The following is a 72,089-nucleotide window of genomic DNA, read 5'->3' as shown; positions in this document are numbered from 1 at the left end:
TTCTGTGCACTTAGGCTGTTTAGCAGCATCCAGCATTAAAAATATAGGAAATCCATTTAAAACTGAATTTCAGATAAGCAGTGAATATGTTTTTAAGAATAAGTATGCCCTGTACGATATTTGGGACATTCTAATACTAAAAAAAAAAAAAATCTTTCTTTATCTGAAATTTAAATGTAACTAGGTATCCTGCATTTTATGTGTCAATTCTACACTAGATGCCAGTAGCACACACCCACCCTCGCCCCCCGTTCCAACAAACAAAAATGTCTCCAGACATTGCCAAACATCCCTTGGGAGGCAAAACCACCTTCAGTTGAGAACCACTCACCTACTTAATAAAAAGAGATAAATGAAAACCCTTGTCAAATAGGAAAGACAGAAAAATATGTGGAACTGTTTTAAATGTGTGCAAGCTGCGAGTTGTGGCTACTTACCTGCAAAGCTCTCAGGTCCTAAGGCCACAGGCCACATGAATACTAGCATAGCTCTGGTAGGATGAGTGTTCATCACTGTTGGTGGGGGACCCGGTTTGGGGAAGCCAGGTTACTCCTGGGAATAATCCTGCCCTGCCCCTTTCAAGCCTTGGAGCCTCAGGCTGAGCAACAGGACTAGGCATGATTTCCCATCCCCCCATTCACCCTCTAATTTATTTTAATTATTCTCTCCCCCCCACCCCCGCTTAGTCCTCAGGCTTTGCTTAGGAGCAAGTGGCTCTCTCATTCACGCAGTTAGGTTTGAAGGCGCCAAGAGACAATTGTCTGGCAGAGCTGGGCTATGAGGTCCTTCCACTAAGACTTGATTTTGAGCATGTCCGTACTGGTAGGAAAAGCTAAACAAAAGAGGGGCTGAATGGGTGTGTGCCCGCCTCTCTCTCTCTCATTTTTTTCCTGCACTCTCAGTCCCTGGTGAAGACTTGGCACCTGGCATTTGGAGTATCCATGCCTCACCCAGGCTTTCTGTACTGATAACCAGTGACTCTCCCCCAGGGCCCCCTAACCCACCAGCTGCCTCTGCACTATATCAAATTTGGCTCTGAAAAGCTTCCAGTATAAGCCTGGTGCAAACAGATAGTAATCCGGTGCACATATTGTATGTCTTTATAAACAAAGCCATGTATATTTATAGACCCATATCAATGACAGATCTATATGGAGAGATAATGGGGTTTTTACAGACAAAAAAAAAAAAAGATGAGGTTTCGAAGCCTCTGACCCAAAATAAAATTAAATACCAAATAATACTCAGCAACAAATCCCTTAATAAGGGAGGGCTGTTATCTATCCCAGGGCTGGTGGAGTCTAAATGGGAGATTTGTTGGGGAGGGCTCAGACCCTCATAGGAGGGAAGCAGGATTTCGGTTCTGTTCCAGAGTCATCTGCTGAAGGATGAGTATTTCATTATTCACTGATGAGCCCTTGCTTGGAGCCATTAACACTATCTTCAAAGGGTTTATATTAACCAGCTACACATGGCCTCACAGAGCGGTCCCAAACCAAAGTTGACATTTAGGAAAAGTTTTAAGAATGAATAAATGAATTCAATGAAACAATGAGTTCGCTCCTAGAACTCAGAGACTAAGGCGAAATTGTCTAGGGAGAAAAATACAGAGAACATAAAGAACATGCCATAAGAGAATGCTGGAAGAAGGAATGGGTTGCAGGATAATGGCCCCAAAGATTGGCATTGTGAGGGACAGGCTTCAACTCAGACTCTTTATCCAGCGCGGGAGATGGGGCCAACTTAGTTCTTAGGATGGGTTGGCGTATGTACACAATCTGACCAACTATAGGGAGAGTGACAGAGACACACACTGGACAGACACCAAGTAGAGGCACTGCAACCGGAACCCACACATTCCAGCTTCAACATCTTCCTGGGTCTTCCCTTTCATGCCTGCCATTTACATGGAGAAGGACATTCCACTGGTTTGAGGGCTTTTCAGTCTTTCAAATGCCTATATCCTGGGGATAACCCATTGACTCTTTTCTTTATATATATATATATATATCTGTATATAATACAGTGTTATCAAATATAGTCACTGTGCTTTACATAGATCCTCAGACCTTATTCGTCTTATAGCTGAACACTGGTATGCTTTTCTTTTCACTGAGACAAAATTTACATACAGTGAAGTATGCAGATCTTTATTATACAGTGCAGTGAATTTGGGCAACTGTGTACACCAAAGTAACTACCCACCCACCCCAGTCCAAGTACAAAGCACCCAGTCAAAGTACAAAGCATTTCCATCAATCCAGAAAAGTCTCCTGGGGCCAGTGGTGTGCAGGAGCTAGCCCCCACACAGACAATTCCAGACATCTCATCCCCGTATCCTGTTGTTATCTTAAAGAGGGCCATGATGGGAAATCAGCAAATACTACAAACCAGAGATTCCCCCATGCCCCCCGGCCCCCAAGAGCCAGTTTTCCAGCAAACTGTTGCTCATGCCCTTTCTCAGTCAATCCTCCATGTCCAGAGAGGCAAATCAACATAGGTTTACTTTTGCTTGTTCTTGAACTTCACGCAAATAGAATTACATTTTGTTTCTTGTTTTCTTCCATCAACATGTCTGTGAGATTCATCAGTGTTGTGATTTATTAGTAATTTGTTCCCTTTCTGTTGCTAAGTACTATTCCAATGTACAAATAGACTGTATTTTTTTTAATTTCTTGTTGAAGGACATACATTTGTTTCCAATTTGGAACTATTAATTTTTATTTATTTTTTCCACCTTTATGGAGGAGTAATTGACAAATAAAATTTTTATACTTAAAGTTTATAACTTGATGGTTTGATGTACATATGCATTGTGAAATGATTACCAAATTCAAGTCCGTTAACAGCCATCACCTCACATAGTTAACTCTTTTTCGTGTGTGTGCTGAGAACACAGTCTACTCTCAGCAAATTTCAAGTGTACAATTCCATATTATTAACTATAGTTACCATGCTGTACATTAGATCCTCAGAATGTATTTATCTTATAACTGAAAGTTTGTACCCAATTTTTAAAAAGCTCCTGTAGACATTCTTGTGCAAGTATTTTCATGATCATATGTTTTCATTTATCTTGGGCAAATACCCAGAAGTGGAATTTATGGGTCATAGAATAGGTTTATTTTTAACTTTGTAAGAAAGTGCCAGAAAGTTTTCCAAAGGGGTCGTAGTGCACAAGCAATGTATGAAAGTTCTGGTGGCTCCAGATACTTGCCAGCATTTGATGTCACAATGTCTTTTTACATTTAACCATTCCAATGTGTATGAAGTAATATCACTTCATGGGATTCTGATTGATTTGCATTTCCCTGAAGACTAATTATATCACACATATTTTTGTGGGCTTGTTAGCTATTCTTTTACCTTCTTTGGTATTGTGTTTGATAGAATTTTGCGGAGTATTTGATAGAATTCATCAGCAATGATGATCTGGGCTTGGAGCTGTCTTTGAGGAAGGTTTTTGATAATGAATTACTATCTTTAGTAGATATTCAGGTTTTCTAATTCATTTTATTAGTTTTGGTAAGTTGTGTTTTTCAAGGAATTTGTCCATTTTTTTCTAAGTTGTTGAATTTATTAGCCTAATGCTTTACTTTTCATAATATTCCCTTATTATCCTTTTAATGTCTGTGGAATTTTCAGTGATATCTCCTTTTCCATTCTTACATTACTAAACCAATTTTATTCATCTTTTCAAAGAAATTTTATTTCTTCTACTTCATTGAGGTTTACTCTTTCCAGCTTCTTAAAGTGGAAAGTTAGAACGTTGATTTTAAATCTTTCCCCTTTTCTAATGTGACCATTTAACGGCATGAATTTCCTGCTAAGTGCTGCTTTTGTTACATCTCATAAGTTTTTATGTATTGTATTTTTAATATTATTCAGTTAAAATATTTTAATTACCCTTGTTATTTCTTTATTAGTCATGGATTATTTAGATTGTATTGTTGAATTTCCATAATATTTGAGGAGTTGTTGATATCGTATGATTTCTAATTTAATGACGTTGTGCTCAGAGAATATACACTGTAGGGTTTAAATCCTTCCAAATTTGAGACATTTTATGCTCAGTAATTGGTCTATCTTGGTGAATGTTCCATGTGCCTTGAAAATAATACATGTTCTACTATGAAATGTGATATAATGTTTTATAAACTTCAATTAAGGTTATATTCATTGATAGCATGGTTCAGATCTTCCACATCCATGCTGAATTTACGTCTAGTTGATCAATTAATGAGAGAGGGGTATTAAAATCTCAAACTAGAAGCACTGATTTATCTACTTTTCCCTTTAATTCTGTCACTTGTTGCTTCTTGTATTTTAAAGCTCTGCTATTAGGTTCACATGCATTTAGGACTGTTATATCTTTCTGGAGAACTGACTCTTTTCTCATATTGAAATGCCTCTCTTTATCTTTGTGGATCCTCCTATGTTAAAGTGTACTTTCTCTAGGATTAATATAGCTGTACCATGTCTTTGTGCTTATTCACTGCATGATAAATCTTTTCCCCATCATTTTCTTTTCATCCTATCTGTGTGTCTTTACATTAAAGTGTCTTGATTTTTTATTCAGCCTGACAATCTTGCCTTTTAATTGGAGTGTTTAGTTCATTAACAATTTAATATAGTTATTGATATATTTGGGTTTAATTCTACCATCTTTCTACTTGTTTATTATTTCTCCCATCATTTTTTCTTTTCCTCCATTCTTCCTTTTCTTTCTTCTTTTGAGTTAATTGAATATTTCTAAGTATTCCCTTTTCGTCCTCTATTGGCTTTTTAGCTATACTTCTTTGTATTTTTAAATGTCTCCTCCAAGAATTACAATATAAAATGTTAACATATCATGGAGTACCTAGAGTTGAGATTGCACCACTTCACATAAAATGTAAGTCTTACTATTCTAAAGTTCCATGTACCCTATCCCCATTCTTTCTGCTACTTTCGACACGTATTTTATATTTATTTATGTAACATGCCCTACAATTTAATGTTATTATTTTTATTCAAACAGTCTGTTATCTTTTGGAGAAGTTAAGAGAAGAAAATAAGTAGTCTCAATATTTACCCTCATATTTGATGTTTCTGGTAATCTTCATCCTTCCTGTAGATTCAGCTGTCATCTAATGTCACGTTCCTTAAACCAGAGAAACCTCCTTTAATGCTTCTTGTATTGCAGATATTCTGGCAAGGAATTCTTCTAACTTTTATTTACCTCATGTGTTTCCCTTCTCTCAAGGATCACAGCCCTGTATTAACTGTTGTCCAAATATCTAAAAGCAGTTCCCTCCTGTATGCTGTCCAGTTTTATAGTCGTTTTCAGTAGGAGGGTGCATTAGTTTGCTAGGGCTGCCTTAACAAAGTACCACAAACTGGGTGGCTTAAACAACAGAAATTTATTGTTTTAGTTCTGGAGACTAGAAGTCCAAAATTAAGATGTCAGCATGGTGGGTTTCTTCTGGAGGCTCTGAGGGAGATTCCATTCCATGACTCTCGCCTAGCTTCTGGTAGCCTCAGGCATTCCTTGGCTTCTAGGTAGAATTCTTCCTGTGTCTTCACATGTATTTCTTTCTATGAGTGCCTCTGTGTTCAAATTTCTCCCCCCCCCCCTTTTTTTTAACAGTCATATTGGATTAGGGTCCACCCCAATGTCCTGATCTTAACGTAATCATCGGCAAGTACCTTATTTCCAAATAAGGCCACATTCACAGGTACCGTGGGTTACAAGTACAACATTTTTTTAGGAGACACAATTAAACTCATAGCAGAGGGTATGTCTAGTGTGACTTATTCCATCATGGCTAGAAGCAGAAGACACCCTTGAGTCATTTCTGCCTGTGTCACTTTGCTGTATCACTGTGAATTTGTTCATCTTTAGACATTTTCACGTTCAGTGGGGAAGGGGCGATGGTTTGCAAAAAGATGGAGGATGGAGATGGGAGCTGGTGAAGTTTGGGCCGAAGGAAGAAAAATGATTGATATCATCCCCAGGAAAAATATTTACTTACTCAACTTTTCCTTGGGCCCGTGCTGTGGACCACGCCTATCACAACTGACTTAAGAGGGAGACAGGAGTTATTATGTCTATTCACTCATTCATTCTAAAATGAAACAGAACACATACTGCGCACTTATGTGTGCCAGACCTGCATCTGGTAGTGAGAAATACAATAGTGCAGGAAACAAATTTGGCCCCTTCATTCTAGTAGACAGTCAGAGTCTACCTGCTTAGATTTGGTATAAAAAGTTAACCAGAGAAGAAATTTAATTTATCTTTTGATCAAGATAAATACAAGTGCAGGAAAATGTTGAAAAGGAGTCATTTTCTAATTGTCTCTTTGTTCAGGAAATACTCTTGAAAACACATTGGACTTAAGTATAGGGATTCCAAAGGATTTGTTTGTGTATGAAGAGATAAAGTATTTATTAGATAATGATTACACATTATACTTTTGTAACAATTTGTGGATGGCAAGCACTCTTCTAAACCCTGTACCAGCATTAACTCCCTTTGTCCTCCTAACAAAGTAAGTGCTGTTTAATCTCATGATGAGGTTAAGTAATGTGCCCGAAGTTAGCAGCTAGTAAGTGGTAGAGGCATTACATGAATGCTAGCAGTTTAGCGTAGCTTTAGAGCCCATGAACTTAACCTCTAGTCTATTCTAATTATGAAATGTAGAGTGCCTGCATATCCTAGACTTTTTTAGACCCGGTCATCTCAGTTTTTGTATTATTTTTCCATCAATTGTTTCCCATAAAGACATTTATATTAATCTGATATACAAAATATTGGAAAAATAGTTGTGGTCAATATAAGCAAACAAATTCCTCCATATTTCCTAAACCTTCCCCTCTACAGTTCTCTGAATGTGTGGCATAATGCAGAGAATTATAAATCAGAATAATAAATCATAAAAGTGTTTCATTATGGAGTATAGTAGACACTATTGGTTGTCATGAAAACATCCATTCTTTTCTTTTTAACTTCCAATTTTCTGGAGAACTGGGTACTTTTTTTTGGTATCTAACCTCCACTGCAAAGTCATATGTTTCAGGAGGGTCTTGATTGGTCTAAGCCTATCATGGTGGTTTCATGACCCTGGCCATGTAATAGAAATATGATGAAACTCTGTCCTACGAATCAGGGAGGAAGTATGTGGAGACTTCTGGAAAAAGATGTCCTTGCTTTCAAAAATAGAAGTGCATGCAGGAAGAGAAAGCTGCTGCTGCTTCTTGAAATTGTAACCTATGTATGTGATGTCTGGAACTTCAGCAGCCATCTTGTGATCATGAGGGGGATGAGCCTGAGGACAGAGCTGGTTAACTGAGGCTGGCAAAGCAGAAAGAGAAAGAAAAAACAAACAAACCTGAATTCATGATGGTATCTTTGAGCTACTGGATGTACCAATTTTGAAACCACTCTAACCTGAACTTGAGAAGAGAACTTGATAAATTATTATTTTTATTAATATTTTTAAGCCATTTAGAGCTGGGTTTTCTACTTGTAATCCTAACTGAGTCAAAAAGTAAAAAACAAGAAGTCCTAAGAATTATATTTTTGGCCTCAGTTCCCTCCATCTCTCTCAATACAAGAGGAAATTTCTGCTATAAGAATATGTTCATCCTCCATTAAATAAATCCCATGCTGTATATTTTGGGAAAGAAAAATAGGGATGTGCATCTTTAAAACATCCCAAGACAGCTGAAAGGTTAGTAGCTATCTAAAGTCCATGATAAATGTCTAAATTCCTCAGCAGCATATTTTTTTATGTTTGCAGATTCAGAGACAAGAGACTTTAATCACTGCTGCTAAATCCCCTTTTTAAAATTGAATTGCAAGTAACATTTAAGGCTGTGTATATTGGCTGCAGATTCCTTCCCATATTCTGCCTGGGAGTTTCCCACCAATAACATGAGAGTGGCTCCCTATAATAAGGTAGTGTTTTTTTTCTTTTTAAAAAAGCTGCTTATTAAGTCAGAAATTCTAATATTAGCCTGCTATTCCACTGAATGAAGGAATTGGATATCTTCTGCACAAACTTGGGGGTCTGGATGTATTTCTGCACTTTTCCTCACTGCTTTACAGAAACTTAAAATAGCATTTTTTCCCCTGTTCCTTCAACTCTACGCAACCACAACAGAATGTGAGGGAGTGGTTTGGAGCTTTGGAACTGGCATACGTTATGTTCAATTTTACTTTCCATGCTCAGATGAAGTTAGTTCCTTCCTCTTTCACTTTGGATGTAAGGGGTGAAGTGAATATTATTTTTATAAATATGACTTGGTGTTGTCTTGCCCAAGTCTGTCTGTGGACTTCAGGGAAAATGGGATGCTGGGGATGAAAAAATTTGGAAAAGGAGTGTCCCACGAAAGATTTTCAGAGATCATGGTTATGCCTGTAGCCTACTGGGAGCTACAAAAGAAAGAAATAGGCATTTTCATCTGTAATGTTATACTGCTTTGGTCTCTACCAAAGGGCAGGAGCAGGGGGCCATAGATGGGAGAGTAGGGGTGACAACTTATAGGAAAAGTTCTGAAAAGTTTGTGACAGTCTGGGCATGCCAACAAATGTTTATATATTTAACGATGAGTGTGGAATCTCACTAGCTTTCCCGGAATTGAAAAATGAGCTTTGTTTAATTTCCCTTTGCATTGGAGAAGAGGAGAGAGGAAAGAGTTATGGTGAGGTGAAGGTAGAAGGGAATGTAGAGAGAACATTTCATTCACCCCCTTTGTGCTGTAGAGAAGGAAAATGAGACCAGAGCTGGGACATGGGTGGTCCAGGGTCACCCTGTGGGCTGATAGTATGGGGCAGTGGTTAGAACAGGGCAGGAATTCTGTGAGTGACACAGCCCTGCCATTCCCAGCTGCATGGCCTGGGTTAGTCTCATAGCTTGTTGAGTCTCTGCAATGGAGGTAACCATAGTACCTTTCTCATGGGCTTGCTATAATTAGATGAGTTAATACCTCTAAGAAGCCGAGTGCTTGGCAAATAACACACCCTCCGTGAAAACAGCTTGTATGAGGCCCAGACTCAGGAGAAAGTCATGGGACACATGCTGCTGACCTTGTCCTTTTCTTCCTCCCTTTAACTCTCATCTTCCTAAAAGTCCCATTTATGGGTTGCTGAGATAGATAGTAGAGGATCCTCCAAAGAGAAAGAGCGGAGCTGAGCCTTTGGCCTGGGAACTTCAGACCCAAAGGAAAAAGTAAGGAGTCAGTTGGTTTATTCAGCATTTATTTAGCACCCTGGAGTGCTCCCCCATCTTGTATTCTGCTAGCTTTGAGCTTCCCCAAGGGCTTTCTCTTCTGTTGCTCGTTTCTTTTTCTCTCATCTTGGTTCCATTCTTTGCAAAAAGAATGTAACTTGCCAGACATCAGCTTAAGTGATGTGTGACTGGAGAATGCCCATGCCCAGGGGGATAGATTTTAAGATCCCTCTGTCTGTTAATGGACTTGGTGAAAGGGCTAGGTAGGATATCATTCATTTTTGGTAGAGGAGACAAAGATTGGATTGTGAGGAGGTGATGAGAGATCCCTATATAAGCAGAGTTGTAGACTCCTGTGTATCAAATATCTTGTGACTGGCAGTCTCCACAAATCCACAGGTATTCGCCTCTCTCTCTCCATTACAGACTCTAATAGGTTAGATAACAAAAGCAAGAGTCATGTCTCGGAAGGCTATCACCACTAGAAAGCACAGCTGTTACCTGACTCTCCTATTAAGCCATGCCCCTCGTTTAGCTGGAGGCATGAGCAAGGGGATATAAAGGAATTATCAGAGAGCAAGCCCTGGTGGAAATGGAATACTGTGAAGAGCTGATATGGGGCATCAACAGTGTGCCATTTGCTGATTCATTAACTCTCCACTCTCCCCTGTGAGCAGTAATTCTTATGCTCATTTTACAAACGGGCAAGTGGCCATGGCATGTGCAGTATGCTCTGGCAACTCAACCTGCTGGTCACTGAAGCTCCCCACAGCCCTGCTTTCAGGGGAAATCCAGGCTCAGAAAAGTCACTTGTGCAAGTTCGCACAACTCCTAGGCTGTCGGCCTGTGGGGCCCTGCTTCCCACATCCACTTTTCTCTGCAAGTGTCAATAGGAATGGAAGAAGAGCTATCTCTGGATTGCTGGGCAGAGAAAAGAAAGCAGGGCCAGGCAGACGAAATGCCCAGGATGGTCCAGGAGAGGGCCAGAGGGCTTGAGAAGGGAGACGGGGCTGGAACCAAAGGCAAACACAACTCTTTCATCATGATGCCTGGGCCATTCCTGACTCAGCTGCATCTGGGTGCAGGGGAGGAAACTGGGGCTTCGGGCAGCCGAGAAGCTCTTTAAGATCCTGAGTTGAAGAAAGAGCTCAGCCCTCAGCCTCAAACCACCACATGGGTCTGTTCCACACTAACCGGGGAGCTGGCGTGAAGGATCTGAGGTCCTGTGTTCCCTTCCACTCAGGGGCTCTCAGCCTGAAAGGAAGTGCTCCTCTGTTATCTGTCGTTTTTAGTTCTTTCCCCCTTTGGAAGTAGAGGGGAAAAATAATAATAATAACGACCTTCTGTGGGTTTGGGAGTATCCTGGGTCTGGCGGGGCCAGAGTAAGCAGAATGAAATTAAACTGTAGTGATGCTAATGGTTCTGCCTTATCGCAGTGAAATCAGTGACCAGGAAGGAAGAGGCCAGGGGTAAGCCCAGGAGTGGAAGTCAAGATGGGTAAGTAGAGAACTAATTTCACAGACCATCACAGTTTCTCTCTGGGTGGGACACTATAGCAGGATACATAGAACTTTCCTTTCCTTCTTATTCTTTCAGTTCCTTCACTGACTTTCTTAATAATGAAAGTAAAACATTCTATACTTGAGGCAACAAGTTCAATTATACGAAGGTACATAAAGGAAAACATGATGATCTTCCCATCCCATCCTCCAAGGAACGCAATGCTAACAGAGTGACAGGCACCCTTCACATCTCTCTATGTCCTCAAATTTCAAGACTTATCCCTGTTTTTCACTCCTCTTAGAGGAAAGAACACACATGTAGAGAAGTAATTACAATGTATGTAAGAGTTTTGTAAGTGGCTGAGAGGATACAGCCACTGTGGAGTGGAGCTGTGAAAATGCAGGAGGTTTTGAAGGCAGCCACCGAGACTGGTAGTACAGAAGTTTTGAGGAAAGGGGAAACTCGGGTTGGGGGTGTTCTAAAACGCTATTTATTATTTAAACTTTCTTCATTCTCATAGAACCTCAGAATTGGGAAAGTCCTTAGAGACCAGTGGTCTATCCCTTTACAGATGGATCCACATCCACAAAGGTTATCCAGTGTCCCTTTGGTTGTTTCCAGGTCCAGAGAACTTGCTAAGAACATGCTTATGAACAGCTCATGTGACCCCCAACCCCAATCAACAGAGAACTTGGACTCTTTAAAATGTTTTTCACATTTTTGATATTTATGTGTTACAAAATTTGTATGCAATTCTTCTCTTTCCCTTTGGCAGAGTTTAAACACTCTGTGGGCGGGGATTGTGTTTTATTTATTTTGGTTGTTCAACTGACAGATGAATTACTAAATTAATTCAAGAAATTAAAATCAACATATTCTGGGACTTTCTATTTGAAGACACGGAGCCAGGCATGGAAAAGGATGAAAACCTGAACTTCCTCATGGGGCCTCATAGTTTTCTTTGTACAAAGCTGATCCTACATTTCTCCTGTGCACTTTCCTCCAATTGCAGGAGATTCCCCATTTTCTCCTAAAGCTCTAACTATTTGATCTCTATAGCAACTCAGAATATCACTGCATAAACTCAGGTGATATACAATGAGTTGTAAAAAGTAAAGCTTTAACTGGATTTCTATATCAAAGCCACCTTCTGCCTTATGATAGAAACAACAGTTTTAGTCCTTGTGGGTCTCCATTCTTTACCTCTGTGTTGGTGTGACAAGGTAAGGGCAGGGAGGCATCTGATCCACACTAACAGACAGAGCAAGACAAAACAAAACACAGGGCCAGAATCTATGTCCACTGCAGACTTATCTGCAGTACTACAAAGCCAGATCAGACTGCGGCAAGGTCCTCAGTGTTTTGGAAAATAGGGTCGTAACATAAAGATGCTTTTGGTATGAAAACATTTCCAGATATATTAGGGCTTAAAAATACATATATATATATATATATATATATATATATATATATATATAAATAAAATTTACATTTTCACCTTGAAAAGTTTTCTTGATGACACGCTCCATGAAACTGATGAAATTGAGAAGTAAATGAACAAGGAAAAATTAAGAAGTAAGAGTATATTAGAACCAGTGTTTGGTATTAAATCTGTTAAACACAGATTTGTCTCTAAATAATTATAAATATGGTTACACAACAAAACAAATGTTTCTTTTTGAGAAGAAAACATACTTTATACAAATATATATATAATTTATTATAAAATAATTATCAACAGAACCCCAAATTATATTAATAAAGATTGGGCAGGCAAGGGAGGGCAATGAGTAAAGACATTCCAAATTATAAATATTACATAAGGGGAAGTGATTTTTGGCCTTGGTAATCACAGAAAAGTAATTCAAATAATGTCTTTGGAAAACATGAAGGTGACCACTAGTTGATTAAAAACAAATGTCTGCCTTTCAAATCATTAGTGAAGAGAAAAGCAAACATATTTAGTCCATATATCAAAAGAGAATAAAGAATTAACAAAAGGAATGACAAGTATGAAGCTTAAAATAATGGGATATATGCATAGAGTAACATAGTATTTATACTTATTACTACATATCAAATGCCAGTCAACATTTATTGCATGAGTACAGTGTACCCGGTACCATTAGAGGTTTCACTCTTGTTATTTTTTATTGACTCTTTACAGCAACCTTAGTAATATTATCTTTTCAACATTACAGATGAATCAGCAGGAACCCACAGAGAATAAACCACTTTTCTGAGGTCATACAGATGTAAGTGGCAGATTCAAGGTCTAAACCCTGGCTTATCTGACCCACAGACCTACTTTCAGTCACTGTCCTGTCCCACCTCCATAAACAAGATAAAAGGAGAGTGACCAGGTTATCCATTATGAATCCCTGATTAAAAGACAAAGACTTGGAATAAGACATTCTGCTTTTAAGAGAAATGACCTTAGAAAGACACATATACACACAATGTGTTCAACAGGCAAATGTAAAAAGAACAAAAACTAAAAATCCAAAGCAGCAGTGTCAATATAAATTTCAAACAAAATATAGAATTAAAAGCAAAAGACAACATGATTTGAGAAAGATTACACTGATCATCATATAATCCATATATATAAAAACCAAAATAAAAATTTTAAATGGCTAGAAATACAATGTGAAGAAAATGTAAAGAGAAATGAACACACAGTTATTGTGAGAACCACTAACACACATATTAATTTTTGCAAATGAAGCAGATAAAAAATAGTGAAAATGTAAACAACAAAATTACTAATATTATATTAATATATATGTATATGAATATGTGTGTATATATGTGTAACTGATATATATGTGTATATATAAATATACATGTGATGTAGACAGATAGATAGATTTTCTTAATTTGAAAAAGAGGTCCCATACCTCCTTTTCATTTGTCCACACTAACCTCTCAAATACTAGTAATACACTACACCAGAAAGAAAAAAGGTCTTAATTCAATTATAGAAGCTAATGTCATCCAGGCAAAATATTCTCATTAATGCATAGTTGATCCATCAATAAATATTGATTTAAAAACCAACAAGTGTATAAAGCAAACAACTACTATTAATAAAAAAGAAACTCTCATATGTGAATATTGGATGTAAGAGGAGATCAAAATTGCAATTAGTATTCATTAGAAAATACTGTGTTACTAAACTACAACAAAACACTATATTACTGAATGTATGGGATGTAGCCAAAGACTTACTAAGAGGATAAGTTAATAATCTTAAACTTTTCCCTTTTTAGCAAGAGAGAATAAAAATAACTAAACCAAGCTTTCACCTCAAATAAACAAAGTAAAAACAAGAGCAAGTACAGAAATCAGTGAAGTGGGAAACCAAAACACAAATCCAGTAAAATTGATGACTAAACCCAAGAGCTAATTCTTTAAACAAAACCAGTGTAGCATGTACAATTTGGAAAATCTATTAAAATGTTGGTTCCCAACTAGCCTGTTTATTACTCTCACAGTCACAGTTCATTAAGGTTCTCATTATCTCTCCTTCAGATTGATACAAAGAGCTCTGGTCTTCCCCCTTCAGTTCAGTTCAACAGAGCATTTCAAAATGGCCCCAGAGTTTGACTACCAGAGGGCCCCTGAGGAAAGTGTCTTGCCAAAGAAATGAGCTTCCCTCACTTCTTCTTGATTTAGCTCTGCCTTTTTAATGGGGATAGTCCCAGACAAGTGATATACACCAACAAATCTTTCCTTTGAAACCAGTGTCTTCCTCAGTCATCTGGGCAAACGTCCCAATCACAAGGGAAGGGACATTCCCTCTACACAGAATGGGCACTTAATTTGTGGAAGATTGAGACTGTAACAGAAAGCTCTTCATCTTTGCCTACATCCTCCCATTTCAACAGATTTGGCTTCTTTTATTCTTATGCCATCACTGAAGCAAAGAACCATGGGTGTGAAGAAGGAAACTGAAGCATGAAAACAGAATCAAGACGAGAAATCTCTGTTCAATGGACCAAAACAACTAACAACAGTGAATACTATATATTTAGCTTTCCTTGCTGCCCAGGCATTGTGCTGAAGATTTTAATTCATTTCTTCTTTAAGCCTTCGTAATAGCACTATGAAAAAAGCATTATTATTCCCATTTTACTTTTGAAGAAACTGAGGCTCAGAGAGGCCAAAAGAAGTTTTCCAAAGTCACCCAGTCAGTGATAGAAGGAGGACTTAAACATAGGCAGTCAGTGTCCAGAGGTCCCACACTCTTACCTCTGCTTCACTAACCTCCTATGGACAATGTCAAGGGTATAGAGATAACTGTGTTTCTCTCCCCCTCATTCCTGGTGGCTGAAAAGGAGTAACTTCTGCCCCAACAAAATCACTAGTGAGAACTCCTCGCGCCTTCCTTCTAGTCTCAGATGGCTCCTCCCCCTCGGAGGGGATTTATTTGATTGAAGAAATAGAGGACCACCATCCATCAGTCCTTATTCCTGCCTGATTGCAGTTAGCAATTTAGAGGTCAGAAACACATAGGAACTTACCTTCTACCCACACCCCATCCCCCCAGGACTACTCACCCATCCCATGGGGAAGGCACAGTTTTCCTTGTGGCTGACTGAATATGCATCAGCTCTGCAAACTGAGCTCAGCCTTGAGTCCCAAGATTTCAACGTGAGAGCAAGTGCAAGACAGCCTGTTTTGGCTTCACATCCAAAGTGCTCTCCAGTTCAATTTCATAAGCAATTAAGCCAATGATCTCTAGTTAATTCTTGCATCTGGTCTCAATTCAGAGTTCAGAACTCTGAAGAGAGAGAGGCATGAATATTACCAGCCTGAAACTCCAACACAGGATATTATGATATGCAGGGCACCACAGTGGTCTTTGGCCCATGATTTTGACTATAAGAAACTAAATCTTGAGGTTCTTTCTTACCTGACACTTTAAAATGCTGAGAACACATATCATAATAAATGTTGGCTAAGCCAACTAAATAAAACACTGCTCTATCAATGCACATGAGAGCTACGGTTTAGAGAGCTTCTCTCTGAAGGTTTGAGTATGACCACAGAGTAGATAAATCTAGAGTAAAGGGAAATGCTCCCACAGATCTTTCCTCCACTCGTTTCTACATACATAAAGCAGTGTCCCATGACAGCTTATTTTTACAGTGCCACATAACTTTCCTCTCCCTTTGGAGCAAATGAGCCACCCTAAGCAAAACATCTTTCTAGCTAGCAGAGTTCCTGGAATTATGGACAAATATTCGTGTTGCATATGAGACAAATTCCCTTACAGGGGAATGACTTTAAAATTTGTATTAGGATCCTTGCTTTTAAACACGTGGAGCATCATTAAATTATAATTACAGCCCATTTTACTCAACGGAATGGATGAATTGATATATAAAATTGGGTTTTGACATTTGCTAAATAAGAAACAGATCACTGAAATTAGAAACGTTTACAGTATAATTATGTCACATTGCTACTTTTGGCTACTTTTACGGAAAGATGGGCGTTTCCCTTAACATGTGACCATGACAAGTGACACAAGAAGGTGATTTTGGGTGGAACGACTAGGAACATGAAGAGGTTTGTTTACAGTGTAAAAAGTGTATACTCTATACTGTGTATACAGTGTCAGAACTGCCTGGTCAGCTGCTACTATTACCAGGTGGCAAATAGGTCCTGACAACTTAATGTTCTGTTTCACATTTATCACCCTATTTAAAAATATTTACAAATTTTAAACTTTGGACTTATGATTGTACCACAGACTGTTATTCTGAAGAAACACAATGGAATTCATTTACCAAATGTGATTCTTACTTTTTAAGGATTCTTCTTCTCATTCTCTCCCTTCCTCCCTCCCTCCCTTCCTTCTTTCCTTCCTCCCTCCTCTCTCTTTTCTTTTCTTTCTTTTTTAAACAAGGGACTTTGCCCTTTATCATAAGGCAGCAAAGAAGGCAATGATGATCTTGAATTACTGTTCACATCCAAACTATATTGGAACGTAGAACTCAACTCAATTTAAGAGCTGTCCTCACATAGTAAGAAAATTCACACCAGGCCCTGGTTTCAGGCCGAGAGTCCTCTTCCAGCCCCTGTGGGACTTCACAGTGGAGGAAAACCTCCTTAGTGGGACACTCAGCCTCCCATTACCCTGAAGGACTTGTTTTTGCATATTTCTGACAACCTGACTTTTGACCTAAAGGTCACGACTTTGGCTGATGGACTGGAATTCAAGTTAAATTAAGTCAACAGTTCTCTGACCTATTGTTATGTTTTCACTTGGTTCTTCTGCAAACAGAAAACTTGCTTCTCTGGTAAGTCTCAGCAGGTTAAGTCTCTCTTTTGAGGATCTCTTCAAGAGGATCAATTGGCCTCTTCTCTGATTGCTGAATTGGTGGGAATGAGCTATGTTGATGCAGGAAGTGGGGAAGGATTGGGATGATAAGGAAGTATTAGGAAATACTCATGAAAAGCATGATAGAATGAGAGAACTCTGGACAGAGAACCGCTGCTGTTCAGGGAGACTGCAGACCCTGAAGATGGATGTACTTGAAGCCAAGATGGGTGAGTTCCAGACACTTCTGGACTGATACAGGCTGGAGAGGATGCTGACACCCCATCTTTGGTAAGGATCTTAGAAATCATTTAGCCTGAGGGTTCCTGAACATTTTTATCAGCATGACCGTTTCTTTGAATCTAACTCAGATTCCCAACTTATTAAACAGATATAATCAAAGCAGCTCTGGATGAGGTCTAAATAGGGGGCTGAGGACCTACCATCTTTGCCCACTTTTCTCCACCAAATGGCCTCTGAGATGCCTCCTTGGAGCCCTAGTCTCATCAACCACAAGCAGCTTGAAAACTGCTGAGTGCCCTGCACAAATTACGACAGGGTCTCCTCTGCAGGATCCTTGGCAAGTGGAGACTCAGCCCTACTCATAGGTCTTCCCAGCAGCTTCAGAGCAGCTACAGCTGCCCCTGGACCTCTACCCCCAGAGTCCTCTGAAGCCCCTCAAACAAACCTACCTCTTTGTCCATGTGACACACCTTCAAACACACGACCACAGCTGGTATGTCTTCCTGTGATCTGAGACTCTCACCATTTATTTACATTAGATTGTTTGCTCTTTGAGGTCTGGGTTCTGTCTGTTTTATCTTCATGGTCTCGGTGACTAGTATAATAGCCTGGCACATAGTAAGTCTTTAATAGATGCTAGTCCTGGAGAAACTGGTGATATTTAGGAGGTGACAGCTGGATGATTAATAATAAAGTCATAATAAACACTCCCATTATTGAACTAGGCATTGGGTTCAACACTGTACATACATATCTCAATTTTTCTGGATACCGAATAGGCGTTATTAACTCTGTTGGGTAGAAGGGGAGTTGTCTGAGGAGTTAACCAACAAAGCAGGCCCACACAGCTAGTAAGTAGAGAAACTGGGATTTGAATCCAAGCTTACCTCGACTTTAGCCGCAATAAGAGTCTAGTGGTTGAGCCCAGTGTTGGCAGATGTTCCATAGAGGCAAGAGCTGCAGAGGGAGGAAAGGAAGGGTCCTGTGCAAAAACTGTGCATTGGTTGTGAAGGAATCTGAGTGGCTGTTTGGTAATTTTTCCCAACAGAGCTAGATGTTCTTCCACCACCGCCATCACCCCAAGTTCCTTCTCTCCACCCTTCTCTCCGTCGACTCTCTTCCTGACCCAGACTTTAACTTCAGCAGTCAATGGGTAGGTCATGTCTGGATTCTTAAAGAGTTTGTGCTACTAGAACATTCTCACCCACAGATGTCTGCTGTCCAATGATGTAACACAGCATCAAGTGGGGCAGGAGGTGGACTGGAGGACAAGAGATCACAGATAAAAGGAAAAATGTATAATAGGGCGTCATAGCAGGCATATTGCAGGTGATCAAGTGATTTGGTGTTCTCCCTTGTTTTTAAAATTTCTTCTTGCCAGTTTTCCACAGTCTCCCTCTCTGTTTTCCTCCTCTAGTAACCCTTATTTTGTCCCAGAATGATTTGGTTTTCCTGATCATCCATGAAAAAGGTGCCCTCCGGAAGACACATCCTTTAAGCCCCTACTGTCATGATCAGGGCAATATCCTCCTCCTTACACTTACCTCCCACTTCACCCTGTACTTGTACCTTTCATCATCACCACCTGATTCTTCCTCCTTCTCTGTTGAGCACAAGATTAGTGTGTGAGGCTCTGATCCCCCTTGTTTCACTATTAGTGGAACCTGAGATTGGCTTCTCTCTTCAGAAGCCATGTTGTAAATGAAGACAGTGGCAGGAACCAAGTTCTGATTTGCTGGCTGGCGCAAGAGATATGGTTAAATCTTTGAGGCCAATCTCCAAGTGACTTTGGGTTGGAGTCAGAATACATGTTTGGGATAAATGGAGAAAACACCCATCTCTCAAGCAGGGGATCTCAAAGACTGGTGTCTTGGAGAGCAGTTTACTAAGTAAATAATAATTCCTTCCACAAGTTCAGTATTTCACAGCTCACCAAGTGTTTCTTTGTATATTATCTTATTTGATTTTTACATCAGTTCTCTTGGGGTTGATGGGAAAATAGCATTGTCACCATTTTATACACAAGCTGAGCTCCTTAGTAAGGAGCATAGAGGTTGCTTGACTCATCCATAGTCATTCAACACTTGGTGTAAGAAAGTTCAAAACCTTAAAGCTCAAGTTTTCTGAATTGTGAAGATAACATGAATTAGGCAAGAAGCTAAAACACCTAACAAAATGTCCTGTGAATTTTTCTGTTCAGAAACTATTAGTCTCTTTCCTGGCTTCCTTTCTGAATCCTGGTCTGCTGCTCTTTTTCCACTCACCACCCTGGAAAAATAGATAAAAAGGAGTGATTTGGAGAGAAGCAAAGGAGGAAAAACACGGAACTTGAACATGGTTCTAAGACAAGCTTCTGAGGACAAGACTGATGCTGTCATGAAACCCAGCATCTTGTGACACCTTGGTAGGTATAACCAACAGAGAGGGTGGGAAACAATGCCTAACTCCACATCAGCTCCATTCCCTCTCGTCCTTCCCACCTTAATTTTATGGTTTGTTAATTATTTTGAGACCAGGGAATGTCCAGGCTCTACTTTCTGATTCAATCTCATCCCTCCCAGGCTTTAAACGTTTCTCAGAGACCTTGTCAGTCAGAGAATAAGAGGCAGACCCAGCACCTCATCCTTCCCAGGCTGGCACATATGTTTCTGCACTGTCCCCCACAAACCTTCCCCAGGCTCTCACCCACCCAGCCACCCTCACCGCCCAATTTACTGGAAATCTATGTTCTTCTGAAGCAGGCTTTGGCTTTGCTCCCAGAACCAGGCTGAAGGAAAATGCTTTCTAAGAAATACACAAACAAGGGAATTACATTCTGATCTGACATTTCTTCACTAAGATGATCTTGTTTGCTCTTCATCAAGATTGCTTTATCCCTTTTTCTGCAAAAACTGCTCTGCTGGGGCAAAAAATCAACTGGAATTTATTTTTCCCCTAGTAGTTAAAAAACAAAATCCAACCCATATGTCTGAATTACTATATCTGTTCTGGTGAAACGTCATTAATCATACAGTAAGCATTGAGATATAATAAATAAACTGGAATGATGGTTCTGAGCAGGCTGTGGGGTGTCCCTTCTTTGAGGATATTTAAAGATTTAAAAAACCCTGAAGGGACCCTGGAAAATGGCTCTCCCTCCCTCTCCTCCACCCATAGCTCAAACTGTGTTCTTTCAGAGTCTGATTATTCAACTCCACTAACTGCTGACATCTTTGGATAATGTTATCAAGGAGTATGACTATTCCCCAATGTCTAGTTCTCCAAAAAAACTTTCCATCTCCTTGCCCACTGCCCACAGTCCAGTACATGCTCTGTTGTTTTGATGTTGACCTCATTTAACCTTAAAATCATTTTTGAAACTGACTTTCCCACAGTGAAAGAATTTCAGGTCACAGACTACAACCATTGTGTTTATCTCACACAATATTTTTTTGAAGGCTTCTGGTAACTTAACTCGAGTTTGAAACACTAAGCTGGCACTCAGTAGATATTGGTGAGCAGTTTAACTACAGGATATACTGTTTATTACTTTAAAATTGGAGCTGCATTTCTAATATCAATGTGGAGCTATATGCCAAGCCTTGTTTTAGATGCTGTGAATATCAAGAGGCTATGAACAGTCCCAGCCTTAGACTCTGAAGAAGTCCTTACTGGGTATTACTATTCCCATTCAGAGATCTTTTATTTAGACTCTGCCCTTCAGATTATTATTATGTACATGGTAATTGTTCATAGTAATAGTATTATGATTCAATTCTGCATCTATTTTTGCTTCAGCTCTTACCTTTATCCTAGGCCCCTTGAAGAGGTAGCAACAGCAATGGTGAGGAAAAAGTGTAGGGTGAACTTGAGTTCTGTTCTTAATTCACTCTGTGACTATAGACTTTTCTCTTTATCTTTCTGATCTGAGTGAATTTCTATGTCCTATGAGGGAAATTGGGATGCAAGGGACCCTAGGAATAATTAATGACTTGTTAAAAGATACACATATTTATTAAAAGATGACAATTACACAGGTGCCGGAGATGGAAGAGTAAGTGAGATCAGTTCCTGACCCAGTTACAGTCAGCAGGGAAATAATCTTGGAACCCATGGTTTCTGCCTTGTGCCCAGCACATGCCTTGAACTTGATAAGTGCTAGAAGATCAAATGTTAATTTCTGCAGCGGATTTGGGGCTAGTTCTTTTACCACATTTGTTATTTCCAAATGGAATTGATCACCTTTCTACCTTCTCTTTCTAGAAGAGAAAGATACATTCTAGAAGAGAAAGATAGAGCCTAGATATTCCTATAAATGACTTTGTGGTGCAGCAGAAAAAGCATTGAATTAAAGTTGGAAATTCTGTTCCATAACTTTGGGTAAGTCATGTTCTTCCTGGTACCTCAGTTTATCCTCCTGGTAATGAATGGTTTGGATTAGATGAGTGCTGGTGTCTCTTCCACTCTAACATTCTTTGAGTTGAAGATCATGGCTACATACTCAGCCATTCTACCAGCGCCCTGGCTCTGTTCTCAGGAACATGTGTGTCTAAACTAAGGTCTTGGATTGTCTCTTCTGCCTTTTTCTCCCTTGAACTCCATTCCTAATCTCTGCACTCCAGATCCTCCACCTTGGCCCTGCCATATGAACATCTGCTTTTCACCTTCTCAGTTCCTTCTTCCTATTCAACTTTTTTTTTTTAATGAAGTATAGTTGATTTATTAGTGTCAGGTGTACAACATAGCTATTCAATATTTTTATAGATTATACTCCATTTAAAGTTATTGCAAGCAATGGCTATATTGCCCTATACTGTACAATATATTCTTGCTGCTTATCTATTTTACACATAGTATAATAGTTTGTATCTCTTAATCCCTCATCCCTGTCTTGCCTCTTCCCCCTTCCCTTGTCCCACTGGTAACCACTAGTTTGTCCTCTATATCTATGAGTCTGTTTCTGTTTTGTTATATAAATTTATTTGTTTTATTTTTTTAGATTCCACATATAAGTGATAACATAGAGCATTTGTCTTTCTCTGTCTTATTTCACTAAGCATCATACTCTCTAGTTCCATCCACGTCATGGCAAATGACGGAATTTAATTCTTTTTTATGGCTGAGTAATATTCCGTTGTCAGAATGGCTATCATCCAAAAGTCTACAAATAACAAATGTTGGCGAGGATGTAGAGAAAAGAGACCAGTAGTACACTGTCGGTGGGAATGTAAATTGGTACAACCACTATGGAAAACAGTATTGAGATTCCCCAAAAAGCTAAAAATAGAACTACCCTATGATCTAGCAGTTCTACTTCTGGGTATATATCTGAAAACACAAAAGAAAACAGCTCTCTTCCTCTTGAAACGGAAATATCTCTACCTGGATTCAACCAGTCCTCCTGACCTCCCTGAAGACTATCACCTTCCCTCCTCAGCTTGAACCATATTTTGCTGCTGTGGACGTATTTCTTTCAAAGCTCTATGGAACCCATTTTATAAGTAACGTCTTTGGACTTCTGTAAAAATGATTTGAGGATGCTAATTTTTTATCTTTACACTCACCTCCCTACAAAATATCATCCCTTTGCATTTCAGTCATTTTCTATCATTATTCAAGGTTACATAACCTCATTACATTTACCTGGCATTATGCTCTCTATGTTTGGCTAAAATGCTTTTGCAATTGGTGACTAGTACAGCACATAGGCATATATTGGGGAAAAATATTTTCAAAGATATTATAAGAATCCACAGCTGCTTTGTCTGAGTAGCCAGCTATTCGTTTGGCAGCTGTGTTTTGTTTGACCTTGATGGCTGGAAACTCATCTAAAATTTACCTAGATATTTGTTAATTTAGGACATTTTTTTTTGCCCTCTTGGAGTTTTTCTCAGAGATATTTACATTTATTTTGGTCTCAAGTTGTTATATTTTGCTTACTTTAGCCACAACAATATAACTTAAAACTATTAAAATCAACTTTTTAAATATTTCTTCAGGGAAAAAAATAATCTACAGCTCTCTTGTCAATAACTTTTATTTTCCCAGAGTAACAGAGGTTTTGATAACATGATTTTTGATAATGTTGGATTTCTTAAGAAGGCATCTAACACACTATAGCAGAAGAGACGGTAATTAAACTTTAATATTTGACTTTGCTTTTTTCTCTTGCCATGATCTGGGATGTGTGAAAGGCACAGCTCTCTGGGGGCAAGGGATAGGCAAGATGGCCCCCAAAAGAACTGGGAGTGGCATCTCTGAGGTTAGATAAGGATGCTCAGTGGTCTGAGAAAACTCCCCCTCCGCTCAGTCAAATACAGAAAGGGACTGCCATCAATAACTGAGAAACTGGAGGTAGTTGTGAGATTCCAAGGACTTAGCAATGAGGTAGCATCTCTTTTTCACTTGATGGCTTAGGTCAAGTGGATGAGCTACACTTTCAAAGAGAAAAACTAATAGTGATCAAAAGTTCAGACATCTCCAAAGATGAATCCCAGTGAAAATTTATCTGAGATATAGTAAACCAGAGAGTAAATTAACATCCCAAGACAAACAGGAAAAATTCCATCTTTAGAGGGGATTAAAACACTACCACTGCCAGAAGGGTCCAGACTGAGGCACTTTTGGACCTGGGGTGTTTGTCTCACTTTATCTCATCTTTGTTTCCAAGACCTTCTGCCATCCCCTGTCCCACAAAGTGCCTTGCATACACTCCCTCCTTCCTATTTCCCCTCAGATTTCCCTCCTACTTATGAGTTATGTATCATTCCTCTCAGAATCTCTAGTCCTTCCTCATACCCTCCACTAACAGTGTTACCTTCCACTCAGTTCAACAAGAGGAGAGTCGGTATTTACATTATTAGTCAGTGATAAGATCTGAAAGAGATGGGGTAAGTGCATGGCGCTGGGAAGGCTTTGGGAAGGAAGTGAGGAAAACATTTTGATGAATGTCTAAAATTTTAAGGGTGAATAAAAAGAAGAGAGTGGAGAGCATTTCTTCCCAATGTGACAGCATTCACAAAGGCAAGGACCAAAACTACATAATCTGCGTGGCATGCACCCACTAAGTATGCCTGGGGAATTTCAAGTATATCTGTTTGAATGGAGAGAAATGGGAGAAGAGTAGGGAGTCTGGAGGCAGATAAAACTCATCTGCCTTAGGGGCTAAGGTACCATAGTAAGCAGTTCAGTGTTTACCCCAAATGTAAGTGAATTAGAACCTTTGAACAGAGAGCGTGATGGTCAGGGTCCTGACCTTCTAAGTCCTATGCAGAACTCTGGGTGGACTCCTGTGTCACACCTCCATTCTCTGCATCCAATTCTACCCACTTTTATCCATGCACACCTCCCCACCATGTCCACCATCCCCTATCACCACCTCCCTCACCACCTCCCACTGTAGAGCTGTATCCCCAGTGGTTACCAACTGGCAATGCTATCATTCACTTATTGAGCGTATGCCAGGCAGACACTAATATGCTAAACATTTTTAAGCATCTTGTTATTTTATCCTTCTAACAACCTCATAATATACATTCTACTGGGATCCCCATTTTATAGAAGAGGAATCCAAGGATGGAGAAATGAATCATTTGGGAATCATTATGGAGTAAGCAAGTGGCAGAGAGAGGCAGCACGGTGTAGCTACCTCATTTTCAGGCTCTGCAAAATGGAAATGTGTGAACTCTTGCCCAAAAATGGGAAAATTGGCATAAAGGTAGGAAAATATAAGGCTTTCTGTATTCTTCCACAATCTCTCTTGACTTACAGTTGTTTTTTATTTAATGTTATTCTAAGTAAAGAAAAAATTATAAATTATTAGCGTGGATTTCATCATTCATCTTTGAATTGTACAGTGACACTATTTATTTTATTGAGATATAGTTGATTTATAATATTAGTTTCAAGTGTACAATATAGTGATGCAACATTTTTATCGATGATGCTCCAATTAAAGTTATTGTAAACTATTGGCTATATTCCCTTGTAGCTTATTTATTTTATATATAGTAGTTTGTATCTCTTAATCATCTACCCCTATATTGCCCTTCCCCACACCCCTCTCCCCAATGATAACCACTAGCTTGTTATTTGTATCTGTGAGTCTGTTTCTTTTTTGTTATATTCACTAGTTTGTACAATTTTTTAGTTTCCACGTATAAGTGACAACATACAGTATTTGTCATTCTCTCTCTGACTTATTTCACTAAGGGTAATGCCCTCTAGTTCCAACCATGTGGTTGCTAATGGCAAATTTTTCATTTTTTTATGGCTGAATAGTATTCCATTGTATATATATGCCACATCTTCTTTATCCATTCATCTGTTGATGGACACTTAAGTTGCCTCCACATCTTGGCTATTGTAAATAATGTTGCTGTGAACATTGGGGTGCATGTACCTTTACAAATAAGTGTTTTTGTTTTCTTCAGATATATACCCAGGAGTGGAATCACTGAATCATATGGTAGTTTTCTTTTTAGCTTTTTGAGGAATCTCCATACTGTTTTCCACCATGGCATTACCAACTTACATTCCCAGCAACAGTATACAAGAGTTCACTTTTCTCCACATCCTTGCCAACATTTGTTATTTGTGGTCGTTTTGATAATAGTCTTTCTGACAGGTGTGAGGTGCTGTCTCATTTCAGTTTTGATTTGCAATTCTTTGATGATTAGCAATGTTGAGAATCTTTATGTGTGCCTGTTGGCCATCTATATATATTCTTCAGAAAATGTCTATTCAGGTATTCTGTCCATTTTTGATCAGGTTTTTTTTTTTAAAAATATTGAGTTGTATGAGCTGTTTGTATATTTTGGATATTAACCCGTTTTTGGTCATATGATTTGCAAATATTTTCCCACATTCATTAGATTGTCTTTTCGTTTTGTTGATGGTTTCCTTTGCTGTGTAAAAGCTATTAAGTTTAATTAGGTTCCATTTGTTTATTTTTGCTTTTTTTATCTTTTGCCTTAGAAGACAGAACCAAAGAGTTCTGCCTTAGTTTTTATCTAGGAGATTTATGGTTTTCCATCTTACATTTAGGTCTTTCATTCATTTTGAGTTTATTTTTTCAAATGGTGTAAGAAAATGTTCCAGTTTCATCATTTTACATGTAACTGTCCTGTTTTCCCTAAACCACTTACTGAAGAGACTGTCTTTTCTCCATTGTATTTTCTTGCCTCCTTTTTCATAGATTAATTGACCATAAATACATGGGTTTATTTCTGGACTCTCTGTTCTGTGCTGTTGATATGTGTGTCTGTTTTTGTGCCAATGCCATACTGTTTTGATTACTGTAGCTTTGTAGTATAGTCTGAGGTCAGGGAGCATGATTCCTCCAGTTCTTTCTCAAGATTGTTTTAGCTATTCAGCATCTTTTGTGTTTCCATACAAATTTTAAAATTATTCTAGTTCTGTGAAAAATACTGTTGGTATTATGATAGGAATTATATTGACTCTTTAGATTGCTTTGAATAGCATGGTTATTTTAACAATATTGATTCTTCCAATCCAGGAACACAGTATATTTCTCCACCTGTTCATGTAACCTTCAATTTCTTTCATCAATGTCTTATAGTTTTCTGAGTAGAGGTCTTTTACCTCATTAGGTAGGTTTATTTCTAGGTACTTTGTTCTTTTTGATGCAATTGTAAATGGCATGGTTTATTCAATTTCTCATCCTTATAGTTCATTATTAGTGTATAGAAATGCAACAGATTTCTGTATATTAATTTTGTATCCTGCAACTTTACTGAATTCATTGATGAGCTCTAGTAGTTTTTTAAAAGCATCTTTAGGATTTTCTATGTATTGTAACATGTCATCTGCAAACACTGACAGCTTTACTTCTTTCTTTTTAATTTGCATTTCTTCTTTTTTTTTTTTTTTTTTTTTTTTTTTTTACTTGCCTTATTGTTGTGGTTAGGACTTCCAACACTATGTTGAATGGAAGTGGTGAGCATGGGCATCCTTATCTTGTTCCTGATATTAGAGAAAATGCTTTCAGCTTTTCACCATTGAGTATGATGTTAGCTGTAGGCTTATCATATATAGCCTTTATTATGTTGAGGTATGTTCCTTCTATACCAGTTTTCTAGAGTGTGTTTTTTTTTTTTTTGTGGTACGCGGACGTCTCACTGTTGCGGCCTCTCCTGTTGCAGAGCACAGGCTCCGGATGTGCAGGCTCAGTGGCCATGGCTCACAGGCCCAGCCACTCCACGGCATGTGGGATCCTCCTGGACCAGGGCGCGAACCCGTGCTCCCTGCATCGGCAGGCGGACTCTCAACCGCTGCACCACCAGGGAAGACCCTAGAGTGCTTTTTATCATTAACGGATGTCAAATTTTGTTGAAAGCTTTTCCTGCATCTACTGAGATGATTATATGGTTTTTACTCTTACTTTGTTATGATGGTGTATGACATTGATTACTTTGTGGATATTGACCATCCTTGAATCTCTGCAATAAATCCCACTTGATCATGGTATATGATTCTTTTAATATATTGTTGGATTTGGTTTGTTAATATTTTGTTGAGAATGTTTGCATCTCTGTTCATTAGTGATATTGGTCTGTAATTTTCTTTTGTGTGTGTGTGATATCTTTGACTGATTTTGGTAACAGGATGATGCTGGCCTTGTAGAATGAGTTCAGAAGCTTTCCTTCCTCTGCAATTTTTTGGAAGAGTTTCAGAAGGATAGGCGTTAACTCTTTTCTAAATGTTTGGTAGGATCCATCTGGTCCTGAACTTTTGTTTGTTGGATTTTTTTTTTTAACTGATTCAATTTCATTACTGGTAATTGATCTGCTCATATTTTCTATTTCTTCCTGGTTCCATCTTGGGAGATTTTACATTTCTAGGAATCTGTCCACTTCCTTTAGGTTGTCTGTTTATTAGCATATAATTTTTCAAAGTAATCTCCTATTATCCTTTGTATTTCTTTGGTGTTGGTTGTAATTTCTCCTTTTTCATTTCTGATTTTATTGATTTGGGCCCTCTCTCTTTTTTTCTTGATAAGTCTGGCTAAAGGTTTATCAATTTTGTTTATCTTTTCAAAGAACTAGATCTTAGTTCCATTGATCTTTTCTATTTTTTTTTTTTTTTTAGTCTCTATTTCATTTACTTCTGCTCTGATCTTTATGATTTCTTTCTTTCTACTAACTTTGAGCTTTGCTTGTTCTTCTTTTCTAACTCCTTTAGGTGTAAGATTAGGGTTTTTGTTTGAGATTTTTCTTGTTTACTGAGATAAGCTTATATTGCTATAAACTTCTTTCTTAGAACTGCTTTTGCTGCATCTCATAGATTTTGGATGGTTGTGTTTTGCTTTCATTTGTCTCCAAGTATTTTTTTTAATTTATTCTCTGATTTCTTCAGTGATCCATCAGTTGTTTTGTAGCATATTGTTTGGTCTCCATGTGTTTTTGTTTTTTTGCAGATTTTTTTCTTGTAGTTGATTCCCAGTCTCATAGCATTGTGGTCAGAAAGAATACTTGATCTGATTCAATTTTCTTAAATTTAGTAAGGCTTGTTTTGTGGCCTAGCTTGTGATCAATCCTGGAGAATATTCCACGTACACTTGAAAAGAATGTGTATCTACTGCTTTTGGATGGAATGTTTTATATGTATATATATTCCATTTGGTCTAATGTGTCATTTAAGGCCATCTTAATCCCACCTTCAGGAAACTAACATTGATGCAATTAGATATAATCTAATCTACAGGCCTTGTTTATATTTGCCAAATGTTCTGGTAATTTTTTTAATAACAAAAGAAAATTCCATATTGTACTTTGTTTCTGATTACCATGTATATTTAGGTTAATTTGGAACAGTTCCTCAGTCTTTCTTTACCATTAATGACACTGACAATTGTGAAGGCTGCAAGTCCCAGTTTTTTGGTAGAATGTCCCTCAAGTTCAGTTTGCCTGATGTTCCCTCTTGATTAAACTTAAGTTATGCAATTTTGGCAAGAATATCAGAGAAGTGATGCTGTGTTCTTCTCAGTGAATCCTATCAGGTGGCACATAGTATCTATTTGTCTCCTATCTGGAGATGATAATTTTGATCATTTGGTTAAGGTAGTGTCTGCCAGATTTCTACACGATAATGCTACTATTTTATTCCTTGTTATTAATAAGTATCTCATGGAGAGGTACATTGAAGTTATACAGTATCCTGTTACTCCTTAAACTTTCACATATTAGCTTTAGCATCCATTGAAGACTTTTGCCTAAATCCATTATTATTACTATGGTTACCAATGAGTGATGCTTTAATTCCATCATTCTTTGAATGATTTTTTATTGGTTTTCTAATGTAAAAAAAAATTCCTTTCTTATCCATTTTATTTGCTCATTCGTTCATTCATTCATTTATGTCAGTGTGGACTAAACGATTTTATTTTATAACATATATTTGTATTTTACATATTGTGGGTTATATTTCCCTACTATGTTTATTTATTTTGGTGCTCAAATTGTCCTAAATTTGGCCAGTACAAGCCCTTTCAAACTGGCCCCTGTCTCCATTTGACATATCTTCATTATTCTTTGAGCACTTTCTTACTTTTTGACACAAGATATTCTCAGCTCATTTTGTATTTTTCCTGCTCCAGCCTCAGAATCAGCCATTTCTCAAAAGAGTCCTGGTTCCTTTTAGTGACAAATGGAATTTAGATCCATGACCTTGGGATATCATTGTTTCTAGGTCATATCAAGAGAGATGGAAAACAGATGTGTATATAAGTTCATATGCATACATATATAATATCCATGTCTACATCTCTATCACTTTTATCTATATATTAAAACCTATGAATTTCCACGTATACCTCCATTCCCATCCCATGACACAAGACTCACTCTATCCCTCCCTTTCCATAATTGGAGTTTCCTTACCCAGTAGTGAGAAATATAGCATCCATTTTATATATGTACTTATTTTCTCAAAACACAAAAAGTATTTTCAAAATTGTTAGCTCATGCTTCTGTTAATTAAAAAAGTCTATTAACTAGAGTTTAATTTTGTTTCAAGCTTGTTGGCTTTTTATCCTTAGGGCATATAAATACTATGTTCAGAAGTTATTCAGCTTATGTCTTCTTTCCCACTTTAGTACGGTTATATTATTAATTTGATATTTGACTTGATTCACTTGCTTTTTTTTTTTTTTTTTGCATTACGTGAGCCTCTCACTGTTGTGCCCTCTCCTGCTGCAGAGCACAGGCTCCGGATGCACAGGCCCAGCGGCCATGGCCCACGGGTCCAGCCGCTCCACGGCATATGGGACCCTCCCAGACCGGGGCATGAACCCGCCTCCCCTACACCGGCAGGCGGACTCCTAACCATTGCGCCACCAGGGAAGCCCGATTCACTTGCTTTTGTTTAAATTATCTTTTAGGATTTTTTTCTTCTTTCATTGCTGACTTTTTTGTAACTATGTAAAATGTTAACATGATTTCAAAAGTCAAAACCATGCAATAAATATGTGCATAAAAGTGGCATTTTCCCCATTCCATCTATTATTTGAGCCTCCTTCTCACTCATCTTTTATTAGCAGTATGGTGAACAGAATTCTAAGGATGACTGCCAATGACCTTGGCCCTTGTTTAATCCCTGACCCTTTGAATATGGATAGAACATGTGAATATGATGAGACATCACTCCTGTCATTATATTACTTTATAAGTCAAAAGGGAGATTAGCTTAATGACATGAATTCTTTAAAGGCAGAGTTTTCTGTGCCTGGAATCAAAAGAGGAAATAAAATTTTTTTTAAAAGACTTAACACACCATTACTGGCTTGAAGATGGAGAAGGCCATGTGGCAAAGAGTAGAGGCAGAGCCTAGAAGCTAAGCAGCCTCTGGCTGTCAGCCATCAAGGAAACATGGACTTCAGTCCTACAATCACAAGAAACTGAATTGTGCCAACAGCCTGAATATGCTTGGAAGTGAATTTTTTCCCAAAGCTTCCAGTTAAGAACCCAGACTGGCTGACACCTTAACTTTGGTTTTATGAGACTCTCAGCAGAGAATCCAGTCAAGCCCACCTAGACTTCTGCCCTACAGAACTGTTAGTTAATAGATGGGTTTTGTTTTAAATCACTAAATTGTGGTAATAGAAAACTAATACAGTACCCAATCTTATAGTCTCTGGTTTATCTTTACTGCATTATAATTATCTTTTGAACAAATGAGCAAATTCATGTTTATTTTCCTCTTTGTATTTCTTCCTTAAGCAAAAGGTAGCATACTATTTAAACTCTTTCATAGTTTACTTTTTTCACTTAATAACATAGCCTGGAGATCACTCAACATCAGTTCATAGAATTCATTCTCCACTGTTTTTTATAGCAACATAGTACTCCAGTGTGTGATTGTAACATAGTTTACTCAACAATGCTTCTATGTATGGGCATATAGGTTGTTCAGTTTCCAGTTTTCAATTATAAATAATGTTGCAATGAATAATCTTTTGAATCCTCAAGGAAATTCCTAGTAGTGATATCACCAGGCCAAATGATAAACATGTACATAGTTTTACTTGATATTGCCAAATTCCTCTCATCAGGGTTGTACCATGTGACATTCCTATCAGCAATTTAGTTATGTTGATGCATGGGTTTTGTGTAGTTAATGTATTCCTGTGTATTTTTTAGGGTATGTTGGGAATACCAGGTTTATATGGTAGCAATTACCTAGGTTACCATCTACTCAATATTTGAGACTTTTTTGAATTGGCAAATTACTTTCCAGAAAAATTGTTCTATATTCTTCCAACAGTATATGAGAGTTCCTGTCTCACTGCACCCTGCAAGTAGAAAAGAGTCAATTTCAATCTTTCAAAAGAGTAAATTTAGTCATACACTGTATAAACATTTTGGCCAAATAAGAAATGGAAGAATGTTAAATTCATATTTGTCTTAAATAAAAGGTAAATCCAAATATTACCATCATCACAAAACAAAATAAAATATGGAGATACAAAAATTATTCTGAAAATTTTTTTCACTATTTAATTGTGATTATAAATTTTATTATTGAAATATTTAAGCTAAAGTTTTAAAATTTGAGTTATAGTGCAAAAATAATGTTTTCTCAGAATAGTCAGCTATTATATTGCTCTTGAACTAATTGTCTGAACATTTAACGTGATAGTAAATAGAATCTTTTTCATTTGCGATTGCTAAGGAAGTGAGGTATTTGGGAACAATTTTTCTCTAACATTTTCTTTCTTTCTTTACATTTAATATTCTTCATTATTTCAATATAAAATGTATCCAGGATGTTGATCTTTTCTTCTTAGTAAATTTTGAGATGACAAAGTAAACATTCTGTTTTTATTCTAACCTCATAATACATAAAAAATTAATAAATCATACCTTTCTTGAGTAATTCATGAGCTAAATGGAATTAATAACTAAAAATTACATATAGTGCTTAAAGGTTATTTTGTATTTTGCTTCATGCTACTTTTATTTTACAAATGCAAATGTAACCAAAAAGTCTATAAAGATTAAAATTATGATCCATTATACACCTATCTAGGGGAGTATCTATCATGCTGACTTTTACTATTATTGAAACATTTATAAGTGTATTGCCTCAAAAAATATATAATGTTCTTTCTAAATTAATCTAGCTAACATATTCTTTTAATATTAGCAATAACTGGAAATATGTTTTCCTATTTATTTAGCTACTTGGAAATTCTTAGCAGTTGTTTTATGTTCATGAAATTATTAGCTTTCATAATCATAATTATTGCAACATTTTACTTTTTAAATAAATCATATACATGTCTACTTCAAACAAAGTTGAATTTCAACATATAAAGCACACAAGGAAATCATTATTGAAGGTTATATTTAGAATGCTTACCTAATTTTGCGTATGAATTGTGCATATTATTAATATTGTGCTGACTACTTCTAATGGGATCCTATGAAATCACATAATTTTATTTTTTTAATTTTTTAAAATTTTTATTTTGTATTGGAGTGTAGTTAACAATATTGTATTAGTTTCAGGTATACAACAAAGTGATTCAGTTATACATATACATATACCTATTCTTTTTCAAATTCTTTTCCCATTTAGGTTAGTACAGAGTATTGAATAGAGTTCCCTCTGCTATACATTAGGTCCTCGTTGGTTATCTATTTTAAATTTAGCAGTATGCACTCATAAATCCCAAACTCCCAGTTGATCCCTCACCTGCATTCTTCCCACCTAGTAGCCATAGGTTCCCTTTCCACGTTTGTGAGTCTGTTTCTGTTTTGTAAATATGTTCATTTGTATCATTTTCCTTTTTTAGATTCCTCATATAAGAGATATCATATGATATGTGTTTTTCTCTGTCTGACTTACTTCACTTAGTATGATAATCTCCAGCTCCATCAATGTTGCTGTAAATGGCATTATTTCATTCTGTTTAATGGCTGAATAATATTCCATTCTATATAGTACCACATCTTCTTTATCCATTCATCTGTTGATGGACATTTAGGTTGCTTCTCTCTCTTGGCTATTGTAAACAATATGCAATGAACATTAGGGTACATGTATCCTTTTTTTTTCACATCTTTCTTGGAGTATAAATGCTTTACAATGTTGTGTTAGTTTCTGCTGTACAACAAAGTGAATCAGCTATATGTATACATATATCCCCATATCCCCTCCCTCTTGAGCCTCCCTCCCACCCTCCCTATTCCATCCTTCTAGGTCATCACAAAGCACCGAGCTGATCTCCCTGTGCTTTGCAGCCGCTTCCCACTAGCCATCCATTTTACATTTGGTAGTGTATATATGTCAATGCTACTCCCTCACTTCATCCCAGCTTCCCCTTCCCCACCATGCCCTCAAGTCTGTTCTCTACATCTATGTCTTAATTCCTGCCCTGCCACTAGTTTCATCAGTACCACTTTCTTAAATTCCATATATATGCATTAGCATATGGTATTTGTTTTCCTCTTTCTGACTTGCTTCACTCTGTATGACAGATTCTAGGTCCGTCCACCTCACTACAAATAACTCAATTTCATTCCTTTTTATGGCTGAGTAATATTTCATTGTATATATGTGCCACATCTTTATACAATCATCTGCTGATGGACATTTAGGTTGCTTCCATGTCCTGGCTATTGTAAAGAGTGCTGCAATGAACATTGTGGTACATGTCTCTTTTTCAATTATGGTTTTCTCAGGGTATATGTCCAGTAGTGAGATTGCTGGGTCATATGGTAGTTCTATTTTTAGTTTTTTAAGGAACCTGCATACTGTTCTCCATAGTGGCTGTATCAATTTACATTCCCACCCACAGTGCAGGAGGGTTCCCTTTTCTCCACACCCTCTCCAGCATTTACTATTTGTAGATTTTTTGATGATGCCATTCTGAAGGGTGTGAGGTGATACCTCATTGTGGTTTTGATTTGCATTTCTCTAACGATTGGTGATGTTGAGCGTCTTTTCATGCATTTGTTGCCCATCTGTATGTCTTCTTTGGAGAAATGTCTGTTTAGGTCTTCTGCCTGTTTTTGGACTGTGTTGCTTGTTTTTGTGATACTGAGCCACATGAGCTGCTTGTATATTTTGGAGATTAATCCTTTGTCAGTTGCTTCATTTGCAAATATTTTCTGCCATTCTGAGGGTTGTCTTTTGGTCTTGTGTATGGTTTCCTTTGCTGTGTAAAAGCTTTTAAGTTTCATTAGGCCCCATTTGTTTATTTTTGTTTTTATTTCCCTTACTCTAGGAGATGGATCAAAAAGGATCTTGCTGTGATTTATGTCATATAGTGGTTTTCCTATGTTTTCCTCTAAGAGTTTTATAGTGTCTGGCCTTGCATTTAGGTCTTTACTCAATTTTGAGTTTGTTTTTGTGTATGGTGTTAGGGAGTGTTCTAATTTCATTCTTTTACATGTAGCTGTCCATTTTTTCCAGCACCACTTATTGAAGAGGCTGATTTTTCTCCATTGTATATTCTTGCCTCTTTATCAAAGATAAGGTGATCATATGTGCGTGGGTTTATCTCTGGGCTTTCTATCTTGTTCGATTGATCTATATTTCTGTTTTTGTGCCAGTACCATACTGTCTTGATTACTGTAGCTTTGTAGTATAACCTGAAGTCAGGGAGCCTGATTCCTCCAGCTCTGTTTTTTCTTTCTCAAGGTTTCTTTGGCTATTTGGGGCCTTTTGTAAGACCCCAAATTGTAGAAATTGTAGAAATTGTAAAATTTCTTTTTCTAGTTCTGTGAGAAATGCCATTTGTAATTTGATAGGGATTGTATTGAATCTGTAGATTGTTTTGTGTAGTACAGTCATTTTCACAAGGTTCATTCTTCCTATCCAGGAACATGGTATATCTCTCCATCTGTTTATGTTATCTTTGATTTCTTTCATCTGTGTTTTATAGCTTTCTGCATACGGGTCTTTTGCCTCCTTAGGTAGGTTTATTCCTAGGTATTTTATTCTTTTGTGTTGTCATGTTAAAAGGGATTGTTTCCTTAATTTCTCTTTCTGATCTTTTGTTGTTAGTGTGTAGAAATACAAGAGATTTCTGTGCATTAATTTTGTATCCTGCAACATTACCAAATTCATTGATTAGTTCTAGTAGTTTTCTAGTGGATATTTAGGATTCTCTATGTATAGTATCATGTCATTGGCAAACAGTGACAGTTTTACTTCTTCTTTTCCAATTTGTATTCCTTTTATTGCTTTTTCTTTTTTGATTGCTGTGGCTAGGACTTCCAATACTATGTTGAATAATAGTGGTGATAGTGGACATTCTTGTCTTGTTCTTGATCTTAGAGGAAATGATTTCAGTTTTTCACCATTGAGAATGATGTTTGCTGTGGGTTTGTAGTATATGGCTTTTATTATGTTGAGGTAATTTCCCCCTATGCCCACTTTCTGGAGAGTTTTTATCTTAAATGGGTGTTGAATTTTGTCAAAAACTTTTTCTGTATCTCTATATGATTGAGATGATCATATAGTTTTTATTCTTTAATTTGTGATTAACATTGATTGTTTTGCATATTTTGAAAAATCCTTACGTCCCTGGGATAAATCCCACTTGATCATGGTATATCATCCTTTTAATGTGTTGTTGGATTCTGTTTGCTAGTATTTTGTTGAGGATTTTTGTGTCTATATTCATCAGTGATATTGGTGTATAATTTTCTTTTTTTATGATGTCTTTGTCTGGTTTTGGTATTAGGGTGATGGTGACCTCGTAGAATGAGTTTGGAAGTGTTCCTCCCTCCACAATTTGTGGAACCGTTTGAGAAGTATAGGTGTTAACTCTTCTCTAAATGTTTGATAGAATTCACCTGTGAAGCCATCTGGTTCTGGACTCTTGTTTGTTGGAAGATTTTTAATTATAGTTTCAATTTCATTACCTGTGATTGGTCTGTTTATATTTTCTAATTCTTCCTGGTTCAGACTTGGAAGGTTGTACTTTTTCAAGAATTTGTCCATTTCTTTCAGTTTGTCCATTTTATTGTCATACAATTGCTTGTAGTAGTCTTATGATCTTTTGTATTTCTTCAGTGTCAGTTGTAATCTCTCCTTTTTCATTTCTAATTTTGATTTGAGTCCTCTCCCTTTTTTTTTTTTTTTGATGAGTCTGGCTAAGGGTTTAGCAATTTTGTTTATCTTCTCAAAGATCAAGCTTTTAGTTTTATTGATCTTTGCTTGTTTTCTTTGTTTCTATTTCATTTATTTCTGCTCTGATATTTATGATCTCTTTCCTTCTACTAATTTTGGGTTTTCTTTGTTCTTCTTTTTCTAGTTGTTTTAGGTTTAAGGTTACATTGTTTATTTGAGATTTTTCCTGTTTCTTGAGGTGAGCTTGAATTGCTATGAACTTCCCTCTTAGAACTGCCTTTGCTGCATTCCATAAGTTTTGGGTCATCATGTTTTTATTGTCATTTGTTTCTAGGTATTTTTTTATTTCCTCTTTGATTTCTTCAGTGATCTCTTAGTTATTTAGCAGCACACTGTTTAGCCTCCATGTATTTGTGTTTTTTTCCATTATTTTCCTGTAATTGATTTCTAATCTCATAGTGTTGTGGTCGGAAAAGATGCTTGATACAATTTAATTTTCTTAATTTTTCCAAGGTTTGATTTATGGCCCAAAGTGTGTTCTATTCTGGAGAAAGTTCCATGTGCACTTGAGAAGAAAGTTTATTCTTCTGCTTTCAGGTGGAATGTCCTAAACAAATCAATTACGTCTATCTGGTCTACTATGTCATTTAAAGCTTGTGTTTCCTTATTTATTTTCTGTCTTGGATGATCTGTCTATTGGTGTAGGTGGGGTGCTAAAGTCCCCCACTATTATTGTGTTAACGTTGATTTCTCCTTTTATGGCTGTTAGCATTTGCCTTATGTATTGAGGTGCTCCTATGTTGGGTGCATAAATATTTATGATTGTTATGTTTTCTTCTTGGATTGATCCCTTATGTAATGTCCTTCCTTATCTCTTGTAAGATTCTTTATTTTAAAGTCGATTTTATCTGATATGAGTATTACTACTCCAGTGTAGGTGATTTCCATTAGCATGGAATATCTTTTTCCATCCCCTCACTTTTAGTCTGTATGTGTCCCTAGGTCTGAAGTGGGTTTCTTGTAGACACCATTTATAAGGGTTTTGTTTTTGTATCCATTCAGCCAGTCTGTGTCTTTTGGTTGGAGCACTCAATCCATTTACATTCAAGGTGATTATTGATATGTATGTTCCTCTTAGTATTTTCTTAATTGATTTGGGTTTGCTTTTGTGGGTCTTTTTCTTTTCTTGTGTTTCCCACTTAGAGAAGTTCCTTTAGCATTTGTTGTAAAGCTGGCTTGGTGGCTGAATTCTCTTAGCTTTTGCTTGTCTGTAAAGCTTTTGATTTCCTCGTTGAATCTGAATGAAATCCTTGCTGGGTAGAGTAACCTTGGTTGTAGTTTTTTCCCTTTCATCACTTTAAATATGTGCTGTCACTCCCTTCTGGCTTGCAGAGTTTCTGCTGAAAGTTCACCTGTTAACCTTATGGGGATTACCTTGTATGCTATTTGTTTCTTTTCCCTTGCTGCTTTTAATATTTTTTATTTGTATTTAATTTTTGATAGTTTGATTAATATATGTCTCAGCTTGTTTCTCTTTGGGTTTATCCTGTATGGGATTATGCACTTCCTGGACTTGATTGACTATTTCCTTTCCCATGTTAGGGAAGTTTTCAACTATAATCTCTTCAAATATTTTCTCAGACCCTTTCTTTTACTCTTCTTCTTCTGGGACCCTGATAGTTCGAATGTTGGTGCGTTTAATGTTGTCCCAGAGGTCTCTGAGACTGTACTCAATTCTTTTCCTTCGTTTTTCTTTATTCTGCTCCCTGACAGTTATTTCCACCATTTTATCTTCCATCTCACTTATCCGTTCTTCTGCCCCAATTATTCTGTTATTGATTCCTTCTAGAGTATCTTTAATTTTAGTTATTGTGTTGTTCATCACTGTTTGTTTTCTCTTTAGTTCTTCTAGATCCTTGTTAAATGTTTCTTCTTTTTTCTCATTTCTGTTTCTGAGATTTTAGATCATCTTTACTATAATTACTCTGAATTCTTTTTCAGGTAGGTTGCCTATTTCATCTTCATTTATTTGGTCTTGTAGGTATTTACCTCTTTCATCTGTAACATATTTTTTTGTCATTTCATTTTTTATTTTTAGTGGGTGGGGCTGTATTTTTGTCTTACTGGTTGTTTGGCCTGAGGCGTCTAGCACTGGAGTTTGAAGGCAGTTGGATAGAGCCGGGTCTTGGTGCTGAGATGAGGACCTCCGGGAGGCCTCACTCTGATTAATATTCCCTAGGGTCTGAGGTTCTCTGTTAGTCCAGCTGTTTGGACTCAGAGTTCCCACCACAGGTGCTTGGGTCCAGTCTCCGACCTGGGAACCAAGGTCTCACAAGCCATGTGGCATGGCCAAAAAAAAGAAAAAGAAAAAAGGAGCAATACAATAACAAAGAATAAAAAAAAATTAAAAAGATAAAAAATATATTAGGAAAAATAAAAATATAATTGCAACAAGGTAAAATAAAACCACAACAGAAAAAAGAAAAAACAAAGGGGGAACAAGCCAAAAGGAGCAGAATAATAATAGAGTATAAAGAATAAAATAAATTTAGAAAAATAAAAGATTTATTAGAAAAATAAAAATGAAGCAACAAGGTAAATCAGAATTCCAATCTAAAAGAGGATAAAAGAAAAAAAAAAAGCATTGGCTATGGGAGGCGGAGTTTAGGCATGGGTGGAACTTAGGCAGGGTCAGGGTTTAGGGTGGAGTGGGACCTGGTTGGGTCGGGTAGTGACATTTGAGCATGGGGTGGGGCCTAGGCTCAGGACCCAGCTGGAAAAGGCTTTGGGGGCAGGGTCTAGGTTGGGCAAGGTTCAAGCATGGGGTGGTGTCTCTGCTTAGGACCTGCATGGAAGGGGAGAGGCAGCACCTCCAAAGGAGGGCCTCCGGAGTGTGGAGTTCCAGAGTTTGGAGGTAAGGCCCTGGGTGAGGATGTGTGGGTGGGGTTTAGGCCCAGCTCAGTTGGCGGGGTTCTCAGAGGGGGTCTCTAAGTGTAGAGGTAGGGCCCTGGGTGGGGGTGTAGGGTTGGGTCTTGGGCTCTGCACAGCAGGAGGGAGGCTCTGAGAGCAGAGGATTAGGCCCATGAGCTCAACAGGCTCCTCGGTGCCTAAGTGGATAGGAAAAGCTCTGGCTGCATTCCCTACCATTCCTCTGCACAACCCCCATCTCTCCCAGGGTCTCCCCCATCCCTGCTGGACCCCTAACCATGGGTGGGTCCCACTGGGTGTAGAAGTCCTCCCCTCCTCCAACCACCCCTCATGGGTGCTGGTCCTGTAGGTCCGGCCTTTACTTTTGCTCCCCCTTCCCTCCCTCCCACTCCCTCATGACCCACGCAGCTGGAGGAGGTCTTGGTGGGCAGAAGATCAGGCCCAGGGGCCCAAGTGGGCAGGGGAAACCTGGCCACACTCCCTTTTGATCCTCTGCCCCACAATGGTCCCCCAATTTTCCCTTTTGGGCTCGGGATCCCTTCACTTCCCTTAACGGCCCCTCAGGGGTGCCAGTCCCATCCCACCTCCACTTCTCCTCCCCTCTCACTCCCCACCATGTCTCACGTCCTACCCTGTTGCTGGGGGTTCCTCCCATCCCCTTAGGTGTCCATGGTCCCCCACCAGTGCCTGGTAGGTGCCCTAGTTGTGCAGGGACACAAATTCCACGTCCTCCTAGTCTGCCATCTTGACTCTGCCCCACATGTATCCTTTTGAACAACGTTTTTCTCCAGATATATGCCCAGGAGTGGGATTCCTGAATCATACAGTAGCTCTATTTTTAGTTTCTTAAGGAACCTCCATACTGTTCTCCATAGTAGTTGTACCAATTTACATTACCACACACAGTGTAGGAAGGTTCTCTTTTCTCCACACCCTCTCTAACATTTATTGTTTATAGACTTTTTGATGATGGCCATTCTGACCAGTGTGAGGTGATATCTCGTACTTTTAACCTGCATTTCTCTAATAATTAGTGATGTTGAACATCTTTTCATGTGCTTCTTGGTCATCTGTATGTCTTCTTTGGAGAAATGTATATTTAGATCTTCTGCCCATTTTTTGATTGGGCTGTTTGGTTTTTTTTTTGATATTGAACCACATGGACATTTGTAAATTTTGGAGATTAATCCCTTGTCAGTCACATCATTTGCAAATATTTTCCCTCATTCTGTGGGTTATCTTTTAATTTTGTTTATGGTTTCCTTTGCTGTGCAAAAGCTTTTTTAAATTTAATTTAATTAGGTCCCATTTGTTTGTTTTTGTTTTTATTTCCATTACTCTAGGAGGTGGATTGAAAAAGATATTTCTGCAATTTATGTCAAAGTGTGTTCTGCCTATGTTTTCCTCTTAGAGTTTTATAATATCCAGTCATACATTTAGGTCTTTATTTCATTTTGAGTTTATTTTCATGTATGGTGTTAGGGAGTATTCTAATTTCATTTTTTTACATGTAGCTGTCCAGTTTTCCCAGCACCATTTATTGAAGAAACTGTCTTTTCTTCATTGTACAGTCTTTCCTCCTTTGTCATAGATTAATTACATAATTTTAATTACACTAAAGTTCAGTCATTTCAGAATTAATGTTGACAAAAGAAGAGGCTGAAGCTGAATAGCTGATGTAGTTGAGAATACCAAAGCTGGAGCCAAATTTATGCACCCCAAAATATATTATTTCAATTTAACTTATTTCATTGAATACTGGTGAGGTTGGATTTCTTTACATGTTTAATAATACCTATCTGGTGTTTTTCTGAATTATATATTCATGCCTCTCTTTTTTATTTTTTATTTGGGATCACAACATTTTACATTGTATTTAGTAATATTAGTTCCTATATCTGTATAGATCTTTATCATGTCAATAATTCTTATAATCACCATGTGTGGTTGGCAAAATAGTTATCATCCCCATTCAATAGCTATGGAAACTGAGATTCAGAAATTTGAAGTAGTTTGTACAAAAGTTACATAGTGTGGAGTATGTGATGTATGTGATGCAAAATCCTGTAATGGATTAGAACATCCCAAACCTCTCTTATGCCACCACCTTATTCTGTGTACTGGACTTAATCTCTTTCTAGCATAACACAAAGCATTAGCAAAACCATTATTTATTTTTTAATCATTCATTCAACGGCTCTTTATTGAGATAATCATCAACTGAGCTTAGCTTACTGTCTTCTATATATTTGCAAAAGATGACCTAGCTATTATCTAGTCTCTTAGAGGAATTAATTTAAAAAAAAAAAAACAAAACTAGTGAATCTTTCCTTGATATATAAAGTGTCCTGAGAAGGGGTACTATGTGGGTTCAGATACATCATCAACATGGCTATATTTTAAAGGACTAAGCTTTAATGATCATTTATATTCTTAGGAAGATACATTTGTCTTTACTGAGAATGTTCTGTGTGCAGATAAAAACCTTTCTGCCAGTTGAGTTTATGGCAAGACTTTAGCCTTTATTTAACAGACTTTAGCCTGTTCTGGAATTCAGACCCATAAAGCAAGCACTGTTCTCAGGTGACCTGGCTCCTCGTCTCCAGGAGGACAGGAAATAAATCAATTAAACAAAATAGAAAAAAGATTTGGGATAAGAAATTGGGCAGAAAGAATAAAACAAAAGGTTCAGGACAAGAGAAGAAGAGCCTAAGGTGAAGATGGGAATGAGCATTAGTTGAGACTTGGAAATCAAGATGGTCTTTTGTTTGTAGTGGGAGTTAAGCTCATTTAATCTTAATTTACTCAGCTATATTTGAAAAGAAGTTAGCAGCACTCTTTTTCTTCCAAGATTCTCAAGAAATTCAAATGCTTTTGTTGCCCTTCTTGATGTATTAACCCTATCACAATTTCAGTTTTCGTAGCCTCTCACTCAGATATTTTTAATATGTTTACTTTTATCCAAGAACTTGTCCTTATAATGATTTCTGCTGTTTTCCAGGAACAGGAGGATAAACAACATGACTTTTCAGGACATATCCCAGACTTCAAATTAAGATTTCTTCCTCATGTGACACATCTCTTTAGAGATCTTACTCACTCTAGGCCTCTGGCCCTGCAATTATTGTTTGGTTGAGAGAACAGGGATAGGGCACGAAGGCATGAGCTCAGAAGAGCCAATGTGACTGTCACCCAACCCTCGGCTCACATTCAGAATGCACACAGCGATGTTTGGAGACTAGGGTAAGCACCTGTCCTTCTATTTGTGGTTTGATTTCTATAGGCAGAGCTAATTGAATCTGGTGAAGAGGGATACGGAGGAAAAAGCAATTCTGTTAATGGATTAGACGTTAGAAAGCTCTGGATCAAAGGATTCTTGCATCATTAAAACCTCAGGGAAAGACTACTGTGGTTTCCTGAAGCAGGTGCCCAGGCTAATTTCTTAAGGATTTGCATTTTGGGGTGGACTGACAAGTTAGCTATTGGAGGTTGAGGTTATCCCTGGATTATTCAAAGAAAAGGAAAAAATCCTTGGTTGGTAAATCTAAAACTTGAATTCAATGAATCGAGCTGCATAAGATTTCATGTTCTTTGGTTTCCTGGAAGCCTGATGTAAGCCAATGTCCATGTCAACATCAGTAATCAGTGATGAGCAGTGGAAAAGTGGAAATTCCCTGGATATAGGGTGAGGGCATGCACACACACACACACAAACACACACATGCACACACACAAACACACATACACACCACTTGCCATGATTCCAACACTGTGTTATACATAAGTATGTAATAAAAATAGTGGAGCATATTCTTTGTAAAATACTATAAATACTTTGAAGACTGAGACTAAAATAGGTAATTTTGCCTACCATGATTAGTAATGTGCTTATTCAGAATATTCAAGAATTGTAATATTTCTCTCCAGTCAAATTTCTGAAAATACCTGTAGAGAAGAAGTTCAGATTAAATAGACTTAAGAACTTATTTGGCAGGAAAATAGGGAGAAAGATTAAAAGACTGAAAAATGAATCTACTTTCATAATTATTTTATCATGGCAGAAAGAATTAGAAGTACCTCCTCACTGGATCCCAGTTGGAAACCACTGATGGGAATAATTCCCTCAGAGGTAGCACTTTCCTCTAAGTGCATAGAAAAGCAGCCCTTCAAGACAACCAACCACAGCTATCTTGTGATAATGACAGCCCAAATAGGGTTGTTAGATTTGGTAAATATAAATATAGGATGCCCACTTAAATAAACATGTATGTCGCATGCAAATATTGAGGTTACCTGGGATCATACACAGGAAATATTTCATGACCTGCTTAGGCTAAAAAATTAATCATTGTGTATCTGAAATCCAAATTTAACTAGGAGTTCTGTATTTTATCAAGCAACCCTAAGCCAACAACTCTCTTCCAAACTTCCTTCCACAAAAAAAAAAAAAAAAATTAAAAAGCCTTTTTCTTTCATTAAAAGGAATACATTGACTGTGTGGGTAAGATGGGTAGGTCCAGATCTGGATGACTGAAGAAACATATTTTATCAATAAGGATTAAGACTATACTCTCTAGGGAAAAAAAATGTGCATGTCTTTGACAAGATTATTGTCATTTAAAATTATTTTTTTTAAAAATATAAATTTTGACAATTCAAACTATATAGACACATATAAAGAAAATTTGGGGACTTCCCTGGTGGTTAAGAATCTGCCTGCAATGCAGGGGACACAGGTTCGATCCCTGGTCTGGGAAGATCCTACATGCTGCTGAGCAATTAAGCCCGTGCACCACAACTACTTAGCCTGCACTCCAGAGCCCACAAGCCACAACTACTGAGCCCCCGTGACACAACTACTGAAGCCCACGCACCTAGAGCCCATGCTCCACAGCAAGAGAAGCCACCACAATGAGGAGCCTGTGCACTGCAACGAAGAGTAGCCCCTGCTCGCCGCAACTAGAGAAAGCCCACGTGCAGCAATGAAGACTCAACGCAGCCATAAATAAATATATTTTAAAAAAGATAAAATTTAATAATCTGCTACTCACTGACCTACAATCTCGTCTACCCACAGTGACCAATATCTACTGTTTACTGTGTATTTATGCACATCTTTACTATGCTTATGTACTTCCATAAAATTCCCTTTTAGTAGGATCACAGTACTCTGAACTTGATATGCTTACTTTAAGGTTGTCTAGTTAATGGAACTGGAGGATTACAGCTCATACTATGGCAATGACAAATCAACATACATATTCTATTGTTCTCAGCCTTGACTGCAGACACATCCTGTGTCCAGTGTCCCCTAGGGCTCCCATTACTCCTGCCATCATAGTCCTCTAGCCCAGTGCTATCTAATACAGCAGTCACTAACCACATGTAGCTGTTGGCCACACGAAATGTAGCTTTTCCAAATGGAGATGTGCTATAGGTATAAAATATGCACTAGATTCCAAAACCTTCATTACAAAATAACTCATCAATGACTTTTATATTGATTACCTATTGAGATGATAATACTTTGTCTATATTGGGTTAAATAAAAAGTATTATTAGAATTCATCAATTTCTTTTTACATTTTTTAAATGAGATTACCAGAAAATTATACATTACATATGCAATTTGCATTGTATTTCTACTGGCAGCACTGTTCTAACTCAAAGTTCTTGAAAATGGCATGAGTTCACCCAAGAGATGCACAAGGTGATTCTTTGAGGGTGTGGAAAGAAAGCATAACTTCTTACTCATTTTTATCTTATGCATGTTGTTATTTATAGTTGTGAGTCTGTCTCAGATGTACACAATACATCAATATAGAAGCAAATATGTATAATTTGCAATAAATGAACATATGTTTATTTGGAAATGTATTAAAAACATTTTTTCCAGATAGGGATGTGCAATAAAAAATTAAAACACATAGAGGCCTGGCTTTGTAGGGGCGAACTGAGGGTCTGTTTTCCTGTCTCTCTTATGTTTCTTCTCTTTATGGTGCTCCCGTGGGTATGTGACCCTTCTTCCACTCCTTTGTACTGCTGACTTTTATTTATTTTCTCTCCTGAATCATGTCCAAAGGCTTCCCAGGGAGGAGAAAAGAAGTTATAAGTTTTGGTTTCCTGTTTCTTGAATCTTAGGGTTTTGTGTCCTTGTTTCTTGGATACCCTGAACATGATCTCCAGCAAGGTTGGGCTGCCCCTGGCCTCTCCCACACGGCTGCTTCTCTGAAAGTCTAGTTCCCACCCCCAAGGTACAAAGTTCTCCCTCAGACTCTTCTCCAGCACTTCCTTCCATCCTCTTGCTCTGAGGTCCTAATTAGGCTGTGGAGGTGACTGAGCAGAACTGGGTTTACATTACACTGATCCTATCAGGTGATGAGAAGAGAGGGAAAGCAAAAGTGAGATGAGAACATAGATTGATTCTAGGGGCATTAGAAAGGAGTTATAGGAGTTCATTAAGACTGTAGCACTTTCTTCAAAAGAACATCTGTTCAGTAACTTCTTTTGGAGGTAATGGGCTGATGCTCTGATAAAAAAGGACTTAGCATAGTGAGAGATATGGGACGGAAACATGAGTGGTCAGACGGTCATACAGGGAAAGTGAAGACAGGGTGGAGTTTTTTAAGAAGCTTGGACTCCCACCCATCAATGGCTTGGGTCCTGGCATGCACACACACACACACACACACACACACACACCGCTTGCCCTGCCCCCAGGCTTATTCTGTCTGAAATTGAAGGCTGCCTTTGTTTCTGATCATTCATATGTCATGTCTCTCCCATTCACGTACTCTCTTAATCCCTTATTCTTATGCTCAGAAAACATGTACTGATTGACGACCTGATCTATGAAATGCACCAGAACACAAAGATAATCAAGTCCGGTGACCACATTCAGGGGATTTTTTACCAAACAGAACTTGGGTCTACTTGCCCACTTTGCAGCAAAGCCAATTTACTGACACCAGGTTGTGATGAAGGAAAGTAGCGTTTACTTCAGGGCACCAAGCACGAAGTATGGGCAGTTCACGCTCAAAAACCTGAACTCCACAGTGGCTTTCAGAGAAGGATTTTTAAAGACAACATTTGGAATGAGAGCGGCAGGGTGCATGGATTTCTTCTGATTGGCTGGCGGTGAGGTAACAGTGCGGTGTTTCAGGAATCTTGATCATCAGCCTCTGCTTCTAACCAGTCTTGGTCTACATGCTTGTGCTCAGCACTGGTTACTATCCTCTGCCTGGGTGGGGGTCTTAGTTCCTGCAGAGCAAATCAAAGATAAGTGTCAGATTGTTGTGTATACCCCTTGGGGAGGATCTAGGGCTCTGATTTACTGCTGAACTATTGTTTCCTGACTGCTTTCCCTCTGTTTCTGTATTCCCCCACTTCCTTAATTAGTAACTGCTTGAGTCTGCTCTTTGAAACTCAGAGAAGTCCTAGGAGACTAAAGCCTTTTTCTACAAACAAGAAATAGGGGATATCGAGGGACTTTGTGCCTAGGAGGGCCTGTAGGGTCCTGCTTGGTTTCGGATTCTGCATTTGGTGTTCTAGGTTGAACCTTATAAAATCGCCAGTATCGGACACTTTCTGACTTACAAAATGACCTTTTCATATGGTTCAGCTTAAAAATGCTCTTGCCGTCACATAGACATTTTGGGGTTCATAGCAGCATAGAAAGTGTGTTAAGGATACAGATTCTGGCACCAGACTTATTATTATTTACTAGTTTTGAAAACTTAAGTAAACTTTATTTTAACTCATCTGAGCCTCATTTTCCTCATATGAAAATGGAAATAATAATAGGTTCTACTTCATGGTGTTCTCTTGAGGATTTAAAGAAGTAATCTTTATAAAGCATTTCATGTATTCCCCAGCACACAGTAAGTGTTCAATCAATGTTAGCTGCTATTATCTTTATTGCTGGAAGGTGTTATCACTCTCATCTCTGTGTTTTCTTACTTGCAAAACAATAAAATAGACCTGCTCAAACTAGAGAAAAAGCTCCTGCCCTTCCTCCCGTCCCCCAAGCTACCACCACATCAATAGGGAAAATGGAACATCTAAGCCATGAACATTCAACAAAAGTTTTTCAAAGAAAGCAATTAGGAATTTTGGTGTTTGACTTTTTAATAGAGAAGTATAAAACGGCAGCAGGACACAGAAAATGCAATGAGTGCAGGAAGCGAGGCAGCAGGTGGCCATGCTGGCCTTGTTTCAATTTGGGGCAGGGTTTTAGCATCTAGAGTTTTGCCTATTTATTCCAAATGAGAGCCAAGGTGCTAGTGCCCTTGTGAGGAGTCTGTGCTGAGTTTCATGTTTGTGCAGGGAGGGTTTGAAGGGCAGAACACAGCCACAGGACTGATGGACAGAGAGATAGATGTGCTTGGATTCATGACAGAGCAGCTGACCACTGCTGACACTCTGGTGAGGACACACAGTTGATTTAACATAGGTTGCTGGTCTCCCAAGCCAGAAGTCAAAAGAAATAAATCATTGGTGTTATTAACTGTCTTCTGGTGGGAGGGTTGCACTGGTCCCCCAGTAGTGCCTACAGAGCTAAGATTCTCTGACGCTGATTCCACACTGAACTGCCCTTACGGAGAAGCTGTGGGCTAAGAACCACTCGCCTGTCATCACTGGAGGTCACCATGATCATTCTGGTTAGTCATTCCAACAATCAAGGGGCTTGTTTACAAGGGAGAAAATGAAACAAAGATAAGCAGACAAACAAATATTGCACTGGATTAGCCAGTAGATCTGAAGGGTTTGAACCAGAGGTGCCAAAACAGGTAACGGGTGGGATCAAATCTCTCCTTTAGCATTTAACATTTATGGGGCATGGGCCAGTCCTTTTACCTTCCAGCCCTCAGTTTCCCCATCTGAGAAATGGTGGTGAAAATCTGCCCCATGGGGTTGGTTGTTGTGAGGTTGAAAGACAATCGTGCAGGTTGGTTGACTTTCCTCCCCTCTGTAGAAAGTCACTCCAGGAAAGAGCCAACAATTCTGGCCAGGCACATGCAGCACCGCCCTGCCTGTGAAAGCACCCCTCCCTCTCTCCCTCACCCGTCCTCTCTTCTTGGCTTTTCCCCAGAAGGCCCCAAGGCTCCCAGGACAACTGCCAAACCACAGGACGCTGAGATTGGCTTTCAGGGACCCTCCCCTTTTGCCCCCTCCATCCTCTGGGTGGCAGTCATGTTTGGGGCTCCCTCCCGGGAGGATAAGCCCTCATGGCTGCCCAGCTTGCTACGCCAGCACTTGTAGGGAATTCATCTGAAACCAGCATCAACAGTTTGTGTTTATTTGGGGCATGCAGAGGAGCCAAGGGCTACGAACAGAGTTGAATTCCAGAACTCTCTATGATTCCCATGAGCCTATGTCAATCAGACCCTTTACCTGGAAGGAAGCTAGGCTTTGTCTTTCCAATTCCTCAAAAAGAAGACCACACACTAGTTGCTCTCTGAAGTTCCACTTTTCACCCCTTGATGATGCAACCCAACCCTGTGCCTTATCAAAGACAAGAATTATTAGAGAGATGATGATGAGAAATGATGTGTCTCTGATTGCAAGGGATGGAAAGACTACACTGTTTAATATTTCAACCTTTTATTGAAATATAATACATACAGAGGAAAGTATACAAATTATAAATGCATGAACAGCTAGGAGTTGATGGCAGGGCAAAATTCACACTAGCACTGGGCTCCAACATTTTTAGCTGAACTGTGAAGCCTCTTATAGAACAAGAATTGAGAACATACCTTAGTCACCTTTTAGTGTATTCGTCACAACCAGCAGTGGACTAGAGCCAGCTCCCATCAGCTCAGAAGAGCATACTGTATGTATCACTTCCCATCGCCACGTTCAGTGGCCTCACAATGGTATTTGAAATCAGCGTTGATGGGAGTATCTATACTGCAGAAATCAGTAAACACTGCAAACAAGGGCTTATTTTCCCCCTGTAGAGACGGTTGTTAAATATTTATCAACAAACCACTACTTGCCACTCTCCTAAAATTTGTGAACAAAATTTAAGCAACTTCCTGACCAACTCCAGTTTAATTAATTCCTGTTCTTTTCCTTAGGAAAAAAAAATCCATTCCTCATTATCCTGCCTTCATAGTACCCACCCTTTGCTGTCTTCCTCTGGAAACACTCATTCATGTGACAACTGCACCTCAGCCTTTTCTCCTCTTTTCTTCTCTCTGTTAAATGATTGCTGTTCTTCCTTCAAGTGTGTTTAAGAAATTCCACAGAGAGGGGTCCAGGTGGTTGATGGGCAAATGCCAGCATGCCCTGGAAAGTAAGCTCTGAGGCCTCCAACAGCTTTCATGGCCTCTTGGATGCAGACACTCCCTGACGTCCCTCTGTCAGCTGGCTTCCCCTAACCCTGTGCCTTTCCCAATTCATTTTGCATTTCCAATCTGACAACAGACCATCATCTGGACAATTGGAAACCTATGACCTTTGGGCAGCAAGGTAAGAACCAAAGGGACCACCCTTTCACTTCCCTGGCTCTCAGTCCCTCCTCTGCCAAAGGGCAGTGTGGTTCAAATGATGCCCGAATCCCTTCTGATTTGGCTGATTTGGCCTCTATGTACACTGTGTTCCTTGTGTTCCTCTCCACAGCCTGGCCGCACAGGGAAGTCCTTTTTTTTTTTTACCCGAATGAGATGGGGTGGGGCAAAACACTGAAGCAATCTTTTAAAGGCCCTCCACATGACCTCTGTCTGAACAAATAATTAATCTCCAGAAAAAGTAGCTCACTGATGGGTCCAGGCTGCGCCTCGCAGATCGGGGCTGGGAACAGAGCCTGTGGATTTATGAGGTGACGTCAGTTTCCAGCCCAGCATGCAGGGCCTGAGCTGTGTTTTACACACTCCTCAATTGTTTTAAGTCCTGCTCTTGAAGGACTCCACATCCCTCTCCGAGCTAAGCTTTATTAAAATGGCAAAGATGGAGAGGAGTGCTTTTCCAGATAAGTCAGCTTATTTAGGCTCTGCTCTCTCCCCTCTCCCCCGTCTACTGGAAAGGTCTCCTAGCGGGGAGGAAATGAAGAACAGCAAAGTGCTTGCAGGTACATGCTTAATGCCTTAAAATCTTGCATTGTGTTAACAGCTCTTCATGGGTTGGGCTTTAAAGAAATAGATGGATTCTCAATCTGACCAATTTAAATAAGCCCTGAGAGAGAACTGAGGGAAAGATTTATGTCCCTAGTAACTAAAAGACACACCAGCATTTAGCCTGCAGGCTGGGTCTCTGCACTCAGAGTATCACAGTGCAATTCCTTGAGGATCCAGTTAAAACTAAGTTTAAAGAGTGAATGGGGGGGAGGGGCAGGGGGTGAAGGGAGAGTAAAAAGGTGAAAAGCCAGAGTGAAAGGAGGGAGGGGGAGGCAAAGCTTTTGTCTAAGGCGGCAGTGAGAGTGAAGGAGTAAAAATAGAAGATAAATTTCTACTTCATGTTTGTTAATTGTATAATGTCTATATATACATATATATGATACACAAATACACACAGGTACACAGTCTCTATGTATATAGACTAGATGTATGTTTGTCTATTTTCAAGACTAAAGAAATATAAAGTCAGATTTACTTATGTTAAAATTCCAGAAATATACATTAATTATGGAGATGAAGAACCTCAGAGGCTTGAAATACCTCATTTATGACAACAAAATAAAAAACTATTCTTGCAATTTAGCAAGATTTTTGAGAGACAGTGAAGGTAGAAGAATAACTTCAGGAAAAATGAGAGGATTTATTTGAGAAGTAAGAGAAAGGGCCCATCAAGAGTGTGAGAGTGTGTGTGTGTGTGTGTGTGTGTGTGTGTGTGTGTGTCGGGAAAATCTGTAGTGGGGCAGCAGCCAATCAGGGAATGGGGAAAGGCAAGGAAATGACCTGGAACATTCTACCTTGATCCCAATAACCCTCCTATATTTATAATAAGACTATAAAAGGCTGGCCAACCTAGTCAAAACTTAATGGGAAAAATAAGTGACTAAATCTAAGGAGCTCACTTTAGGTTAAATTGAATTAAATTCAATCACTTCTGATCATAAGGCCCACCACTTGCTACTATTTCACATTCCTGTGGCAGTTGCTATGTAGTCAAAACTGAGTATGGCAGATAAAAAGGGTCTCTAGGGTTAGAACACAAAAAGTTGTGAGGATAACTTAGATGGGCCTTTTGTCATCTCAGTGACTGCAGGGTGGATTCCCCTGATGGCCTGGGGCAGCTGCTTTGGCCCAGAGGGCACCCCTCTCTGTCCTCAATGTTCCATAAGCCCTCTCTGGAGCTTCCTTCAAGGTCAAAGAATACAACCTTCCAAGGCAGAGAAGGACCAGCCTCTGTGAAGCACTTAAGAGTAGAGGCCATGATATCTGCTACTCTGCACAGCGCCTGGCCCAGGTCGGACTTCAAGAGACCATTTACACAGTTAAACATGTCTCCACTATATAGAATACAAAGCAAGATAAGGCCTGCCTTCTAGAGGGTCATAATCTATATGAAATTGGATTTCTACCCAAGGAAAGACAACTAAAGACAGCGTGTAACGAATGAGCTATATATATTTTATCATAACAGTATCAGATACCAACCCTGTTCAGAGACATGGAGAAATTGATTTCCTATAGATAATTGAGACTTTGCCATGGTGAGATGGGAGAATGCATGGTGGCAGGGTGGGTATAGGCCTTTCAGAATGAACTGAAGTTAGGGGTTCAGGATCAGCTAGACTTTGAGAGGAAGACATATTTAATGGAAAGAATTCTGACAGATAAAATCAGATTTTGTCTCTTCAGCCCAAAGACCACATCAATACAGACATAAGGCAATCTCTTTGAAGCAAGTTTCATAGAGTATCTGGTTAGTTCTTGGCCCAGGCTCTGTAGTTGTCCTTTAAACCACACTCCTCCCACCCAGGCATGGGTTATAAGGGAGAACACAGTTGATGTCTTCAAGGAACTAGAGTCTAATGAGAAGACACACACACAGTGATTGCCCCAAGAAGTAACTCAATAAGATCATTGAGCTGTGTGTAAAAAGGGAATATGGTAGAAGAAATAAGTAATTCTGCATGCAAGCATTAGAAAAGACTTTACAGAAGAGATCATGCTTAAACCAAGACTTGATGGAATTTCACTTATAGGTTAGGTGGGAAAAGTGCTCTCTCCTGGTAGAGAAAGCTATGTTTACAAAAACACAGATGGCTGGGAAAGCCTGATATCCTGGGGTGATTGTAAATGTCAAACCTGAAATTAAGAAGAAAATGACATCATGGAGGCAAAAGGTGCTTGATCACAAATGGCCTTGTGAGTCATTCAAAGAGTCCATTTGTATCCTGTATGTTAGGGAATAGGGAGTCATTGGAACTCTTCATCAGGAGGATGACATGATGGGACTTGCATGTCATTATAACTCATTTTTGAACATTCTCTACTCCATGGCTAGAAACATGAAGTAGTTTTGGGACATTTTCCCCAGTCAGTGCCCTCAGGCATGCTTTTTGGCCTTGTAATGAGGTCTTGGACACAACTTCCTGGTGGCCAGGTTTTGGTCATTTTCAATTAGAAATGATCCAATTTAAAGCTATAATCTCATATTCCATTTAATGGTTTCCTCTTCCTTTCTTGTGATTAGAGAATACCAGTAGAGGAGATGTCTATTCTTCCACTTCTTTTCTCCTTCCCTTCCTAGGGGCTGGTATGGGATAATAGTCTGCCTGAGGCCAAACTGTCCCCTTCTCTCTTCAAGACTGTAGCCCATGCAAGATGTTGGAGATGAAAGAGAAAAGAAATAAAGGTATCTGGCTGATAGTGGATACCTTCATTGGATGCACAAATGCTCTCTTGACCCTTTTGGAGGAAGGGGATTCCTATCAGTTGCCTGACTTGGAGAGATTAGTTTTCAGCTTATTTTTTCCAACAGCATTCTCCCCTGTCCCCACACAGTGACTACCTATTGCTGCTGGATGCTAGGGTTCATTAGCCACCCACCTTGAATGGAGAGCAGGAAAGACAGCCAAACAGCATACACCCAGGGCCATTCTGTTGTATCCATTTGACTCAAAGAAATCTCATGTCTCCATGGCAGCATGAAAGGAGGGAGTGCAAACTCTCCTCATTTCTATCTAGGTCTCTTTTTATCTACTGGGGTGTGGGTAGTGATTGGAGAGGAATGCATGCAGAGAGTTCAACAAGCTCATCAAGGGTGTTACCCAGGCAAACCTCTAATGAGGGACTGGGATTTCAGCCTTTATTTCTTGGGGAATCCAGAGTCTTTAAAAGAGATTCTTTTGGTGTATCCCTCACTTGACTTAGGTAAAAGGAATATACTGCTGTCCCCATTCAGCCTACAAGTTATCAAAATGATGATTCTTTCCTCTACTCTTCCCCTGTCTTCTACTTACATGGTTCTGGGGTCAGGCAGAGGAAAGGGAGCAATGTTGGGGTATTGATGATGAGTGGGCTAGTTGTGAGACCACAGGGAAAATTCCTATTTTATGGTATCTATTTTGTAGGTAAGGTAGCAAATAGATGCAAGCATGTTGTGAGGCTGCAGCCATAGTCCAGGTGAGAGATGATGAGAACAAGAGCAAGGAAGGAGGGGAAAAAAAGGTAGGAAGTAGATGTGAGTGATTGTAATGACTGAGGAGTCTAGGAGGATGAGGAAAAGAGGTGTGTCTAAGATTTGTATGCTTTTATTTTAGCAACAGATTTTGTTAGGGTGTTATTCACTGAGCTAAGAAGTCTGAAGCTGGGGTGATAAGGGCAGGGTGGAGGAAGAGTTGATGGAATTAAGAGACGTGAGTTCAGTTTGGGGCATGTTATGGTGGAGCTGAATGAGATAAAGTCCAGGCAAAAAGAGTTGTTTGATTAAAAATAAAGAATCATGAGAATATAAGAAATATAAGAAGGGAGAATAGTTGAATGTGACAGAGGTCATCCCACATCTTCAATGAAAATGCCATGAGAGCAGACAATTGATTCTATAGCAGAAGAACTCTATGCTATGGGAAGGGAAGAATGTCTTGACCCTGGGGTAACAGAGGAGGGTTTTTTGGCAGAAGGTAGGTAACAGATATTAAAGCCAGTGCTATAGGTAACTGCCAGATCATATAGTATGTAGAAAAAGGGTAACACAGGATGAAGAACAACAAAATGGTGTGTCCATGCGGCCTATCAGCAAATTTGTCAGGAGAAGTAATGCACTGGAATTAAAAAGCTGTTTGTATATGGTGAAATATAAGTAAGGGCCACACATTTATTTATCTGAAGATTTTATACTCAGCCAGTGATGTTACTAAAAGCACAAGGCTCTTCTAGGGGATTTAGGAATGCTTGAGTTGCACTGCAGGTAAAACTAACTAAATATATAAATTTTCAGAGCCATATTCTTCAAAAATGAACACTAGCATCTGATTCCTTGGCCTTTACTCTGTGGGGAGGCCACGTTTAATAAAATAAAACCATTAGTGATTTAATATCTTGGGACCTGTGTGTGCCCGGATTTACCCTCCCCCGCAAATAATTTCTTAGGAAGGACTCTTCTTGGATTTAAAAATGTGTCGGGAAGAGATGCCATCCTAGAAGAACACATGGTAAAATTGTCCAGGTATTTGGTTTCACCTTCCATGTTTGCAGAATATTGCCTCTAGAACCAATTTTCTGTCTTTGTAAGAGACCAATTGTTTCTAGTCTTGCTGCCAACATGGTGGTCAAATAGTCATTTGATAATCCCATAGCCACAGTACCTGGCACCTCTGTGGATGAAGCAAGCTGCAGAGGTCTGGTCTTCAAATATTGTCTATCATTATTAGACCACATCTTTGCGGCTTGATTCACACACAGGGGTGGAGAGAGTTTCTCGCCCTCCCATCAGCCTCTGCTAAACACATGGTCTGAGTCCTTGAGCATTTCAGTGAAGGGGCTTGATGGAGGGGCTCAGATAATGTGTTTATTCTTTCCCAGACACCCTGCTCCCATCTTCAGCTCCAAATGCATTTATCTCCCCCGTAGAGTGCTTATTGACAGAAAACTTGAGTGCTCAGAATGGTGCATCTGAAGAAGGGCCTCTCCACGCAGAGCAGTCATGCTTCTCCTTGATCTCCCCAGGCTGAATCCACAGCAACCATGTTTCTGTCTCAACTCAAGGATTAGCTCAGAGACTCCCCCTCCTCCCACCACCAACTGCTTTCTTGGGTCATTGATTTTTCAGGGAGAAAAATGCCTGTGGTAGAGGCATGAAATAGCACTGCTTAGCTTCAAGAAGAGGTTTGCAAACTCATTCAGCCAAAAAGTAATTTTATCACGCCTCTCAGAGAGCCTCGGCCCCACCTACATTTGCAAACACTCTCTTACTATGCACTCTGTGATTTTAAGTCTCTCTAACACTGACTCTTCTTTTGTTCGGTTAAGAAGAATATGAGTTTCCAGGTGTGCAACAAAGAAAGTCCATCAAAAATAAGATTGAAGGACGAGGTAGAGCTTTGCACATGCTTTTGAGCCCAATGTCTGATTTCACGTAGACTGCAGCCTGATTTCTCTTGGGTCGTTTTCCCGTAGCCAGGGGCTACTTAGAGGATCTGATCTGGTTAAAGTCTGTCATCAGACTGAATTAGGTATAGTCTCCCTTCTACAGGAAAAGTAGAAACAAATGACTTCCAGCTTCATGCTCTCCTGAACTCTGTCATCAAGCAGGACCCTCGTTCATGAAAAAAAAAATTATATATATATATATATCAAGTATCAGCTACTATTGGTAAGTCACACAGTTACACAGAATAACCTCTACTTCAAGGAGTTCAAAGTCTAGTAAAGAAGCCAAGAGTTTCAGTGTAGCCCTTTGTTCATGGGAGAGACAGAGACCCAGATTCCAATCTAGTCTTGTCACTTACTTAGGTTATCTTGAAAAAGCCACTTAACCTCTTTGTACCTCAGTTTTCTCATCTGCAATATGTGGCTAATAACTGTCTGTATCTCAAAGGGTTTTTGTGAAGATTAAAGGAAGTAATGTAAAGCACTTAGGACAATGTCTGGCACCTAGCATTGCTTTTAGCTATTATTATCATAAGAAAGCAACAGTAGGTACAACATGTAGCAAAATACTGTGAGATGAGGCCCTATTTATTTAGGGAGAGGACAGTATGAAGAGTGAGAATATATTCCCAGTAGACGCTAAGCAATAGACGATGAAACCCTGAAGTCTACTGTACTGTATAGTACTGTACACTGTACTATACTAGTGTGACGAGAAAAGACTCCACCAATTTTAAGAGGTATTGTAGTGGTAGTATCAACAAGGTTTTGACATACATTAGATGGATTGGACAGTTGACAAGGAGTTAAGCACAGTTCCAAGTACTGAGCCTTGGCAAGTTGAGGAATAACGGGATCATTAATATCAATGGGGAAGTCAGAGAAACAAACTTGTTTGTGGAAGAATGGGACAAATTTGGTTTTGGGTCATGCTGAGTTTGAGGTGTCAGAGGAGTATTCTGGTGGGCATACCTAACCTACAGTTGGAAATTACGTTCAAGAGAAAATGTAAGTTTTGGAGACATGAGTTTGAAAGTCATCAGGAAAAAGGCATAGTTGAGAATTTAGATTAAGATAACCAGGCAAAAAGGTGAATGTAGAATCTTGGACTAGGTGTACATTTAGGGTTCCAGAATAGAAAGAATAGCTATCAAAGAGAGGGAGAAGAGTCCTTTTCTAGAAAGACAATGCATCAACTAGCCAGTTAACATAGTTATTCCAGGCTCATCAGTAATTATGAATGAATTGGTTCAACAAACCAACATTCATCAATATTTTTTCTCCAATAATGATCCTTGTATCTCGGATACACTAAACAGTCAGTGTCCACGACTTGGTCTAGAAACCTTTAGTCAGAGTTATTCTTCTCACCTGATCTACCATTCCCATTTGCATTGACTTTGGATCTCTGAAAGAAGTACCTTCAAATTCCAGAATTAGTGCCACAGCTCCTGCTGGGTTTTCCATCTTTCCCTCTCTTTTGGTCAACCCAGCCAATTCATTGCTTCCTGTTCAGTGTTACTCTCTTAACTCTGTTTATATTATTAACACTCTTTACTGTTATTCAAGCATACCTCCTGCCACGCTCTTTCTCAAAAAGCCCCAATATTTCCTTATTGCCCAGTCACTGTGTGTAAACTCCTTATCTTGACCTTCAAAATCCCCCCCCAGTATAGCTTACCCTCAACTACCTGTGATTTGTATTTCAGACAAATAGGACCCTTGATGGTTCTTGAACTCCACCCATGTGTCCACACTTCAATACCAGTGCTGTATCCCAAACTGAAATCTTATCCATACTTTGTGAAGCAGCTGTGTTTTACACCCATATAAAATCTATTTCTATTCCCTCAACTAGATATAAACTCTTTTGGGATCCAGTAGAGTGCAGTGGCCACAAGCTTGGATTCTAAAGACCAACCATATGGTTCAAATTCCAGCTATACTATTAGCTGACTGGATGATCATGAACAAGTCACTTTTACTTTGCATCTGTTTCCCAATCTGAGAAAGGAGGAGTATTAATCAGATATTAAATGAAGTGATACACATTTAATCTGGTGCATGGAATCTTGTAAACATGCAGCAAGTTTGAGCTATTCTAACAGATGCTGTTGAGAGCCCACCCACTTCCCCTTGGTATTCATCTCTACCGTCTCAAGGCTGCTTATGGAAAACATTTGTGACTCTGCATAGTCATGAGAGTGTGCTTAGCTCCCATGTAGGACAGACCAGAAGTGTCTGAGGTGTAATCCCTCAGGAAGCACCCCTCAACTAATGACAGTTGGAGAGTTAGTGGATGAATACCCCTTTTTTGGAAAAACTCTGAAGTATATTCTATATATGGACAGTATAGAATCTCTGCTGTCTCCAGTGTTCCCAAGCAGGCTCTAACACCACTTGCCCTTAATGGTAACTGGTTTGATATGTGTCTTTTATCAGCTTCTTTCCCGTTCCTGATTTACTATTCACTCTTCTACATGTGTTTCCTGGGATCACCTCATAAATAAACGACTTGTACTTGAATTCTTGTTTCAGGATAAGCTTCAGGAAGAATCTAAAACCATGACAGCAGGCTTTCTTCATGGTGCAGTGGTTAAGAATCTGCCTGCCAATGCAGGGGACATGGGTTTGAGCCCTGGTCCAGGAAGATCCCACATGCCACGGAGCAACTAAGCCTGTGCGTCACAACTACTGAACCTGTACTCTAGAGCCCACGCGCTGCAACTACTGAAGCCCACACGCCACAACTACTGAAGCCCACACACCTAGAGCCCATGCTCCACAACAAGAGAAGCCACTGCAATGAGAAGCCCGTGCACCACAACGAAGAGTAGCCCCAGCTCACTGCAACTAGAGAAAGCCCGCGCACAGCAACGAAGACCCAACACAGCCAAAAGTAAATAAATAAATTAATTAAAATAAAATGAAACCATGACAGCTCTAATCATTAGAGATGACTTCCGAAACCATCAACATACTTCATTTGCATTAGTCTTCTGGGAATCAGTCTACCCTCATTAGACTTGAAACTCAAAAGAAAAATTAAGACTAGAATATAAAAAACTCTAAAACTTTATGTGCCCCTCACACAGAAGTTATTCAGTCTGTATTTGGAGAAAAAAGAATAAAGGGAAATAAAAAACTTACTTAGTGAATATAAAAATAGAGCAAGAACGGTTTAGTGGTCACTAGGAGTATTTGGCTAACTTTTGTGGTCTGACACACCATTTCTCATAAGGATGGATCTACCTACGTACACATGCAGCCACTCAAGATCCCCTCCCTGTGACTTCTTATCCTTCTTACTCCCCACCCTCCTTCAGCTAGATCCCATGAGGCATTCGTCATTACCTTATTACCTTTTCTCCCATCAATATACTTGTGTAAACTTTTGTATTTTCCAAATATGGAAAATATTTTACAGGGATTACATTTTAGGCAGGCTCCTTCCTGAAGACCTAAAGTTTCTCACTTTAATCTTATTAGCACATTCCTCAGATCTCACTGTGGAGTGGGTGACTTTTGAGAGACTTTTCTATAAGTGGCTAATCCAGACTTGGGCGTGGTTTCTTGTAACAGCCAGTCAGGGAAGTCTTCCTCCCCAAACTCCTGGCCTGACCCCTCCCCGAACTTTGCCTCCTAATCTTGGGGTCTGCCTTATGTGAAAGACAAGTTCTAGAATCAGTGAACTGTGAACCAGAGCCATAGGATTATCAACAGGTAATGGTGGATTACTCTTGGGTGGCTGCATAAAATCTGTGATTACAAATCGAGATTAGCTACAACCTTTGTGCTACCAGCAGTACCTTTCAAAGTTATCCTTCCGTGATAGTGTTTCTCAAAGAGTGATCTGTGGACCATCTACATTAGAAGGGCTTCTGGCACTGCATAAAATGCAGATTCCTGGTCCAGCTCTGGCAGACAGAATCAAAAACTCTTGTGAAGGCACTGCAATTTGCATTTTCAACAAACTCCCTGGGTGACCAACTCATCCTAGTTTTCCCTGGACTGTCCTGGTTCTAGTATTCAAAGTGTCACATACTAGAACTCCCTCCATCTTGGGATGGTTGGTCACCCCGTGGTCACATCTTATAAACATTGAATTTTTAGAGCTATCTTACAGACTCCAAGGTATACCACACTAACAGATGCCACTTTTACTTGGTAGAAGTCTCTGAGCCCTTGAGGTGACTTTAATGGAGTGTGACATTGGGGTGGGGGAGCTCCCACAGACATGGATCTTGGTGAGAGCCTTCTGTGAGGGCTTGAGTATGGGAAGACCTAGGCTGTTTGTTTTGTTACTTTCCTTTTCCTTTCTTTTGAACCTCTAGTGCAGAGTTGAACTTGATCCTGAGTTTCTAGTGCATCGTTTTCTTCTGTGTCTGCAAGACCGCACTCTGGACTTATATAGTTATTCATTTTCACTTTTCCTTCACTCTCCATGCCCAACAGGCAAACATCATGATGTGATTGTTAAATATCCTTGAGTTTGTCTGCATCCTTATAAAACATGTACCCTTGTTTCCTCTGTATTTTAATTTATACACTTTGTATTCTGCTGCACATTTCATTCTAACTCCTACCTTTTTCTGTTAAGTATTATATTTAATGCTGTGTGGTTTTTAAATTTCTTGCTTCTTGTGATAGGCAGCTCCTAAGATGACTACAGTCTCTTGGTTTTCGTGCCCTGTAGAATCACCTCACCTTGACTATGAGTTGGATTGCAATATATTTTGCCAGCAAGCATTTGAGATCCTCAGTCCAACAGTGTGAGGAACTGAATCCTGTCAACAGCCTTGTGAGTGAGTTTGGAAGCAAATCTCCCCCCAGTCTGTTTACGCCTCGAGATGACTGACTGCAGGTCTGGATAACACTTGATTGCCCCCTTGTGAAAGACCCTGAGCCAAAGGAACCAGCTAGAACTTACTGGTTCCTGACCCACAGAGATGGTAAATGTTTGTTGTTTTACGATGCTATATTTGGGGTAACCTTTTACACAGCAATAGGTAACTGATTCATTCCTAACAATCGCACGGTATCCATAGCCTGCTTCTACCACATGTACTTGTCTGTTCCCTGCAGATAGACACCTGACTGAATCTAACTCCCACTACTGCAAACACCACTGCAGTGAATACTTTGAGCAAGACTCCCACTCTGGACCTGTGTGGACATTTCCTTAGGGTGTACATGCACAATGGGACTACTGGGGAAGACCCAGAGACTACAGAAGCACTTGGAACAACACTCTCAACTTTATTCAATTCCTAAATTTTTCTCACTTCTTTTAAAAAACATTTTCCCCTAAGCATTTTGTTCTAAAGGTGGATAGCCCTTGGGGGAAATAAAGAGACCCTCTTATTAGTGGTGAGCCATTTAGATGTGAGATGGTGGGCCAAGGAAGAGTCAGGGGTGGTCTTTGGAACAACGTGGAGGGTTGATATCTTGTCTTGAAAAGATGCTCCGTTATGTCGCTTCTTTTGTGATCCAGGCTGACTGATTCATGCTGGGCTTCGGACACAAGGGGCTAGGCTGGGAAGAAGGAGGGCTTGTTTAAAGCTGAGTGGACACATCTATAATCATTAAAACAATGTTTCTCTGTTTGGATTTAGTAAGTGGCCTCAAGTTCCTGGAAATGTGTGCAGAGACCCCGTGGCCATGAGAAGATCTAACATTTTCTTCCTTACAGTAGGCTGAAATATATTTAGAAGTCACTGGACTGTGGCTGTCCTACATCAAAAGGCATTTCATAACAAAACACCATCATGCCCCATTTATAGAAATGGCGTGCTGTGCTTGGCGGCTGTGGGCAAATAAAATATGTTCTTGTAACATAAACAGCCTCACCTTCCCTCTAAAACTAAAGGGTCATAAAAGATTTATTTAAATAGGCTTTTGAAATATAGAGACACATATAAAACCATGTTAAATATTTATACATACATATATGCATGTATGTATGTATAGATTGATAGATAGCACACACAAGAGATACTCTCATAAATGGACTTTAAAATCTTTTAGATAATATTCGAGGAGAGGATATCAGAGCTCAAAGGGACAATAAAAATCTTCCAATCCATGCATCTCACTTTACAAAGGAAGAAACCGAGGCCCAGAAGAAGTGATATGTCCAAGGACTGTGGCATGCCAGGGGCAGTGTGTAAAAGAGAACCTGAGGCTCCAACTCCTGGGCAGTTCCATCCCAGACACTCACTCACAGTTAGCACAGATTTAAATTGTTTGCAAACTGAAAATGAGTTATGTTCTTATCTCTCTTGGGTTTACTAATGGCTGAATTTCAAACAGATGAATAGTGCTCCAGCTGATAGAGCATGTGATGATTTTAACACATGTCCACAAATTCTTGATATTTCTCCCTTCAAGAGTTGGAGCTTAAATCCCCTTCCATTAAGCGTGAACTGGACTTAGTAACTCACTCCTAAATATTAGAATATGGAAGAAATGACAGCATGTGGCTTCTGAGACTGGGTTATAAAAGGCATTACAGCTTCCTCCTTGGTCTCTCTCTTGATCACTCTCTCTGGGGACATCAGCTGACCTTTCACTTCTATGTGGTGAGGAACTGAGGCCTCCAGCCTCCAGCTTTGTGAGGACACCATGTTGGAAGCAGGTCCCCCAGGCCCAGTTGAGCCTTCAGTTGACTGCAGACCCAGCTGACATCTGAAGCTTTATAAAGGACACCAAGCCACTCTCAAATTCCTGACACACAGAAATTCAGATCAAATTTTGTTGTTTTAAGCCACTAAGTTTTGGAGTGATTTGTTATGCAACAATGGATAGCTAGTAGAGAAACTTAACCTGGCTCCCTGAACTCACCATCATGAAAGCAGCTACCTATTTTATTAAAAGGTAAAACTAGCCTTTGGAAGAACATTTTTTCTACCAAGGCATTGGCACTTGAGATTCAGTAGCAAGAAGAATAGAAGAGGGAGTGCTTTCTGCCTTCCCATTGCTGCCTGTGTCTGGTCTGCAGCCTGATAAACCTGGGTTACTCAGCTAGAGCACCCTACATGAGACTGACATGTGGGAAAATGTGTCCCTTCTCAAGGTTTGACTCTGGAGGGTTTGGGGAAGCATCCTAGATTTGAACCACATTAAATCAAGCATGAGACCTGAGTTCTAGTTCCAGCTCCGCCCAGATCTGAATGTGTCACATTGGCGAAGTCCTTTTCTCTTTGTAGATGTCAAATTTGATCTCTTTAAATAAGGGACCAACTATAAAAGATTCCTCCTTGTTCTTTCACATATGCTAGTCAATGCACTAGTAAGACACTCCAACTAACAGCTGGTCAATGTGCTGGGATTTGAACATAGATTGACTAGCCTCCAAGCTTCATGTTCTTCCTCTGAGTTGGCTTTGTCTTCTAACTTCCTCAATAAAACAAGGAGCTGAAGACATTGGACATAATTGCATGACTAATACACTATTTCCTCTGCTTCACCAGTATTTATAGTCTGGTCCCTCTTCATCTCCTTCCATGCCTTCCTTTGGCTCTGGGTACTGAGTTCTCTCTGCATGGGCTCATCAATGAAATTAAATAGGAAATACAGCCAAGAAAATACAGTTCATTTAGAAACTCACCCGTGGGCTATGGAAAGATGATGTTATTCAAGAAGACTGAACCCTGAGTCAAATGCCTGGAAGTACATTGTCTTGTCTTCGCCACACACTGGCTGTGTAATCTTGGACAATTCTCCTCACCTACCTCAACCTCAGCTCCTTCTTCTTTAAGAAAAAATTAAGTAATAATAACAGTAATTATAATAGTCAACTTTTATTGATCACATTCTAAGCACTAGGTTACATAAGTTGCATGCATTGTCTTTAACACAACCTAATAAGAATTATTGTTATCCATATGTTACAGATGAGGAAACTAAGGCTCAGAAGTAGTAAGTGATAGAGCCAGGATTCAAACCTAAGCTCTTAATTACCAAAGTCATAGTAATTCTGAACCTGTCTCAGCTTGAACTACCCAGGTGCTAGGATTCAGAAGATATGACATATGTTGAAGACTGATGAGGTGAATCTTCCAGGTATTTATTTATACAAGAAATCATGAAATGAGTTTATTGTCAGGGTGCATGTGTTCACTTCGAGGATATGGTCCACTGATTCTAGAGGAAAGGGAAGATTCCCTTTCCCTGATACCAGTCACTGTGATTTTTTGGAACCAGTAAAAGAGCAAAGTTAAAACAAAAGGGCTGGGATACTAGCATGCAGGACATCTGCAGAATTGATGCCAGTATCTTCAGTAGTAACTGGTGAGGTTGCCCTACCATAGACATCAAAGATCTTGACATTAGGCACTGGCTGGAGCTAAATGTCTTCAGCAGACATCAGTGACAGAGTTTCAGAAGGAATGGGAGTCATTACCCCAAATAAGCCAGCATGGGAAGAGATAAAACACCAGATATCACATAGTAGCCCAGAGGACCGGCTTGCAGAGCATATAATGAACACTCTCTGCTCTGAGGCTACTGATGGATACCATGAGAGACAGGAACCCAGGACTACTTGGAAGAAATTTGAGAGGGAGCTTAATTTTTTCAGAACACAAGTGTAGTCTCCTGGAGAAGTTCTATGTTTACTCTTGGGATCGTATTTTTATCCTCAGGCTTGGTGGTCCGAAAAATGTAGGTTACTGATTAAATGAAAGGATGCTACTCCACAATGCTCTATATGGATCATTTCACTTTGCCTTATGATTCCCAGAATCACAGAATATCAAATGTGATTGATAAAAGCACTAGGGCTGGCAGATGACTATACAGGCCCACTGGTGAATCTTGAAACGATTTCACTCTCAGGAATAACTGGTATTGAACTATGGTTATCCCTAATATAGTGGGTCCCAGTGCTACTTGGAGAGAAAAGTGAATAATTTCTCTAACTGGACATAGTCCTCTCCAGGGAAAAACATCTGATCTAGGGCAAAGAGGTTTTGTTCCTCCACTGACAGTTGGAAAGTGCAACTCCTCTGGAGGGGATGGGGTTTGCAGCTATCTTACTGAGGTGAGTGTCTGTTGGGGAGAGGGGTGGGGGGAATGGTGGTGAGGAACACATTCCTCCTATGGGAAAAAGGAGCTGGCTTCCTTGGGAGACCTGCTTTCTGCTGCGAAAGGGCGGGGTGAACCATCTAACCCCACCTTTTGCTTGGAAATGAAGAGCATCTCCACCCCAGAGGAAGGAGAGGGGAGGAGAGGAGGGAAAAGGCTGCAGGGCATGTTTCTCCCCTTTCCTCTCAAGCAGAAAGAAAAGCTGTCTTCAATTAGGCCTGGAAAGGAGATTCAAAACATCTGGTGGGAAAGGAGCTCATGCTGGAGGGCCTTGTGAGGGTAGAGCAAGATGAGGAAGGGGAGATGAGTGGACAGTGGAGGCTTCTGGACAACCTGTTTGCCTGGCCTGACCTGACTGCCACTGTCCTCCAAGTCCATCACCACTTTTTCCTCTTCACCTCTGCCTCGACTCCTTGTCAGGACTACGGCTGTCTCCTGCTCAGGCTAAAGGGAGCTGTAACAGCAGCCCAACCTGGGCAGCACAGCCTACAACTTTCTGGGGGTCCTTAGGTAATTTGCACAATAGCACAGACCACCCACTGAGTGGGTACACAGAGTTCACAACTTCTAGCATTCCGGCAGCTAATCAGCTTGGTTTTGCCTGTGGAGAGCTTCCTCTTTAATCTCAAATTTGCCAAGCTGTCTTCCTCCCCCTTCTTTAAAACACTCCCAGCCTCCCACTTCCTCTAAGAAGCCTTCTCAGATTATCTCTACAGAAACTGTGTATTCCTTACCCCCAATCACATACAAAATGTCAGTGCTGTGAAGTTGCTGTTCTTTAGCTGTTGCTTGCATCGACTCTGGACTGCCGGCCTTTCCCAGCCCAGGCAGAGCTGATGGCTGAGAAACGGGGTTGCAGATAGGGCTGTGGTTAATTCCCTGGAAATCAACCCCCTATCCCTAAGACCCCAGGTTTTGAGTCACAAGGCACCAAAGCCTGAAGGCTCCTTAAAGATTACCTACTGAGTAGGATTTACTACATTCCCCAAGAGGTCATTGCCCAGGCAGGCTCTGATCAGGATTCCCCTGGGGAGCGGGTAGATTAGGTCTGGAAATGAGGCCTAGGTCTATTTAAAGAGATCAAAAGCAAGGTCCTTTCCATTTTCTCAGTTACCAACAGAGCAGAGCAGTGAGCTGAGCAGGAGCTGGGCATCACCGGGAATTGTGCAACTGTGGGCCTGGGCCCAGCATCTGTTTTCCATCAGCATCTTTCATTGAAACGTGGTGGTGTCTTCTGGTTTTTCAGTTTGCATAGAGCATCCAGACCCAAAAGAGGCCTTTGTCTCACGGAGAGTGCATTTTCCATCCCACTACAAGCCACAGAGTCATGTGCCATGTCCCAAAGGAGCAACCATTAAAGGCACATGCCAAAGCATCGTCTCTGCTCTATAAGCAACTATGGCTTCCAAGGGTTACTGCCATGATGGCAGTAATCAGTTGATTATAACTTTTAAACCTCAGCTGGTTTGTGTGCAGGGACATAAATTACTGTCAAGTTATAGCACCAGGGACTTTTAAAAAGGATTTTAAACATTGAGATACATTTTTGTTTGATGCTTAAAGAAACTAAGGTCCAGAGAAGTTACAGAGTGTGACCAACGTCATACAACCAGTTAGAACACTTCGGTTCTAGCGTCTCCTCTGCAGTGACCCCTGACCCTGTGCGGTTTCCACAATATTTAGGGTCAGAATAAGACACTAAGAAAGTGTAGGTATGAAAAGCAAACTAATGTGTTGTTCAAAATAAACACCAAATATAAAAAGACAAGGACTACAAGTTTTACTGAAGTGAAAATAGTTTTATTCTCCTTAGATATTTTGCTTGCAAAATCCTGCCAAAAAGGTCATTAGAAATGAACTTTTCTGTTTTCTGTCTATTTCCTGCTTAGCTGGTACCTGTAGCACATGTTCAGTTCTACCAAATAAGTAGGTAACCCACAATGATACATGCCATGTATTTTGAGAATGAGCATATTTAAATGATGGGGGTCCCATATTCATTTTCCCTTTGGTTCTTCTGTGAGGCTCTGTGGAGAAGGAGAAATCTCAGGAGTTGTTGAGGGCTGGAAAGGGGGCACAGGGCCAGGATCCCTGAGCTAAGTTAGGATATGGCAATATCATGATAACAATAGCCCCTGGTCACTGGATACTTGGGCCAGGTCACGGGTTCCTTGGTGACCTGGAGAAGCATAGAAGCCTGCTTGGTGTGATTGCTTCTTCTGCCCTGTTCTTGCATTGCTAGCTAGCCAGGAACCCAACCCAATGAATGAATGAGCAAAGAGCCAGGGAGACCAGGCTGATGGACACCAGGAATTGGACTAATTTTAGATCTGGGGACTGGATGGGGATGAAGTTTCAGGGTGGAGATGTTGAATGGGGGCCACTGAGGATTCAAGGCTGAATGCCAGGGCCTAAGATTCTCCAAGAATATGTGAGAGGAAGACCTTGTAGGTCCCCTGGAGTGGGCATAAATGGGGGAGTCAGTGATAGGCATAGATGTGTGAAAGTCTCCTGCATAAAGCAGAAGATGTCTTTTCTGTCTAGAAAATAGACGTATCATCTCCCTCCAATCTAATCTTCTCCTCCATTTCCAAAGCAGAACTGGCTCTGTCTGCATAACCCTTTTAAACTGATCCTTTTAGTACTGAAAGGTTCCTGTAACTTGATAGACCCCAAGAATTGAGGAAGACAGACAATAAAAATGAGCACGAGTGACTGGTCATACCATTAATGACCAGTTACTGCTCACCCTTCCAGAGTTAAAACCGACTGTAAAGATAGGAGGTTTTGCCCTTCTTTTAGTATTTTGAAGTTGTTATTTTTTTTATTTTTTGCGGTACGCAGGCCTCTCACTGTTGTGGCCTCTCCCGTTGCAGAGCACAGGCTCCGGACGCGCAGGCTCAGCGGCCATGGCTCAGGGGCCCAGCCGCTCCACGGCATGTGGGATCTTCCCGGACTGGGGCACGAACCCGTGTCCCCTGCATCGGCAGGCGGACTCTCAACCACTGCGCCACCAGGGAAGCCCTCAAATCATTTTAATTTGGAGATTTGCTGGCTTAAAATTTCCAGAGAGAGAGCAAGAGAAGTTCAAATCAATATCAAGAACCTTTTGAAAGCTAGTCTCATGGTCAAGGTATGAGGTGAACATGGGATTCTTTCATTCTCTCACTGGGAAGTTGCAGTTGAGCGTTTTTAGCCTTTTTTCCCCCTAATTTCTAAAACCCACAGGCATGATCTGGTATGGGACCAACCTGTGCTTAGTAGTTTTGAAAAGAGCTGACAGTGAAGAGATGAGATGGAGGAAATAAAGAAAATTTCTCCCTGAGAAAATAAACAGGTCTCTTTTTAAAAAAAAATTAGGTGATCAATGCTAATCAGATTGGCTTTATTTCAAGGCCTGGAGAACCACATATTATCTGAAATCTTGACTCCAAGTAATGCCATTTGTGGAATGCTGAGCTGAGCCTGAGAAGTTAGAACCAAGGTCTGCTGGGGAAGGGGCACACAGTGCATGAGGAATAGGAGGAGGGAAGCCTTGTTTTCATTTGGAAAAAAAGCAAGAAAGTCTTAATACACCCCTCTTAGGCTGGTGAATATTGAGGTTAATTGCAGGTGGATTAAGTAGCCAGGGAGTCCAGGAAATTTCTAGTCCAGTGACTTTTTGAGAAATAAAGGATTGAAACCTTGAAGTCACTGCATTGACTTGACCTTTTTATACAGAGAGCCAGGAATTAGAGCGCCTGCTTGAGCTTACCTCTCGTCAACCTCCTGATCCAAGCCGGTCCCCCAGAGCCACATCTGGGGCCCAGCTGAGCTACAATGCTAGACGGGTTTATCACACCCATCCTCCTCTAATTGCCAGAGGTGTCAGGGGAGAGAGGTTCGTCAAGGCAACAGAGGGACCCCCCTCCTCTTGGGTCACACTCTCAGATGAGGAACATGTGGAGACTGAGGCTGAGGGATCCCCTGGGTCAGCAAGCTTTTCCAAAAGCGTGCTGCTCATCCATCCCTTTAGGAATTTTTTTTGCGGTACGCGGGCCTCTCACTGTTGTGGCCTCTCCTGTTGCGGAGCACAGGCTCCGGATGCGCAGGCTCAGCGGCCATGGTTCAGGGGCCCAGCTGCTCCACGGCATGTGGGATCTTCCCGGACCGGGTCACAAACCCGTATCCCCTGCATGGGCAAGAGGACTCTCAACCACTGCACCACCAGGGAAGCCCCATCCGTTTCGGATTTTAGGGGCCATTCTGACACCACCACCCAGTGGCCCCACTAGAAGTAGGTCCATTTAGAGCAGGGACCTTTTCTATCTTGTTCCACTGCCTAGCACAATGTGTGGTACAAGTGGGAATTCAACACATAATTTGCTAAGTGAATATGATAATGGAGGAACAATGCTCCATGGGGTCCAAACTTCCCAGTAATGCTTCTGCTTTGGATTTATCAACGTTCTTTCTTCTACCTCCCACCAGCCCTCCCCGCAACCTCCCTTAACTTAATCTAAGCCTCCCTCTTCAGACCACTTGGAAGAGCATGTCTAAGATTGGGTGACGGCACAGGATTGCACTCATTCCCAGGTGTATGAGTGTACTCAGGCTGTCCAACTGGTAACTTAAACAAAAGAATTTTATTTTCTCATAGTTCTGGAGGTCGGAAGTCCAAGATAAAGGTGCCAGCAGGGTTGAGTTCTGGTGAAAACTCCTTGGATTTTAGATGGCCACATTTTTCATTGTGTCCTCACATGGCCTTTCTTGTGTGAGCATGCAGAAAGACAGAGACAGACATAGAGACACACAGAGAAAGAGATCTGGTGTCCCTTCCTCTTCTTATAAGGACACCAGTCCTATCAGATCAGGGGCCCACCCTAAGGACCTCATTTAATTTTAGTTACCTCCTTGAGGGACCTATCTCCAAATACAGTCACATTGGAGATGAGACCTTCAACCAATTTTGAATGAATCTGGGGGGCACACAATTTAGTTCATAACAACAGACAAGAGGAGTGCTGCTCTGGGCCCCACATTTTAGAGGCATCACTCTAGCCCTCCTCTGCTTGCATCTCTCCGAAGAGCATGAGGATCTGCAAGATCATGAGTTCATGCCCACCCAGAGCTGCTGCTCCACCTTCTATACCATGTTCTGGGTGCTTGAGACTCCAGAGTTCCCTTCCCAAAGAAATACCATACCTCTCATTCAGGGGGTAGCCAAGAAGCAGCTATTTCTAGGAGCAGGAACAGAGCTTGGAACCATGAGCTGGGGTGTATACGCACATGCCTACCAGGTGTGAGAAGGTGCCTGGGCAGGAAGCAGAAAGGGGGTAATCCAGGGATTAGGGATTGGGGCTGAGGGCCTGCTCACCACAAGCCACCATATTGTTGCAAGGTCTTCTGAGGAGTCTGAAAGCTCTACATGAACTTGACCTTCCAATGTCAGTCAGAAAATGTCAGAAAACTAGTTCAACAAAAGGAATAATAATGCATAAAGAACAAAAAAATTTATGCATATCTAAAATAATGAACAAAAGAAGCTCATGAAACTTTCTCACTGCCTCCCAGAGCTCCAGGTTATGGTCTGGGCAAAGGTTGAGGGCATTTTCTTTACCTACACCCAAGTCCTTACTTCCAATTAGCACTCTTGTAACATCACTTCCTGGGGCCAGGAGCATGAGGAAGCTTAAAAACAGGTGAGGACCCAGTTTTTGATTGGGTTGTTTGGTGTTTTTTTGATATTGAGTTGTATTAGCTCTTTGTATATTTTGGATATTAACCTATCTTTGGTCACACTATTTGCAAATAAATTCTTCCATTCTGTTGTCTTTTCATTTTGTCACATTTATTTATTTTTGCTTTTATTTCTTTTGCCTTAGGAGGCTGATCGAAGAAAATATTGCTACAATTTATGTCAAAGAGTGTTCTGCCTATATTTTCTTGTAGGAGTTTTATGGTTTCCAATCTTACATTTAGGTCTTTAATCCATTTTGTGTTGATTTTTATATATGGTGTTGGAGAATGTTCTAATGTCATTGCTTTACATGTAGCTGTCCAGTTTTCCCAGTAACACTTGCTGAAGAGGCTGTGTTTTCTCCATTGCATATTCTTGCCTCCTTTGTTGCAGATTAATTAACCATAAGTGTGTTGTAGATTAATTAACCATATTCTATTCCATTGATCTATGTGTCTGTTTTGTACCAGTACCACACTGTTTTGATTACTGTAGCTATATAGTATAGTCTGAGGTCAGGGAGCATGATACTTTTAGCTTTGTTCTTTTTTGTCAAGATTGCTTTGGCAATTAGGGTCTTTTGTGGTTCCATATAAATTTTAGGATTTTTGAAGGCAAAGTATCTACATAAATTATTTGGAATTTTTCTGCACAGGAGATTTGTCACTTTTCCCCAATGTACTTATTTATTCAGTCATTTATTTATAGCAGTATGAACCCATGGATATTTATTGTATACACTGTGTTATAATTTATATTAGACTGCTCAGGCTGCCATAATAAAATACTATAGACTGGTAGCTTAAACAACAAAAATTTATTTTCTCACGGTTCTGGAAGTTGGGAAGTTCAAGATCAAGGTGCTGGCTGATTTGGATTCTGGTGAGAGCTCAGTTCCTGGCTAGTAGATATCTAATTTCTCACTGTGTCCTCATGGCAGA

The sequence above is a fragment of the Tursiops truncatus genome, chromosome 7, assembly GCF_011762595.2.
Source record: "Tursiops truncatus isolate mTurTru1 chromosome 7, mTurTru1.mat.Y, whole genome shotgun sequence".
In the NCBI taxonomy this organism is placed as follows: Eukaryota; Metazoa; Chordata; class Mammalia; order Artiodactyla; family Delphinidae; genus Tursiops; species Tursiops truncatus.
This window is presented reverse-complemented; position numbering follows the sequence as displayed.